This window comes from Neltuma alba, unplaced genomic scaffold (assembly GCF_004799145.2).
Source record: "Neltuma alba isolate B1F8T4 unplaced genomic scaffold, ASM479914v2 tig00012051_pilon, whole genome shotgun sequence".
NCBI lineage: Eukaryota > Viridiplantae > Streptophyta > Magnoliopsida > Fabales > Fabaceae > Neltuma > Neltuma alba.
The window spans coordinates 449,195-521,283 of record NW_021636615.1 but is presented as its reverse complement, the minus strand read 5'-3'; the positions used below and the strand labels follow the sequence as shown (position 1 = coordinate 521,283).

The 72,089-nt window shown below is 34.4% G+C and overlaps 4 protein-coding genes across 4 annotated transcripts in view; 1 reads left to right on the top strand and 3 right to left on the bottom strand.

Annotated features, from left to right (window-relative positions):
• Positions 1–160, top strand: part of LOC114721637 (probable LRR receptor-like serine/threonine-protein kinase At1g51860) — a 1,455-nt gene extending 1,295 nt beyond the window's left edge. The window contains exon 2 of the mRNA XM_028907497.1: positions 1–160. This exon is cut by the window's left edge and continues 141 nt beyond it. Within this exon, the coding sequence (XP_028763330.1) occupies positions 1–160 (160 nt within the window).
• Positions 161–34,189: 34,029 nt separating this feature from the next.
• On the bottom strand, positions 34,190–35,152 carry LOC114721636 (uncharacterized mitochondrial protein AtMg00810-like). The gene is made up of 2 exons (XM_028907496.1): positions 34,542–35,152; positions 34,190–34,391 (listed from the first exon to the last, which is right to left on the bottom strand). The coding sequence occupies exons 1-2, from the start codon at positions 35,150–35,152 to the stop codon at positions 34,190–34,192; spliced, it is 813 nt and encodes a 270-aa protein (XP_028763329.1).
• A 10,728-nt stretch (positions 35,153–45,880) lies between these two features.
• LOC114721635 (receptor-like protein kinase At5g59670) lies at positions 45,881–59,949 on the bottom strand. The gene is made up of 10 exons (XM_028907495.1): positions 59,912–59,949; positions 59,638–59,709; positions 59,480–59,551; positions 59,305–59,376; positions 58,998–59,097; positions 57,581–57,829; positions 57,344–57,470; positions 46,846–46,908; positions 46,579–46,768; positions 45,881–46,286 (listed from the first exon to the last, which is right to left on the bottom strand). Exons 1-10 carry the CDS (start codon positions 59,947–59,949, stop codon positions 45,881–45,883), a joined length of 1,389 nt encoding a protein of 462 aa, XP_028763328.1.
• A 310-nt stretch (positions 59,950–60,259) lies between these two features.
• On the bottom strand, positions 60,260–61,903 carry LOC114721634 (probable LRR receptor-like serine/threonine-protein kinase At4g29180). The gene is made up of 4 exons (XM_028907494.1): positions 61,810–61,903; positions 60,766–61,333; positions 60,378–60,663; positions 60,260–60,286 (listed from the first exon to the last, which is right to left on the bottom strand). Exons 1-4 carry the CDS (start codon positions 61,901–61,903, stop codon positions 60,260–60,262), a joined length of 975 nt encoding a protein of 324 aa, XP_028763327.1.
• Positions 61,904–72,089: the final 10,186 nt, after the last annotated feature.

Here is a 72,089-nt window from a genome sequence, read left to right as displayed (position 1 = left end):
AGTTGAATGTGGGGACATTCATGGCATTGTTGATCCAAGGTTGGAAGGTGAATTCCATGTTGCTTCTGCATGGAAAATTGTTGAGATAGCAATTTCACGCGTTATAACAGAGACCAAACAAGGGCCAGTTTTCGTGTTACAAGAACTGAATGATTGTTGATATTTGGAGATGGGTCATGCCAAATCAAATATTATGTCAATCTATCCAAGCAATCATATTGAACAGTTTGATTCAATGACCAACCCCTCACCTTGGTAGATGCTAATTTACAGTGGTTTATATACCGTGCTAGAGTCCATTTCATCAGACTTGTTTGAGGGTCAAAGCCCATTTTTTTCCCTTTGTTTTGGTGTGAAGATCTGGAGATATGGTTCTTGTTTGTGTAATACTGAAAACTTGTGAACACTATGTTAGATGGTTTTCTATTTGGTGTATGCTAGTTCTAAAAAAGGAAAAAATTTGAATGCTACTGTGCTATGCCATGAACTCAATCTATTTGTTTATCTTTTTATTCCTAAGTAGACATCTTTCTTCATACGATGTATGGGTATAAAACGCATGAATATATTTTGGGTACAGCTCCAGCTATTTTTGCTTACGTTCAGTTCCTAAACTCTTCGTTCAAGATTTTTTATTATTCTTGCTTGGTTGAACTGGGTTCTAGCGACAAACTTGATCAACTCTTAGAGTAATTTAATCCCCTCAAGATTTATTGTAATCTTGAGTATCTCTAAGGGTACAAATGAGATAAGATCCTTAGTAATCAGAATAATTGGAAACCTCACAAATTTATGTATGTATACAATATAATGAAGCTCATATTGGTAATTCGGAATTCTTCGATTCTATGAAATAGGTTTTAAAAAAATAAAGTGAGTTACAATAGTTAGTGATCATAAATTCATACATCAAACTGAAATGAATCTTCTATTTATAGTTTTTCTGAGCAACTAGTGGCTACATACAAAATTTAGATAGTAGACATTATCCAAATTAGCTGTTAGGTGAAGCATTGAATGTACTTGTCAGAAACAGTAACACAACAGCCATGAATATCTTTGAGTAAAAGATACTCTTAGACAAGCACAGCGTGCATATATGCACTTGAATATAGTTTAATCACTAGCAAGCAAACAGCTACCTTAGAGAAACAAGAATAAGTGAATAACAATGAATAAACTCAAACTTTGTATTCTCCGAGATTTCTAGGAACGAAGGTAAAGGAATAGGTACGACAGAGTCAATGCCCATTGAGTTTCACAAAAACACAATTTTAAGTAAAGGATTAGACTAATACAAATAGAAGAATAAGATTTCGACCGAGGCAAAACATTTCACAACAAACAACACAAGTAACGTTTAACACATTAGAAATGTAAACAGGTATCTATCTATCTAGCAGACGGAGCGCTAAAGTTTGAATCTAATTACAAATTAGCGCTCATATCCAAGGAACTGTTTGAATTGGTGTTTTGATTTGTCCCTTCCATTCTTATCTCCATTTCCAAACATTCCCTTAGATCAACTATGACTTGGCTTATATCAGGACTCTGAATTGCGAGTGGTGTGGTACATGACTTGGCTATCTCAAGAAATTTCCAAGCAGATTCAACACTGTATTGTCCGTGTAACCTTGGATCAACAATGGACTGGATATCCTTGCTTCCAAGTTTAGGGGTGACCCATTCAAGCAGAAGAATGAAGTTATTGTTTGGTTGTCTTTTTCCTGCTGGTTTTCCAGTCACCAGTTCCAGCAGAATTATTCCAAAATTATAAACATCACTCCCTTTTGTAAGGTTTCCAGAATTTTGAAATCTGTTATTATTACAAGGCAAAATTAAAAAAGAAAAGTTAGATGGATCTCAAAATATATCTCTCCATTGAATATTCTTGTATTCAATCATATACATCCAAACTGAGTTTGAAAAATTCAAAACGAATTTTAGTGACAATTTTCTTCCCTTTTAGAGTTCTTTAATTTTAATAAAACTTCAATTTGTAATCATCGTCTATATATAATTCATACTGTAAAAAAAAAAACAGAAAATTGATGTATTAATTAATTGTACTAGTGTTCATTTACAGTTCCCCTTGTAATGGATTGATTTTCTTATCTGCAAGCTTAAACTAATTTTATGAGTCTTCTTAATTGACGAGAAATAAACAAAACAATATTGCAATAGATGGAGTCAATTATATGGATTACACTATGCCAATGCGCTGATGAGAAAATATATATTCTATAAATAAAAATACTCACTGAGGATCAAGATAACCAAGTGTTCCGGTAGGACGAGTAGGGACGTGACTATCAATATCGTTTACAAAAGCTCTAGATAATCCGAAGTTAGTGATTTTAGCCTCCATATTCTTGTCCAGCAAAATGTTGGAGGCCTTAAGGTCTCTATGTACAATTGCAGGTTTATAACCATTATGCAAATAATCCAATCCTGCAACTCCATTCGTTATATGTATCACCAAGGTAATTGTCAAAGAAAGAAAGAATGAACCCAAATTCCAGTTTGAATATTAATAATCTCAATTCGTAAAGAATGACATAATTTTTAACCATTGTTTTAAGTCACTTGAAAAAGAAATTGTTACTAAATGTAATTTATTTATTTTTATATACAGTTAACTAGAATATCATATATGATTGTTTCTTACCATACGCTGCATCCAAACAATTTGAAGGCTATCTTTCCATTTCAATTGACCTCCTTTCTTACCTGTAGAATCAGTATGATTAGATTTCTTTTACCTGTGCCTTTAAAAGTTGTTCAATGCATTTATAAACTCTTATTTTATTAAGTTGTTCAATTTGAAGTCAGGCAAATAAGTTTAAAGAAACAAAATAAATATAAATACTTTAAAGTAATTTATTTACTTTTCCTAATATCTCTAAATTAGTCAACTAGGTTTTATATTGAGGACTGGAGGTAGTATTTTTTTATGCAAAAGAAACAAGTTATATTAGCACATGATAATACAAACTAGTAGTATTTTGTGCGTACCTTTGATTTTTTCACCTTGAAGATCCCAATTCCTAGAGAAATCAAGACTATAACCGTCAAAGCCGAAACGGATGCTACGAGTGCAATAATGAACTTGTGCTTTTCGCATGAATCCCTCAAACAAAGAGCAGGATTATCATCCAAACTGAAAGGTAAGTCAAATATGGGGGTATAATTAGAATCACATATTAAATTTGGCTCAGTAACTTTATTGAGTTTTATCTAATAACAATAATTTTTTCCCATCAACAGCCTTAAGAATAGTAAGAGCCAATGGAAAATATACAGCAATCTCATCGCATTAAAATAATATTGGGAAAAGGACATAAAAAAGGTTGAAAATTGGAATATTTCAATCTAGGAACCTAAGTCAAAATCCCAGGGAAGGAAGGTGCCTGATATGATATTATGTAATTGTAATCAAATGATTAAAATGGCCTTGTATCAGATTTTTTTTTTTTTAAAGAAAAGCTATCAAACTTGTCATTACCAGTACATTTCTTATCAATGTTTATTTAACATTTGTCATTCCCAGCTCACAATTTATTAATAAATAACTTGTCATTGCCAGTATATTTCTTGTCATTTGTTGTTTAAACCAATTCACAACTTGTTAATAAACTTTTGGGAAAACCATATTGAAGTTACATATACTTTCTCTCAATTTTTAATTTGGTACCTATGTGTTTTTTTCTCTTTAATTAAACATTTAATTTTATCTTTTTAGCAACATTAGCTCTTATAACTTTGTTCTATTGATATTTTTAGTCTCTACATAAGGATTAATGATGTTAATAGAGGAAAAATAAAGATTTAGTTAAGAACAAAAAACACATAGGTATCAAATTGAAAATTGAAAAAAAGTATAGGTACCTCCAATATGGTTTTCCCTAAACTTTTTGATATAAGGCATTTTTTTCATTTCACTAGATTTGGAAAATACCAGTCAGAAATCATTTTCTCTCCTGGGATTTTGACCTTTTGGGTGCCTGAATTGAAATATTGCATTTTTAACTTCTTTTTATATCATTTTCCCAATAATATTTGTAAAATGATTTTAGTTTATTCAAGGAAAAAAAGGCACGTAGTTATACGTGCAACTAGGACAGACTAAGGTGACAAACCTCATTTGCAAATGTGAATTTTCTTTAAAAGCCTTGGGAACTGAACCTGTAAGCTTGTTGCCACTCAAATCACTGCAAAAGCATTGTGAAATACATTCATCATGTAGTCTTCAAGTTATTAAGGTATATCAGGTATTAAAAAATAATATTAATGCATTTTCTAAAACTTACAGGATTGTCAACTTGGGCAATTTAGCAAGAAATTCCAGTATCAATCCTGACAAGTCATTGCTTGGTAAATCCCTAAAACAAAGCAATATTTTACATGACAAAATTCTTATACTTAAGATTTTTTCCTAATTAAATTATTAATTACTATATTGATACTACCAAATATTAAGACGCACCACAAGTGTATGGGTCACAAAATTAGATAGTGGTAAATCAAGATTGATCTCACAGAGAACTTAGTTAACAGTGATTAGACAATAAAAATCCTCTTTTCATTTAAGTTGCGTAAATCAAAATTTCATGGAATTAAGTGAAAAGAAATTAAAATAAACAACAAAGCTTTATCAAATTGATTTAAGCAAATGTTAAGAGGCCAACCTAGAGTCACCAATCCCTTGCTACCTTCTTAAACCTTGTTTCATTGAATTGATTATCTTTAATGTTAATTTTGTTAATCTAGAGTATAATTAGCTGTAAGTGCTTGTCAGTTTACTTATAACCCTCTCTTAAATTAATATGTAATCTCTTACACAATTACCTAAGAGGCTAAATAATTCGGTCTTACTCATCAATAATTATACGGGGTAATTAGGTATATTTCTATCCTAATCACAAATTAGATTATCATGCAATTCCATATTACTTGATTTAAAAGCTTAATTAAAATTCTTTTTGTTAAGGAGAACTTTAATTCTCAAACTCACAATTGACGGTAGCCAGTCATCAAATGAATAATGAAGAATAAGATTAAGTAACCAAAATTTAACATTAAGCATCCTCAATTCAGTGAAAACAAAACTCAATCTACCAACAAGTTCATAGTTCTTCTAGACTGTAAAAAGAAAATTAGCTACACATAATTTCAAATATAATCATCTCAACAACAATAATTCCAGATTCAAAATTCATAATAGAAATAAAAAGGAACAGGGAAAATCAACACTGGCAACCAATTGAAACCGAAGAACAAGTCAACAATGAATCTTTTCTGGCCTTTCGACGTTCAAAGAGAGATCCTAAGTTTCCACTGCTTCTCTGGTTCAAAATCGTCGCTCAGATCAAGAAGGAGATGAAAGCTCAGCATCCGCAGCTCAGTTCGAAGGCTCCTCTCCAAGAATAAAACGACGGCTTCTCCTTGCTGGTTCAGATTTCTATCGGCGGCATCCTTTCCTCTGCAGAACCCGTCGGCCGCCAGCAGAAGGAAACGATATCGTCACTGAAATCTGTTGCATTTCCGTTCTCTCTCTCACTTGCTGTCAATCTCCCTCAGACTAGACAAGAAGAAGAAGATACAGAACAGTTCGGCCTTCCAGACGATGATCCCCCCATCCCTTAGGTCCCCCCTGATTGAAAAATTCTTCTCCAAACCGTTGTCGTCTCAAGCTCCGCAATCAGCACGTGCTCCTCATGCCTTCCCATTTTTCCAAAACTTAATCCCTCTAATTCTCTTGTGTACTCGTGGCTTCAGCTTCCAACATTAGGACTCCTCAAAACGGTGTGCATCTGGCCAGGGAGTTGAAGAAAACATAATGAAAATAAAATAGAAAAAAAATACTGACAAAAAAAAAGGAAAATTGGGGATAAATCCCGCATTGAAAATTTAATTTGTAAATGGGACCTAAGGATTTTGTGCAATTTATCTTTCTTTATGTGCAATGATCTTTCTTTATGCAATGTGTAACTCAATTTCCCTTTGTGCAAATGAAATTATCTTATGTGTAAGTCATCTTTCCTATGTGAAAACTAATTCCTTATATCCAAATAATGTTTTGTGCAGACTATCTTCCCTTTATGGAACTTATCATCTTTTGTGTGTAACTAATCTTTCCTTGGTCCTATTTGCCAATTAAATTTTTAGTGAGGGATTTATCCCTAATTTTTTCCCCAAAAAAAGAATAATAAGAGAAATAAAACTAAATAAAATAAAAGTAAGAGGTGATAAGAGAAGATAATAGAATCTTAACTCCTCAAATTATTTTAAACTACGTTAATTTCTTTTAAAACTAGGATATTAGCAAGAAAATCCGCCAAAATATGCTCACAATTAAATCTTCCAATTTAACTCTTAGAAATCTCTTAAAATGTATTCATAACTCTCCAAAAATCACTCCAAATATTCTTTAAATATATAAAAATAGAGAGTTATCAAATTCCCCCACACTTGCCTCAAATCTTGTCCTCAAGATTTTTATTTATAAAACAGTTAAAGTAAAGCAAAAGAAACAAAATTTAAGAGCAAACATTGCCAAGTTAGAAACAATTCAAACTTTCAAGAATTAAGTCTTTAAAGAACTCTTTTCCATCTTCCAAAAATACAAGGAGCAAGACAATTAACTTGACAAAGATAAATCACAATAGGAACTCCCTTACTAGTCAAGTGTCTACACTCATCTCTCATAACAATTAAGGGTTTGTGTTTCACTCAATTCCAATTATTGCAACCCATCTACCATGGGCTTGTTTATCATCTCAATCTCCACTATATTATCCAATTGCACACGAAAATCAAAAGGGCTTCTCAAGGGTTGTAATGAATAAGGTAGGACAATGAAATGAAAATGATAAATGGAGAAAAATTTTAATAAGTGCTAAGCTTTTCAATAAAAAGGACAAGAAGGATGAAGGAACTTCAAGAAGCCAAACTCATATGCTCTTTTTCCCCCTTTCTCTCTCTCTCTCTCTCTCTCTCTCTCTCTCTTTCATGCTTTACTTGTTTTCCCTGTATGATAATTTTATTTGCTTTTTTTTAAACTATCATTTTTTCCTTTCTTCTTCTTTTCGTTTCTTTTTCTTTTTCTATCTATACCTTTTTTTCCCACTCTTTCTGTTTTATTTTTTAACTTTCAATCATTCTTTCATAACATTTTTTTATTTTTTATTTCTCTTTTCTTTTCCTATTTACACAAAATCATTGCAATTTTTTTTCAATTCCTTCACTTTTTTTTTAAAAAAAATATTACATAAGACTTACTAAAGCAATGAAATTAAAATAAAAATTGTATCTTCTCAAACAAAGGGGTTATCTAAACCATGTAATTTTCTTTAAAGAAAAGGTTAAGGCTCAAAGGGGTAAATCAAAGGATTAATGTCAATGGGATGGACATGTGGCTAAAATGACTATGAAAATGAATGGTTAAATCATCTTTGTGCATGCAAAAGAATTTTAAGTTTCAAAAGAGATTCAAGACAAGTTCTAGAGATAAAATCACAATAAATGTACTCCCTCACAGGTTGTTAATTTCCTAAAGTTATTTACTAAAACCAAATTCTTTGCTAATTTACTAACACTCTTGGAAGATAGAACCAAATTCTCATCAAACCCAATCTTTTTAAAATCAAATCAAAACCAACTTAAGCAATGTTCACAGTCAAAAACCAAACTTTCAAAGAAAACAAAATTTTTGTTCAAGATTTTCCCGAAATATTTTTTACTATTCACAAAAACAAAGAAATTTTCAAATATTTACCCCAAAACCAAAAACTTGAGGACAAGTTTGTGCAAAATCAATGGTTTTGCCTCACCCCCACACTTAAATGACATATTGTCCTAAATGTGTAAAAGCACATCAATCAAATAAAGAAGTGAGGAGAAAAATGAAACTGCCACTCCCTTAAAAGATGGGAACAAATTCAAAGCAATGGAAGAAAGACAGCGATCTACTGAAAATCATGACAGTTGCAACCATATCCAAGTGCAAGGAAAATCATAAATTCCAAGAGTCTTAAAATAAGCAAAACAGACAAGTGCAACCAGTAGAAACAGTAGTCAACATCAAACATCTGTCACATGCAAATCCAAATTATGACCAGCACTCATTTCCCAGCAACAGACAATCAATGACAAATAAGCCAAATCAAGTTAACGTGGAAGAAGACTCCCTCTTATGTTCTTCATCTGCATTCTCTGAATTGCCCTTGATCTTCATCGTCCAAATTAATCACATCATCAGGGGATACTAAAGTCCTACAAAATCAAAGCAAACATCAAAGCAACTCAATCAAAGAAACAAGACAGAAAATTATCTACCAAAACCTTAGGTTGCCTCCCAGAAACGCTAAGCTTACAGTCTTCAACCAGACTATTTCAATAATCAAGGAGGTTGAGATAAGCAGTGCCAATGTCTCTCAGGAAATGATGTAGAAGTATGGATAATGAATTTGCAGTATTAGATAAATAAATACACAATTCATTGGAAAACCTGGATGATGAAATCATGCAAAACACTAGGAACAAATATAAGATTAGAGTCACCATGTAAATTGGCTTTAAATAAATTCAGTGGAACCAACATCAACTCTCATATCAAGGACTAGTAGTGATTGAGAAGGAGGCGGGGGTTGATAAATAGAATTGGTAAGAGGTCGTAGTTCCAACGTAGAAATGAAAGGGATTCCTCTACTAGTGTTGACTAGGCAAACTTGTATGATGTCGATTATTATGGGAGTATGGATAATCACTACAAATTGATAATCATTATAATCCAAAGCCACAGTAGTCCAAAAATCGATATTGAGGAACAAGTCAAAAGTTGGATTTTGATTTTTGAAGTCATAATTTCCATATGCGAAGATAGCTTTGATGAGGTAATTGGTACTTTTGCCCAATTTTGGTTTCAGGGATTAGCAGTTCCTTTTTCCTTTTGGGAAAAATCTTAGGGTCTGCAGTTGTCTTCTGAAAAGAGAATCGTCTAAGTTAGTTCTTGATTTAGGAGCCACCATTGAATTTGTTCCTATTTCTATGAAATCCATGTCTTCCTCATACAAGATTCCACTTTCTGGATCGGTGTATCCACGACTTTCTCCACAGTCAATCACTACTAGAAAAAAGACTTTTAACATCACAAAATAACAGCGGTTAAGCAGAAAAATGATGTGGAAAAAAAGGCGGTGGCATTTTTATAAATAAGTTGAATGAGTTTTGATTTTCCACGGCGGTTTTTAAGAAAACCGCCATGGAAAGTTTTCAATTAACCCTACGGTGCCTTCGTGTTCCATCATTTCTTGCTCGTTTCATCAGTGCACCGTGGTCCCCCTCTATCCCACCACCAAAAAACTTCCATTACCGGCCATTCCCCTCACTCTCCCACCGTTTAAACTCCTCCATTTAGCTTATGGTGTCTTGCTGCTGTCCGCCACCATTCGAACGCCCCTCATTTTGCATTTGAATCATCTCTACTCTGAGTATCCTCTTCTTTCATTCTTTTCAATTTTTCTTGGTTTGTTGAATGTTTTGACCATGAAAATCTGTTGTATTTCAAATGAGTTTGTTAGTTTTACATTGTGGTTGGCTTGTATTGTTCATTTTACGTTTTTTATGTGCTTGAACCATTGATTGGTAGGCATTTGGTGTGAGAAAACCTTAATTCCTTCTTATATACTGTATTAGAAACATATTTAAATGTTTTAAGTTGATTGGTTGTGAAGTTTTTTATTTTTTTATAATTTTTTTATATTTATTTCGAATTTTTGGTAGTTTTTTTTGTAATAAATATAAGAATTTAGTAATAAATAATCTATTTGTTATTTTGTGTTTTTTTTTGGTTATGAACTTTGATTGATAGTAAAGTGTTATTTAAAATTTCACTGCAAATGGATATCATTTGTGTTTCTGTTTTGGATTCAGAAGTTTTAACTTTAAGAATCTTTATTAATTAAATTGGTTTGAAATTGAATTTTTATTTTTTTTAATTTGTTATATTTCTTTAAATTTGTTATATTTTTTCAAATTTATCATGTTGAAATATGTTATGAACAATAGTTTTTTTGTTTATTAAAATAATTTTGTTTAACTATTTCACTGTTGAAATATGTTATTTTTACTTTTGTTTTATTTGTTATATTTCTGGATTCATGTTGATTAAAAATTTTGAGTTTTTTTTTCTAATTTGGTGTTTAATTTGTACATAGTTATTAAGGGGAAATTTTGTCGAATTTTTTATTTTTAAAAAAGAGACATTCCCTTTAATTTGTAATTAAGTGTTAGTCAATTTTAATTTATTGACTAACATTTAATGATTTTATTATTTCAATATTTGAATTAAGGAATTAGAATTGAGCTTGACAACTATATTCATTGACTCTGTAGAACAATGGATCGTAGTTGGACGAAAGCTAAGAGAATTAGTAAGAAATATGAGGAAGGGGTTGAAAGGTTTCTTGAGTTTGCTCAAAGAAATACCCCCTAGTAAAAGAGATGGATTGTACTATTGTCCTTGTGTCAAATGTTTAAACAGTAGTTGACGGAGTATTTCTGAGATAAAAGAGCATCTTATCTGTGATGGGATAAATTTGAGGTATATAAATTGGATATGACATGGAGAAATTAGAAAGACTACACTGTCTACAAAGGAGAAGGTTGTGAATGAAGACTTTGGTGATAGAATTTCGGATATGTTTGGTGATATAAGGTCTGAATCCTTTACATAGTTCTCTCTCACCTTTGAAAATTTGTGTAGTGATGCAGAGATGCCTTTATACCCAAGGTGTAAAGATGATTACACAAGGTTGACAACCGTGTTGAAACTAATGAACTTGAAGGCAAGAAATGGTTGGACCGATGCTAGTTTACGGAATTGCTTGAATTGTTGAGTGATATTCTTCAAAAAGGAAATTCACTTCCAAAACAAATGTATGAGGCAAAGAAGATTTTGTGTCTGATGGCTTTGGAATATGAGAAAATACATGCGCATCCTAATAACTGCATATTATTTAGAAATGATTATGAAGGGTTGAATAAGTGCCCTAAATGTGGGACTTCAAGAAATGAAGAAAGATGATGGTGATTATAATGAGATGACCAAAGGTTCTCCTTTAAAGGTTCTATAATATCTTCCAATAATACCATAATTTAAGCGTCTATTTGCTAATGCCACAGATGCAAAAAACTTGAGATGGCATTTCGATGAGAAAATATGTGATGGAAAGCTTCTTCACCTGGCAGATTCTCCTCAACGAAAAACAATAGATCAAAAATTTCCTCAATTTGGTGGTGAGCCAAGAAACCTTCGGCTAGGGCTTTGTACAAACGGAATTAACCCATATGGTAATCTTAGTATCACACACAATGCTTGGCTAGTGCTCCTCGTAATTTACAACTTGCCTCCTTGGTTATGTATGAAAAGAACGTATATCATGCTATTTTTGATGATCTCGAGGCCAAAATAGCCGGGAAACGATATCAATGTGTATTTGACACCTTTGATTGAGGATCTGAAGAAATTATGGGAGGAAGGTGTTGATGTATTTGATGCATATAAACAAGAGACCTTCAATTTATGTGCCATGATCTTCACCACGATAAATGACTTTCTGGCATATGGAAATTTGTCAGGATACAGTGTTAAGGGGCATAAAGCATGCCCAATATGCAAAGAAGGCACCCATTATATGTAACTTAAACATGGTAGGAAGACGGTATACCCTGGCCATAGAAGGTTTCTTAGTCGGTATCACCCTTACCGTAGATTAAAAAAGGCATTTAATGGCTCACAAGAATATGAAATGGCTCCAAGACCACTAACTGGAGAAGAAGTTTATCAGTGGGTAGAGGGAATTAATGTGGTCTTCGGTAAAAAAAAAAAAGAAGACTGCCGATGAGAGAAATATATGGAAAAAAAAGATCTATCTTCTTTTATCTTTCATATTGGCAAAGTCTTGATGTAAGGCATAGTCTAGATGTGATGCATGTGGAGAAGAATGTGTGTAAGAGTCTTGTTGGTACACTTTTGCATATAAGTGGAAAGACTAAGGACAGAATCAATGCAAGACGAGATTTAGTCAAAATTGGAATAAGAAATGTCCTCCACCCGTAAGAAAGAGATGGTAAGAGGGCTTATTTACATCCAGCTGCGCACACATTATCAAAAGAAGAGAAAAGAAGTTTCTGTGGTTTTGTCAATAGTATTAAGGTTCCACAAGGTTATTCTTCTAATTTAAGCAAACTTGTTTCAATGCAAGATTTGAAGATAACGGGAATGAAGTCTCATGATTGTCATGTGTTGATGCAATAATTACTTCCACTTGCTATTCGAGGCATTATGAAAACCAATGTGAGAAATACTATTACAAGACTTTATATGTTTTTTGGTGCCATTTGTAGCAAAGTCATTGATCCTGTTGAGTTGGATGGATTAGAAAATAAAGGTTATGTGATCCTCTCCCAATTGGAAATGCATTTTCCTCCATCATTTTTTGATATTATGGTCCACTTGATAACTCATCTTGTGCGAGAGATATGACTTTGTGGCCCTGTGTGTTTAAGATGGATGTAACCTTTTGAGAGATACATGAAAATCCTAAAAAAGTACTCTAAGAATCCTTATCGGCCTGAGGTATCAATTGTTGAGAGATATGTAATTGAGGAGACAGTTGATTTTTGTAACACATATCTTGATAGGGTAAAAGCAGTTGGTCTTCTCAATCTTGACATGATCAGGGGAGAAGAAGCAAGGGAACACGAGGTGTCATAGTGAGGTCTATGTCAAGAGAAGTTGTAATGCAGGCACATCTATACATTTTAAACAACACGGATGAAGTTTTGCCTTACTTGAATGCTCACAAGAATATGCTGAAGAACTTGAATCCAAGAAAGAATGATATGCAACTGGCTAATGAACATAATAAGTCATTTGCAGAGTGGTTCAAGCAAGAAGTGTTAAAAGATGACAATCCTTTTGAGACAATACAGAGGCTAGCTACAGGGCCTTCTTTTGACGTTTTGTGTTGGGGTAGATATGACATAAATGGTTATTTTTTTTACACAAAAACCCTAGACGATAAGAGTACCATGCAAATAGTGGGGTGAAGGTAGTAATGAAAGCTATGCATTTTACTAGTTCTAAAGACAGAAACCCAACATTGGCAGTAATGTCGTATTATGGAATAATAAAAGAGATAGGGGAGGTTAGTTATACCAAGTTTAAAGTTCCCGTCTTCAAATGTAAGTGGGTTAATAGTAATGCTGTGCAAGTGGATGAAGAATTTGGATTTGTTTCGGTCGATCTTGAGAAGTTTGGATATGAAGGCGAGCCATTTATTTTGGCAAGTCAAGCAAAACAAGTGTTTTTCGTTCTCGATCTAGCAAAAAAGAAATTGTCTATCATGTTTCAAGGTAAAAGGCAAGGAGTTGGTGGAGATGATGGTGATTTAGAGCTTAATCTTGATGAAACCCCACCTTTTCAAAGGTAGTCAACCTAAAATAGTTGAATTAGATTTGGTAGATGATGACTATGCTGTTAGAGATGATTATTGTGAAGGAATTTGGGAGGATAATCATTGTAAGGCTTAAATAAATTATTTGACATTTTTTTTTGTTAAATATACTTAATAATGTTTTATATTAACTTGATATTTCTTATTCTTATATTTATTAATTTGTTGTTTTTTAAACAGGAAATGGACAGATCCGGTCAACGGGGTTCTGGCGACGACAGCTCTTTTACTAGCCAGAGAAAGGGTAGAGGGCCAACCTGTATGAGGCATTTAGCTTCACATAATGAGACCACACAGCCTATGAGGATTACAGTGGAGTTTGATGTTGATTTGAAGCCTATAGGAAAGGCTGGCGCTCAATTTACTAGTTATGTGAGTTATGTCGCACGCAGTAAGATTGGCATTGACATTCCTAGCTAGAAGAAGGTGGACAAAGATTTGAAGCAAAACATTTGGGAGGATATATTGGTATATTATGAATTGTTTTCTCTACTTGTTTCAATTATAATTGCTTATTTACTTTATAACTCTATGCTATTATTGTATTGCAACTGACATTTGATATTCCCGCCACTGAGCAAATGACAAACTGTCTGTTTAAGCAATTTGATGAAAGCTGGAGGGATTTAAAGCCACGCTTACAAAACATTATATTCGTGGAAAAAGAATGGGTGAGCATCATAAGGAATAATATTCATTTATTAGTGACGAGGCATGGGAGAGTTTTGTGAAGCAACGTGAAGACCCTGCATTTCAGGTTTGGTTTCTTCAAACTTGGTTTTTAATCAAGTCATATTTTATTTAACTAAACTAACTTTTTCGAATTTGTTTCACTGTTATAGGCATTGAGTCATAAGAATAAACAAATATTTGAACAGAATGTGTACCCACATACCATGTCTCATGTAGGGTATGGTGGGTTGGAAAGAAGTATGATGGAGAAACGGATGAAGAATGAACATATGGCTTCTGCTTCAAATCCTACTAGCTATATTCCACCCATTGAGCGTCCTTCTCACTAAGAAAATGGAAGGTGGCGTGGATTAAAAAGGGCCAATACATTACTCCACAGTCTGCTACTGTTGCTGAGAGGATTGTAAGTAATATTTAAGAATTATGCTTCATTAATTACTTTTTTCAATTATCTTAAATTGAATTTGTTGCTTTAATGTTACAGGATACACTTGAGGAGCAATTATCCCAAGATACATTCATCCCTCAAGGAGGATGGATATCTTGGCCACTGTCATTGGAAAGGTTGACCATCCCAACAGAGTTAGAGGGACCCCTAAAGGGATTGGTATTAAAGAATTTTTTGGCTCTGCTTCATAAAGAAGCACTAGATCATCCTTCGCTAACATGGTATCTAAAGAGGAGTTCGACCAATGATTACAAGGAGAAACAGAGGGAGTTCGAGCTGAACTCAGTCAACAACACATGGCAGAGGTACAAAAGATATATGACGAATTCGATGCCAAGTTTCAACAGACTCTGATGATGATGGGCAAGAGCAGATTCCAGATGCCTTGAGTATCTGAACATTCCCAGGTAATAATCACACATCTTTTCAAATCTTCTAAAGGTTCATTTGATCTATTTAAACTTATTTAATATGTCTTAACTAATTTTATATCATGTTTCAGGGTTCACCTGTGATAAAAACCAGGAAGGGCAGTAAATCAAACACAGCAACTGACAGTGTCTGACCCTGACCCTAGCCCTAACCCTGTCAAAGACAATAGGATGCCGTGTACTCTCTATGTGGATTATGATAATTCACCTGTTCATGTTGCTAGTGGTCGAGTATTTATGGACATAACGATTCACGGCAACAAAATTCTGAGCGATCAAGCAAGGGTGACAGTGGAGAGAATTGTTCGTGGTCAGTACACCAGTGCCCAATCCTACTGATGAGGTTCGACTCTTGGCCCAAGCTAAAGGAAAGCTCATTTTGTGGCCAAAGAGACTTATTACAAAGCCAATGGTAAAGAAGGCAGCATCGAAGAAGGCCACAACGAGCGCATCATCAAATCCTGTACTCTTGCCTCTTCCTGGTGATATTGCACTTATGTATTTCAGTTTAGAGGTTCTTCATTCCGTAATGCCAAACATGGATAAGCCTGTTACTTTCAAGATGCCGCTGGGGATTGTGGGTTCAGATATAACATAGGACTTTACCGTTGATAAGAGGGACCTCGTTCAATTCCTCAACTTTAAGGAGCTTGATATAGTCTTCATGCAACTCGCTATTTTGTAAGTTACAATATCATTTTCTTATTTCATGTTATACTTTATGCATGTCCTAATGTTTCTTATTTGAACAACAAGCACTTTACTCAAATATGTCGGAACGGAGGACTTAAAGGAACATATGGTTTTATGTGTCCTCAAAGGGTGCAGAAAGAGCTTAATACTGTGGAAGCGAGGTCGGTCTACATGATGACCACAATGACTTAGACCAGAAAGCCAATATATTTTGTACCTTACATGGAAGGGTAAGTGTATTATTGTATTTGAGATACACAAGTTGTATGTGTAGGATTATAATTGACATGGTTTGTCTTTTGCAATTATTAGTAGACTCTAATTGTTTGTGCCCCTTTTGATAACAAAGTTTACTGGTTCGATTCACTCTGTGGAAGTCCATCTGAAGAAACGAAAGATGTCATCGACATGTTAGTTTATATTTATATATTTATTACTTGTGACGTTTATAAAAACATGCTTTAATATCATTTTCTTTTATACTGTTGATAGGGCTCTTCATGGTTTTAATCTTATGGTAATTAAACAAAATAGACAACTACCAATATGGATTCTTCCAAAGGTATGTTGTTTTGAACTAACTTTTAAACCTTTTTAGACAAATTAAAGTTAACGTTTATAATCAACAATGTCTAATATTCAATTTTATATTTCATTTTGTTAGTACCTTTATCAACAAGGACATGTTGAATGTGGATATTATGTCATCCGCTACATGAATGACATCATTGAGACAGGAGTGACTGAGAAATTAGACGAGGTAAAGATGAGTTACGTTGCATGACATTCTTCAATTCATTTCACATTTTTGACTAAGTTTACTATGTTATTTTTGATTAACAGGTATTTCAAAATACTGCGCCACATCCCATGGATGACATCAACTTGATGAGGGACACTTTGTCAACAATATTGGTACAAAATATTGAAAATTTCAAATAGTTAGGTCATTTCCCAAAAAATACATTGTTAGATATTTTCTCTTGGCTCCCTCTTATACATGTTCATGATTTCTATTGTATAGACAGAAGTAGTTACTTTTTTTTTCAAAATTGTTGGTTCTCTTGGTTCCTAGCCTATACGCGTTCTTTGGTCTTAGGTTCCCCTTAGTTCTATTGGTTTCTCTATTTTCACTTTGTGTAAAAGAAATTTCAATGCTGTATATATTAACTAACTAATTGATCTTGTTCTGCGTTTTCTGCACTGCCTACATTTATTTGGAACTGTAAACTACAAAGTGGTAAAAATGAAAATCGAGTAGAATTTTAAAAAAAATTTTTTAATAGCGGTTATATAAAAATAACTGCCGTTAAAATACTTTTCCACGGCGGTTACATAAAAGACTGCCGTTGAAAGTAAACTTTCAATGGTGATTTAAATTAAACCGCCGTGGAAATATAACATTCTATGGCGGTTTCTTAAGCAACCGCCATAGAAATTTAATTTTCCACAGCAGTTGTTTACTTAACCACCGTGGAAAATCAATTTTCCATGGCGGTTTTCAATCGTCGTGTTTTGTTTACCTTTCAAAATCACCTTTATCAACCTCGCCTTCAAAACCGCCGTGAAAAACCACTATTAATCGCCATTAAAAGCCTTTTTACTGGTAGTGAATGCTTATGAAATCTGTGTGCTTAAAAGTTGAGACAAATTTATACAAGTGCAGTAGTTTATGGTTAGTTTTATATTTAACCATCGAATTGAAGTAAAAGGTTAGCCAGTCATAAGCTTTAGTCCACATGAGCAGAAACTTTGTGAGATTTAGGGCGTCAACTCTTCTCTGCCTCTTGATTTTCCCCCCACTTTTCAATTTTTTTTTATGATTTTTGTTAAAAAAATTTGTATCTAAATTAAAAAGAAACTACATAATTTTGGAGTATTTTTTCTTTGAAAAATAAAATAAAAATTTAAAACATCACCGGTTTTTGCTTATAAGATATCAAAGTGTCACTCATTTTATATAAAATCTAATGATAACAAACCCAAAAAAATAAATAAATAAAAAGAAGTCAGGAAATATTACGGAGCAGCTGAGAGGAGACAGCTAACACTCGAAATCTAACTTTGTCTACTTGCCTGGGTGGGCAGCATCGTCTAGCATTCCATCACAGATATTAAGCAAAAGTTGGATCAAGAAGAACCATGCAATCCATTGTGTTGCCTTCTCCATGAGATTAGTTGAATTCTATGAAGACGCTATCTCTAGCTCATATTATTATGTCATGGTAAATATAAATATGTATAAAATAGGAAATGTTAAGTAGAAGATAAGTGAAAAAGAAAGAATAGAAATGGACTAACCATGCAGTCTGGGAGACCTCAGATTCAAACCAAGATGAGCAGAGGTTGTGTACGCTAGTAAAGAGGATGAGGTATGTGTTTATATAAGCAGAAACCGTGGGGAATTAATAATTGATGATGGATCTTTTAGAGGTGGCGGATTGATGAGAGATTGTAGTCTGCTTTCATTGTTTCTTTAATCATATGTATTTTTTGAATTACTAATTAATAATTAATGATAGATCTTTGATATGAAAAAATAAAGAACAATTATGCTAATTGACTCAATTTGGTTAGTTATGGTGACCAACCATGCATCATGCATCTATACGTCAACCTTAAATATGGGCCCCATAAAAACACCATTTCCCAGCTAACTTGGTCCGCGTAAACGCAAGATCCCTTAGGCTTGTCTGGAACGTGAAGACGGTCCTGCATAGTACTACTAGCTTTCATCTCTTAATATTTTTAGTTTTCCACAATTATTTCCAGTGAATATATATATACACACTTTTCTGAAGAGTGTTATTTAATTAGTTCTATTTATTTATAAATCACATTGTTAAATTTTGCATATGAATGTTCAATTTTACCCTTCATAAAATAAAATTATATTTTTCCAAGTGAAATGACCAAAATATTCTTACTTTATTTTTTGGGGAAAAAAAAAGTTAACCATTGCCACCTAAGGTAATCAAGAGAAAGGTTTGAACTCATGACCCCTTAACTTACTAAAAAATTTGCGACCACCAAACCATCAAACCCTTTTAATTCTATGGTTCAAAACCTTATATATGTAATAAATTTAGTCTCTTAATTTACATAATTTACAATTATATATAAGCGTTTTAAAAATTAAAATAACAAAGTTGACATTTGAAAATATATAGCATAATTTACAGCTCACAATTTACATTATAAGAGCTTTTCGTAGAAAAATTTACAAGTATACGTAAGTATTTGAACAACTAAAATAGCAGAATTTACATGTATGCATTTTAACAACTATTAACAACAAAATAATAAGTAAAAATTTATAAAATGCATATATGTAATTATAAATTTTCTATTAGAACTTGTAACATGTAAATTGGGAGTTGTTTAAAAAAAAAAGTAAACTAAGTTTTCAAGTTTTCATTCATGGTTTGACCTGATCACAAATAATGAAGAACCCATTTGTTGAGCATGTGTGTCACATCCCGAATTTAGGGCAATGAGACATCAAGGAAAAGGAATGGCAAAGGTTGAGCAAGCAACCTTAATGGTTGGAAGCAAAAAGGAGCAAGAAGAAAGCTTAAGGATATAAGGTAGTAAACTTACCCTTCTTGTGTGCTTGATATGTATGCTTGTGTGTTGATGTGCATTATGTGATTTGATGAAGATATGTGATGTAAATGCAAGTATGATGCTATGTTTCGTTGACGTTTTCCATGGCCATGCATGTGTATGTGAAACATTGAGCATGAGAAAATGTTATGAGTGAGCATGAGCTAGATTAAGTAAGCATGTCATACACTTGCATTCATCTTGCATGCATAAATGGTAATGTTTGCTACTGAGATTCTCCTAAATCTCACTCTCCTTTAATCAACCCCAATAGATGATAATGATCAAGCAAAGGATACATGAAGTGGAATCAAGGAAAGAGAAAAAGAATTGAAGAAATGTATTACATTACATTGTACACTTTGCATGTTAATGTATGATATGAACATGCCATTAATGTTATGTGATGATAAATAATGATGATGGCATGTGTAATTGACTGTGATAATATAAGATAATAGTTTATGGATTGATGGAATAAGATTATGCATCGAAAGAATTAAGCATGACTTGTTAATACAAGTTAGAGGGATAAAACATCTGTAGAGGAGCCACGAAATAGTGACAAAGTAGAAGTGAGGTAAGTGATTGACTTTGCCAATGACATTTAAGTGATTGACTCTGCCAGTGAAATTTGGCATAGTTAAAGTTCATATCTTGCAAGTGGTAGATCACTTAAAATGGATGTGTGTGCTAAGAATTATGCGTGATCAAAGTTAGGGCAGAGAAACTGGAAAGTATAGTTTTTATCAAATAATCAGTAAAGTCCAATAAATAAACTGTATGAATTGGCAAGGGCTAAGTGTAGTTTTATATTTTTCCCTCGTAAAGAATTGAAAGAGCTTCAAATAGAATTTTGAAGCACCTTAATACGATTTTTCTATAATTAGTTATGATTTTTCAAAGTTGGATCAAAAGTCTACAATTTAACCAGTGAACAATAACCCGAGAACCTATTGCAAATTTTCAATCTACAAGCTTGTTTTGTGAATTGCTTAAGCCATAACACTTCCAAATATGTACTCTAAGGGCTTAAAAGAAGGATGTTTTATTTTGGTATCAGAGCAAAGTTTCTGACAATGCTTCAGCCAAGTAGAGGTTCTGGTCAAAGTTTTAACAAAGGTATAAACGGAGCACTGGTTCAAGGAAAGCCTAATATGAGTAAAATCCCTATATAGGAAGGTGATGAGTTACTAGAACTGGTCCAACTAAAGCTATGAGAATGAGGTGACTTCTATAGGGAAAATGGACATAGAGAAGAAGTAAGGAATAACAGAAAGTACTTAAGAGATAGGTAGTCACCGCTAAGAGACTCCCTCTTAGCAGTTTAATGGTTGAGCTGAGAGAAGTTGACCCAGGGTATAAGTCAAAGCCAAAGGACTCCCCAGAGGGTAGTGGCTAAGAGTACAACAAGCTAGTCAGGATATGAGTCAGTGCCCTAATAAGGGGAACCGAGTGGCAACCTAAACCTTAAGTAATTAATGCGACCTCGATAGAGGCAAGATAACAAGGTAAGATGCTTGAGGTTTGTTCAAATCCTTGAATAAAGGCAGAAATCCCTAAGGGATAGCAAACTAAGAGGGATAGAGTTTAGATGATAATAAATGAAGAATTGATGATGAGTTGGGTGCCTGATCTAGACACAACACAGCAAGGTGATTAAATATTCGCTGTATGATGCGATCAGGGTATGATAATCAATAGCTGACCACAAGAATGATTGGTCAGAAGGTAAAGAAAGTTGGAAAGAATAGAGTCAGGCAAAATCCCTCTTAATGATAGAGTTGAACGGAAATAGATAAGAATGTGAATGTCGATGGTTGCACTGGGAACTAGTTTATAGAGAGAGATAAGTAAGTTCCTGATGATGCTTAGAGCCTGATGATGCGTAGATGTGTGGTAATGTTTGGGATTAGTGAGTATCCTTTAATTACCCAAAAGGCATCAATAGGGAGTGTGACCATAGCACTCAGGCCAATAGGAAATCTAAGAGATGACATCCCTATAGACAAATGCCACTGCAAAGGTGATCGAACAAGTCAGGTTAAGAGGCTCTCCTAATAGGGATTTGACATGTAAGAATATATCGAGACAAAGATTAAGTAAACAAAAGGTCTTAGCCATAGAGTGTCTCTCAGAAATTGGGAGGTGGTCTTTTGACTTAGAGTTGACGCTGCTTTACCAAGAGCGAGCTATCCTTTGAAGAGAAGGAAGGGAAATAGCTACGATTGGGTCGACAACGTTATGAAGGTAATAGCACGTCCTCTCAAGGTGGTAGAGTTGATGCCGTACATATGAAAATGTTATGTCCGCCATCAAGTTAGGAAAAGTGGTTGAGTTGGCATTACTCTAGTACGAGCAATACGTCATCCCATAGGAAAGAGTAATAGTAGCTAAGGAAATGCTCACGGAGTTTACCTTACCCCAATGAGAGTGAAACTAGCCAAGAGTAATGTAAGGATGAAATATCTAAAAAGATGTCAGAGATAATTGTATAAGACCTCTTTCTTGTAAGATGAGGAAGAGAATTATGAGGCATAGCAGACTAGCATGGATATGATGACAAGCCAGAAAGCCATAGAGGTGAACCAATGGCCTAGAAAATTATAGGGGCACAATGAAAGGGAAATGGCCTCAGGTAGCTAAAAGTTAAGAGACAAGGAAAGGCAGAAAAGATGAATGATTCTAGAGTTGATAGAAAGGATTGAGTAAGGCCTAAGAAGGCAATACGCTGAGGGTTAGGGAGTGATCAGTCAAGTTACCAGCTGAGGGTAGGTGACTTATTCTCTAACTCAGTCCACTGGTCTAAAGGCTTCGAAAGAACAAAACATCACTCAAGTAGAATATGAAAGAATCCAAGGTCATAGTTGATCTTAAAGAGGCTTACGGTAAAGCACAGTACCTCCTAAGGCCACAGTAGACTAAGCCTAAGAGAAAGTTGCTAAGTCATAAGGGTAGTATCTCTTTGGGGCATGAGAATGAGATTACCAGGGATAAGTTTAAGATGAAGAAACCTCCTTAGGTTGGTTATCCAGTATAGAGAGAGTACCCTTGACTTTTCCACAAATACTGTTACTGTTGACTAAACCGAGCTCAATTCTATTCCAGTTAATGAAGGAAAGTGAGGAAAGTAAGAGCTGAAAGAACTAAGAAATGTATGCTTTGAACAGTATGTATTTAGGCAAGCTATGTGTGAAATGAGAATGTAAAAGAAAGGAGATAGACCCTTAAGGTAAAGATGAGAATGGTAGGGTATGCTGAAAAGAATAGATATAGGCAGTGTTAGAGGAACCTAAAATGCTATGGTACAATGAAAGACCATGTAGACAGGTACACTACTACAGTATTATCATGAATAAATAGGCCTAAAGTATAGGAAAAATGCGAGCGACAACGATAAATGTGTAAAGGTGAGAGCCAAGCTCGTGTAATTGACAGAGAAATAGGGAATGGAAAGCTATGTAAGTATGAATTCCAAGATTGAAACCTGACAATGATGTATAATAGAAAGTTGAAAAGGCCAAAGTTGAGTAAAAGTGGGGATATTCTTCTCAGTTAACCTCTCATTAAGGGTAAGAATAAAGGTTTGACATGGAAATTTTGAGGATGAAATTTCTTTTGAGAGGGGAAGAATTGTCACATCTTGAATTTAGGGCTACGAGATATCAAGGAAAAGGAATGGCAAAAGTTGAGCAAGCAACCTTAGTGGTTGGAAGCAAAAGGGAGCAAGAAGAAAGTTTAAGGATATAAGGTAGTAAACTTACCTTTCTTATGTGCTTGATGTGTATGCTTGTGTGTTGATATGCATTATGTGATTTGATGATGATATGTGATGTAAATGCAAGTATGATGCTCTGTTTCATTGATGTTTTGCATGGCCATGCATGTGTTTGTGAAACATTGAGCATGAAAAAATGTTATAAGTGAGCATGAGCTAGATTAAGTAAGCATGTCATACACTTGCATCCATCTTATATGCATAAATGGTAATGTTTGTTACTAAGATTCTCTTGAATCTCACTCTCCCTTAACCAAACCTAAGAGGTGATAATGATCAAGCAAAAGAAGCATGAAGTGGAAGCAAGAAAAGAGGAAAAGAATTGAAGAAATGTATGTATTGCATTACATTGTACACTTTATATGTTAATGTATGATATGAACATGCCATTAATGTTATTTGATGATAAATAATGATGATGGCATGTGTAATTGATATGATAATGTAAGAGAATAGTTTATGGATTGATGAAATAAGATTATGCATGGAAAGAATTAGGCACAACTTGTTAATGCAAGTTAGGGGGATAAAGCATCCCTAGAGGAGCCATGAAATATTGACAGAATGGAAGTGAGGTAAATGATTGATTCTACTCGTGAAATTTGGCATAATTAAAGTGGACATCCTGAACTTTAAACCAAGTGGTAGATCACTTAAAATGGATGTGTGTGCTAAAAGTTATGCTTAATCAAAATTAGGGCAGAAAAACTGGAAAGTACAGTTTTTACCAAATGAACAGTAAAGTTCAATGAATAAACTATATGAATTGGCAAGAGTTAAGTGTAGTTTATATTTTTTGCCTCGAGCGAATTGAGAGAGATACAAATAGAATTTTGAAGCACCTCAATAGGATTTTTCTATAATTAATTATGATTTTTCAAAATTAGATTGAAAATTTGGAATTTAACTAGTGAATAGTAACCCGAGAACTAATTATAAATTTTCAATCTACAGGGTTTGTTTCGTGAATCACTTGAATCATAATGCTTCCAGATATGTATTCTGAGAAGTTAAAAGGAGGATGTTTCAATGTGCATGTTTTTTTTTTTTTTGGTTTTGGGCTGGGGTGTTTTTTTGGGGGGGGGGGGGGGAGGGCGCATTAATATAGGCGATCATGGTAAAGATTTGTAGTTTTCCGCCCGTTCAATTTAAATGAAATGACCCATCTTGAATTTCGCTATTACATTTTTATCGTGTTTTTCTCGGGCTAAGAGAAAGACAAATTGACTTGACTCAAAGTTTCACTTCAGACTTTCTGGGATCATATTTAAGTTGTCTTCGTCGCTTCAAATTTAGTTGACCGGCGAATTCGAAGTCTTCTGTTGATGTTTTCTCCCGGAAAACTACATGCTTCAACGTGAGGCTACATGCAAAATATAACATTTTTTTTAACCAACAAAATATTATCTAAATATAACATTTCACTTAGTTTCTTTTTAAAAAAATATTTATAATCCAATGTTGACATAATATAACATTTGTGCTATATCTCCCGAGCGATAACTACAAACTAATCTTTCTGAAACATAGAGATTATTAAAGTGGATTTTACCTTTCTTAATAAATATAACATTTTTTTATACTGGAGTAATTTTTTCGGTAACAGCATAATATTTCTTTATAAATCTACTACTTTATTAATCAGATTAAAAACATGTATTTGACAAAATTCCATGAACATGAAAAGATCTAATTAAATACTATAATTACTACCATATCAAGTCGGGGAGAGTTGGATCTCTAGGAGTCTACTCTGCTGACTTCTTATGGTCCTGTAATTCTAATTGAATGAGTCAGAAATGAAAATTTAAAGGTGATGGTAAGTTGTAGTTAATGTGGGCAGACTTGGAGCTCTTAGCCTACTACTGTCAAGGGTCTCGTTGGCCACAAAGAAAAATAGTTATGGTTCTCATCATCGGCATATAATAGGTTCACCTAAATAAATATGTTCACTAATTAATTTCTGAATTCTAGTCAATGGGCTGTCTCACTATAGTTCATGTTATTAAGAACCCTATGAATATTATTAATTATGAATCAACATAAAATATAAAATTGATAATAAATTCTACTGTTTGATGTATACAAGGATATTTCTTAATTAGCTGATGGTTTAAAACTAATCCATTTTAAGACGTGGAGATCACATAAGTTTTGCCTCTCTTAACAAAATCATTTTCATACTCATAGTTAACCTAGTTATCTGCCAACTGTGGGATCTTATTAGTAATCATAAGAGAAAATTTGGTGGTATCACAAGGATGATAATATTGAATTTGGAAAAAAAAAAGTACGGAATTGGAGACTCAAAATCTCGATCGATTAAAGCTCCATGTTAGAATTGTCCAAAAAATTAACTTATGGTTTACAGTCCATATCTAAATTTTTCGGATATATATGATTTCTGAGATCTTGAAGTCACCAAATATCATAATAAGGTCAGATTCTTCCAGTAAAACTAATTAAAGTGTAGTTACAAGCTTGAATCTGCTAATTAAGGAATCCCGTATAAACTGTAAAATTATTATTGTGGGTCTTTTTGTGGTTGTTAGAGCGAGGTGATTTAAAAGACTATGAGATGATTTGGATTGTGGAATTCACTTTGCATGCAAGATAGTTTCTCATTGAGATTATACACAAAAATATGACGTTAGTGTTAAATAATTTTTATTTTTTTAGTTTAATAATAAAAGACATAAAAAGAAAAGTCAAAATCACCAATCCACTGCCAATTTTTTTTTACTCAAACTCTGGACTATTTTGACCCTATGATATGATTCATAAGCCCTCGTTTCATTTCGGGAAAATATTTTTTTCATATCTTTATCGATTTTTTTTTTGTACCATTCGTGTGTCATCTCCATGGGAAGACCAACAAAAATTTGGAAAAATCATGTTTGACCTTTTCCACTCCAACTTAATGTTGATATGATTTGTAGGTGGAATCATTAATTCCCGAACAACACTTGAAGTTTTGATGGCCTGAGGAAAATCGATATGAATCTTGTTTAAAATTCGAGTAATGACATCAACGGAAGATTCCATTTAGTATTCGGCTAATCCTCCTTGCATCCTTTATTGCATTGTTCCCATGTCTCGTTCCCTTTTCCATCTGCTCAGACCATTACTTATCAATACATTCATGAAATCAAACCAGACAGTAATTGGGAATAAAATAAAGAATGAAATAGAGCCATAGAAACCCAATAATCAACTGAAATTTCAGTAGCAAATTAACATAGAGAGATGTCACAACAATGATCAAGTCAAAAAGCTTCATAATCCAACACAACATAACTTCTATAGAACAAGTCCGATAAGAAACTACTTTATATTACACACAACAATATCCATTTTAGTACAAACTAATGTAAAGAAACTACCTGGCTGAGAGGATAGTGATTGAACCAAGATTCCTAGGATGATTGATTGGATGGCTTGGTATACCATTTCGACTGGAAAGACCAATCTCTGGATCGAGCTAAACATTTCTTTAGTTCATGCAACACATAACTAATGTCGGGCCTTGGGGTGCACCGTGGCGCAATGCATGACATTGCTGTCTCCACAGCTTTCCATGCAGAACTTATATTGAATTCACCTGCCAACCTTAGATCAACAATGCCTTGGATAATCAATTATAAAACATATATCCTCAAGTTCTCTTCTTACTAGTGGATGGCTTGTGATTAGTTGAAGAAGAATCATCCCAAAACAATAGATGTCACCGTGTTTGTTTAGGTTTCCAGACCTTTGAAATCTATGGTGTCAACAAACAATTAGTTTATAATATAATAGTTTTTTTTAATTTTCTTTGAATTAATATTCTTTATTGATAAAATGCAATGAATTACTCAGGATCACTATAACCAGGTGTATCAACGGTCGAGTTGACAGATGAGTGTCTATTTCATTTTTAAATGCTCTAAATAATCCAAAATCAGCAAGCCTGGCTACTGTAGACTGATTTAATAAAATATTGGATGATTTTAAGTCTCTATGAATTATGAAAGTCTTACAACCATGATGAAGATATTCCAATCCTACAGCTTCATCAGATCATGTAAGTTATAGTAAAATGTGAATGTTAAGGAGAGAAAAAACTCATTCGTTCTCTAACCTCTTGCTACATCTATACCACCTTGAAATTCTCTCATTCCACTTTAAAATTTTTGAGTTTTTCTCTACAGAGACCTCCTTTTTGGTCAACAGATAGCCAAGAACCAAAACATGCATATAATGATTATGTAACAACTCAATACATATAAATGAAGTTTTTCATAGAATTTGAGCAAGAAATCGAAGTGTCAATGTTTGTAATAATCTTGAAATTTTCATAATAAATTTATTAATACTTATATTAATTGTTGTAGCTTGAGTACAGAATAGAGCTTGGAGATAGATGGTAATAAAGGTTGCTAAGGACGCTAGAGGTTCCAGGTTCGAACCCCAGCCCTGTTCAAAGGAGACTTTATTTTTGCTCAGTTTTATAGGAAAATTACTTAAATATCCATGTTTTAAGAAAAAAAACAGAGAGATTTGCAACATTATTTTTTCTTCTTCTTGTATTTTCACTTCAACGAGAGAGAGGAGAAACTAAGAGAATGACTCCTGAATTTTAAACCCTAACCTCTCCACTCTCCCTCCTTTGGTTCATCACTCCTCCCACCGTTCCTTGCCATCAAAGTTGCTGTCACCGATGTGGCATTGTGATTCTTTTGGCTTGCTTCGGTTTTGAGTTTTCCAGCTTTGCTATACCATCTTTCTTGCTTGCTCTGTTTGATTTCTGGTGGTTAGAAGGATTGGAGTTCATCTTTTCTTACTCTTGTCTAATTGTTGATGCGATCTTTATCTTCCTCTCCTCTAGATTCCTAGTTTGCTGCTGTTGGTATGATCAAATATGTTCAAGTCATCTCCTCTTGTTGTTGTCTTGATTTTATAACACAACAATTTCTTTCTCCGGCCGGAAAGCTTCTTAACATCTGTAGTTGTCGGTCTAGGTATGGAAACCTGTTGCACTAATAGATTTCATAGTTTTCTCCAATGCCAATGAAGTTTTCATCTGTCCGATACCAGATCCTGGTTTCTATGTCCCATTAATCTTCTCTTCCTCCACAATCTATGCTTATGAAACTTGCAGCACCAATGTATTAAATTCCTTGTTTTCAATAAACATTCATCAATGTAATTTGGGTTAATACTCATCCACATCACCATGAAGTATTTTTCATGTGCTTTTAGCATTCTAAAAGGTTTTATAGTTCATCTAGCACTCTAAAATATTTTTTCAAGTATGTTCAACACCCTAAAAACTGTTAAAAGAAAACTTAAGGATATTTTATAAACGTTCACTTAATGGACTTTTTAAAAAGTTAGCTCCGAGGTTAAATTTACTATTAAAAAAATATTTTCAAGAGAAAAATTGCTCCTAAAAACATTATATTTCAAGGGTAAAATAAACTACAAAATATTTTAGGGTGTTAGATACATTTAGAAAAATATTTTAAGATACCAAATAAATTGCAAAATATTTTAAGGTGCATAATTCTTCAGGGTGTTGGATGAAACATTAACCCATGTAAACTTTGTAGAAAAAGAGAAGGGCTAGTATAATTTTTTGTCCTAGGAATTTTGGCCTATTTTGACTTTGGTCTTTTAGATTTTAAACTTATGACTTTAGTCCTAGGAATTAAATGTGTCCTAAAACATTATACTTTGTACATGTAACAGTGTTAAAATCTACTAAAGTGTCATAAATAAATTAAAATGATGATGTAAACTCACCATATGGGCCCTAGCTGAATTTTGTGTGGATAATAGAGTAGGGGGGAAAAGAATAGACCCTTAAAACATACTCCTTTGGTCCTATTTATAATGCACTTTTAACATGTTTTATACAGATCAAAAAATCTTAAACTGTATTAACTCTTCATTAAAATATAGTAACTTTTCAACTTTACCCCTATTTAATATATACAACTTTAAAAAAAATAACTATATACACTATAATAAATAAAGTACAATATTGTACATTCATGATAAAAATTTAATAAAGTGACTTATAAATAAGACCAAAAAACCCTTCTCTCTCAGCCCTATAAATAGGACCAGAGGAGTAGTTGTTTGGCCCCTTTCTTCCTAGTTATTTATTTGAGAAGTTTTTTTTCATTGCGATGCTTTTTGAAAACTCATCCTCCTTTGTATAATCATTTTCCACATTGCATTTTGTTGACCTGTTTTTTCTCCCTATTGTCCATACAAGATTCAGCTAGGTGTTAAATGATGAATCCACATTACTACATTAATGCCATCTATGACATTTCAACAAATTTTAACATTATTACATCTTCAGAGACTAATGTTTTAAGACATACTAAAACTACAGGTGGGTGATTTGAAAGATCAAAACTAAGTTTCAAAGAACAAAAGTTATATTAACCCAAAAGGGAATAATAGAAATGCAGGTCAAGTGGTTAAATTACCTGCTGAATCATGGGCTGAGCGGCTAACAAAGGCAAACGAAACAAACACATAAAACCAAAATCCTGCAGGGTGGTGTGCTCTTCACCATGTATTCAAGTTTTGATGAAAGATGAATAGAGAAATGAAGTGCCTTAAGAAGCAGGAAAGGAGTAGTGGGCATAAATATTAGTATCCTACACAACGATAGCTTTTCATGGCCGGTCTAAATATAAATAGGACAAAGTAAAGTTAATTATTTGGTTCTTACAAATAATATTAATCTTTCATCTGGCTTTTTGTTTTGTTTTTTGTTTTTAATTGTCCCTTCCATTGTGGAAAAGTTATTCGTCTTATTATTTCTTTACTTATACATAGGTATCTTTAATTTTTATTTAATATAATTCTGTTTAAAATACAGTTGGACATTAAATATAAATACATTTTTCAATAGGAGTTCAAATTTTGATTCTTTAATTGCAAGGAACTTACACTTTCCCTAGTTCCAACTCTATTGGCCGTTGAAATGTTACCCTAAACAACAAATAAGAACATTTATTGTGAAAAACCATAAACATTATAATTAAACAAAGAAAAGTTTTTGGCAAGAAAAAACTAAGTGCTTCTAGTTATATGTGTGTGTGTGTGTGTAAGCAAATAGAAGTTCCACGTCTAAAACTATCAAATCACACGAAGCACTACCTTCAGTCCTTAATATAAGAGCTAGTTGGTGGTCCTAAATATAATACTCTAATCCATTTTGTCTTTTAAATTTATAATGCATTGTCAAAAATATCCCCATTGATTGTAAAGTATTTTTACCCAAATATAGTTCTAATATACATGATTGAATAATAGTAATCTAAGGAAATCAACACACATTTGTTATAAAACTTACTTAACTAATTTTCTTAATCTCCTCAAATTAGTTATCTAACTCTTATATTAAGGATTGGAGGTAATATATAGATTTCTGTTATTTTTGTGTTACAGATTTGTGTAATTGCGTTATAGATATGTCCAAAGTCCAAACACTAACCAGTAAAGAAGCCGGGGAGCCAAACTGAACGAAAAAATTGTCCTTTTTTTGTTGGGAAAATATCTAGTTTGGTCATTGGATGAGATTTTGGAATTTTTTGGTAATTGAAATAACTGAGCACTTTTTTTTTTGGGGAGAAGTATGACATTCAATTAATCAGATATCTACTTTTAATTTGTTATATAATTATGTTTTAGTCAATCACTAAAATTCCCTTTCCTTTTTTCAAAAAATAACAATAATTCATCCATCTACCCCCATGACTTACTGTGTGTTTGGATCCACGATTGGATCTAAAATAGGTGACTTTTAGAATGTTAAGCATGTTTGGACCAAGATGATTGTGTTTGGCAAAGCTTTTTGGCTCATGTGACTTAAGGGCCAAAAGTTGGTTTGAATCTGGCTTTTTTAGAAGCTCCTTTTTCCTACTTATTGCTTTAGCTAATCATGCTTATAGGCAATGATTGGTGGCTCAGAATAATATTCTCTCTCCTCTTCCTCATTTTGTCACACACTTCACGCTTCTCCTATTTCTTAGGCTTCACGTATCTCCTCTCTCCGAGCTCGTCTCCTCGCCTCCGTAAATCAGTCGGTAGTCGTAGTCGCCGTCGCCAAATCATGCTCACCATTTGGAAGTGGAGGTCGATCTATGCTCGCCGGTCTTCCACCCTTCTAGCTTCATCAAATCTGTTCTCAGCATGTGGAAGTTGTGGTCGTCGTCTCCAACAAGTCGTCGGCGTCACCAGTTCGTGCTTGCCGTTGTGTGTGGGTAGGTTGGCCTGAAATCATCTTCCCTTCTCAGATCTCCTCCTCCCAGGTCGCACTGGTCCCGGATTTGGTGCGGCTGAGCTCTTTCGCGGGACCTGTGACTATGTTCACCAGATTTTTTTATGGTTTATTTTTTAATATTTTGAACATTTGAAGCTATTCTGATGGAGAAACGTATGAATAGGCGCGTGGAGAAACAATTTGAATAACACGTAACAGTTCTCAATTGATGTTATCACTTTGATAATCCGTCGCATATCAGTCGAAGTTGTTTGCTAATGATTTTTGGTGGAGCACTGGCCTTTCTGATGGATTGATTTTGCCTTTTATCGTGCTTATATGCTTCATTTATTTAATATATATTTGAACTGTCATTAATAACCTTATATGCGTAGTTAAGAGTTCCAAACAAAAATGTATATGGTTTGTACAATAATGACCATTCATAACTTTATATGGAGATATTCAAGGTTGGACAACTATTTTCTAAAAGCTGAAAATAATATTATAATTGGAGAAGATGAGCTGGTCAAGCATCATCTTCAAATATAATATCACAATTTTCATCACATATGAATCGAGTCCATGACACAATCAAAGATCAAATTATCCATAGCTTATCAATTAATTAATTATATAATATTATTTTGTTTAACCTTGTCACAATACAATAAATTTTAATTTGGTCATATTTTATTTTATCCATTGAAATTATATTTCACTCTATATTCACAATTTTTTGTGATATTTCTAATATTTTAAAATATATTTAAGTAATTAAATTTCACTTCTTCATATTAAAGTAATTTAAATTTATCATATTATGTAAATTCATTTTTTTTATCATTTTCCATTATTTAATAAAACTCATATTCATTTTGGTAATTTGACAAATTAAATTTACTAAATTTATTGTATTATGTAAATTCATTTTTTAATCATTTTTTGTTATTTAATAAAACTCATACCCATTTTGGTAATTTTACAAACTAAACTTACTTTTATTCAATCATAATCTAAACAACCTTTTATCTAATCTAACTTTTACAAACTAACTTTTGTAAAACCCAATCTATATACAATTCACATTACTCAATCTAACTTTTCTAAAAATCAAATTAAAAATAAGTTACTTTTCCTATCTCTAATCCAAACGGACCCTTACTAGAGCTAGTGTAGGCAGCCGCTAAAGCTTTGACACCAGTGATCATTTAATTTCTTCAAGGTCAGCAAGATGAAATTTGAACCCATAACTTATTTTGTCAAAAATATGCTAATTAAGAACATTTGGTAATTGAGGAACAAAATAATTGCAATTTGGGCCATTGAAGCTGTAGAAATAACTAATTACACATAAATTAATCAATAACGTAATACGAATATCAATCAACCATCAATCATCAATATGTTAGTTAAGAATGAAATAGAAAATTTTTATATACAAGTAAATGATTGGCGAATGTGGATGTTTTTATTCCTTAAAGCTAGTTACCCCTCCACCAAATTTCAAGTGTGGGTTAATGTTCTAAGGGAAAATTAGGAATAAATCCTCATTAAAAAAATTAATGAGCAAATGGTCCTTAGGATAAAAAAGATAAGTTGCAAACAATAGCAGTTGGGGTGCACGAAGAGAGAATAATTTGCCCAAAAGATTATTTAGACATAAAGAACTGATTTGCACAGGGAAGATGGATTGCGAAGGGAAGTTCAATAACACAAAGAAAAGAAATCATACAAAGGAAGATGGTCGCATATGAGAGAATATTGATCGTATATCAGTGAAGCACAAACTTCTTAGAAACCATTTACTAATTAATTTATCAATGAGAAATTTATCCCCGATTTTTCTTTTTTTAACATAAATATTAAGAAGCACAGTAAATAACTTGATTATATCAGTGGTGCGACTTTATATAATAGACGGCCCTTGTGTGAATTAATTAAAAAAAGTTAAAAAAAAACAGCAACAATGAAATATATTACCCTTGCAACGTACTCAATGTATGTTCTTAAATGCTTTCCTAATCTTGCCCGATAAATATCAAACGGGATTATTGAGGAGTTCATTCTTCTCCCCCCCCCCCTCCTCCTTCTTCTTCTTCTTCTTCTTCTTTATTTATTTATTTATTTTGCACGTTAGCGATCCTTGGTAGACCTTTCCGCTTCAATTAGCTTATCGCCATTTCTTTCTTCTTTTTTTTCCCCTTCCAAGTATTCTTTTATGGAAAGTAATACTATTCAAGGGAAGATCTTTGATCAACCTCCACCTATTAGGCAAGAGGGGAAGGTTGATGAAGGATAAATGTCTTGGCTATCTTTGTTAACTGCTTTGTCTTGTCTGTATTCAGTTTCTATTAAAAAAAAAAGACAATTTAAGGGTGTGTCTGGCTCAAAAGAGGAGATAGGAGGGTAAAACAAAACGAGAAGAAAAATAAAAGCAAAGACAACAATGAACTTATCGGGAATGCTCTACTTTATTTTTATCTGATATCAAACTGAATATAGCAGCGGCCTTTATAACAGTAAGCCATGAACGTTATTTCTATGATCTCTCTATAGTCCCGGAGATATCACTAGCACTCCCCTATTATTTAAAACAAGATAAATCAGCAAAATAATAGGAAACAGATTTATTTTGACTGAGTAAAAATAAGCAGAATAAACGAAATGAGGAAACAGCAATATTCCAGAGATCTTATATCAACAACACGTTGGAATGATGGCCACGTGCTTCTCATGTACTGGAAGTTTGTACTAACTTTCAACACTCCCCCTTCGTGCAAGCTTCCTGTCAGTGATTCCAAGAGCTTTTCGAAGGCTTTGAAACTTGGGTTTCACCAGAGCCTTGGTGAAAATATAAGCTGCCTGTGCACCTGTTCGAACACCAGTTAACTCTATTTCTTCATTCAGGACCTTCTCACGTATGAAGTGGTGGCGAACTTCTATGTGCTTGGTTCTTGCATGAAAAACCAAATTTAATGCCAGTTTAATAGCACTCTAATTGTCACATTTAATTTCCACAACATAATCATCTTCATGAAGTATATCATTCAATAGTCTCTTTAGCCAAATGCATTCTTGAGTAGCCATTGTTGCTGCTGCATACTCTGCCTCAGTGCTCGGTAAGGCTACGATGTCTTGTTTCTTGTTGCACCATGAAACTACAGCTGACCCAACAGTAAAGCAATGACCAGAGGTTGAATGCCGATCATTTTTGTCACCAGCCCAGTCCGCATCGGTGAACCCACTCAATGTAAACTTTACCTGCTTCTTGTACAGTAGGCCATAACTGAGAGTCCCTTTGGTGTATCGTAGGATCCATTTTGCGGCTTCTAGGTGAGGGGCTCTTGGGTTCTGTATAAACTGAGACACAATGCCAACTGAATATGATATTTCTGGTCTTGTGATAGTCAAATAGATTAAGCTGCCAACTAGTTGTCGAAACCTTATTGGATTTTTCAACAGTTTTCCTTCATCTTTCTTCAACTTCAAGTTTGGTTTCATCGGAGTAGCTTTTTCCTTTGCCACCCCTATACCGAAACGTTCCAGCAAGTTCCCTGCATAAGCTCTTTGAGACACAAAGTACCCTTGACTTGTTTTCTCAACCTCCAAGCCAAGGAAGTAGTTTACTTCTCCCAGATTCTTCATATCAAACCGAAGAGACAGGTTATTTCTCAAGACAGAGATCTCAGTTTCATCACTTCCGGTAATTATCATGTCATCTACATACAATAGCACCAATAGTTGCATGTTTGAATCTGATTTAACAAACAGGCTCGAGTCTGCATCAAATACTTTGAAGCCACAAAAGGTGAGATATTGAGCAACCTTACCATACTAAGCTCGTGGAGCTCGTTTTAAACCATACAATGCTTTCTTCAATCGGTATATATACGTGGTTTGGAAGTTGTTTAGAGATGAACCCAAGTGATTGTCGCATGAAAACTTCTCTATCAAGTTCTCCATAAAGAAATGCGTTCTTTACATCTAATTGCCATAGCTTCCAGCCCTTAAACGCAGTGAGAGAGATGATGATTCTTATAGTTGCCATCTTTGCTACTGGACTAAATGTTTCCTTGTAGTCTAGCCCATAGCTTTGTGAAAAACCTCACGCCACCAAACGTGCTTTATACCTATCAATGGTCCCATCTGCCTTCTTCTTCAACCGGAATACCCACTTACAGGTGACAGGTTCACAACCTTCTGGTTTGGGCACCAACTCCCACGTCTCATTCTTGTTCAAGGCAGTTATCTCATCTTGCATAGCCTTCTCCCAATCTGGATTGCCTTTCGCTTCTTCATAGCATGTTGGTTCATTTGTGCTTTGCTCCCCCATAAAGAAGCAAGTAGTAACCAAGCAATTATTGATTTCATAATCATTCAAGTAGTGAGGCTGCCTCTTCTCTCTGTTTGAGCATCTCACAGTTTGCTCAACGGGTTCACCACTTCTGAGTGGTGCCTCCCTTTCTTCCTCCATGTCATCATTTGCTATTTTCTCATTTGTTTCAGGAAAGATAAATTCTGAACAGTCATCACCAAGAGCAACAGATTTGGGCACCAGAAAAGACGTTGAAACTTCATCAAACACAACATCTCTCGAAGTCATAGACTTCTTTGTCTTTGGATCCATGTACCTCTATCCTTTCCTGTAAGAGTCATAACCAACAAAAATACATTTTCTCGCCTTTAGGTCGAGCTTAGTTCGATTGCTTTTGGGGATATGGACATAACAGATAGTCCCGAACACTCTGAAATAATTTACATTCGGCTTTTCACCATATATAACTTCAAAGGGGAATTTTTGTGTGCCTGGCCAGGCTGGTAGCTTGTTTGTTACATGGCATGCACACTGAACTGCCTCTGCCTGTAACTCCCTTGGAAGATTCTTGTTGTGCAACCATGACAGACAAACTGACGTGAGATAGGCCAGTTTTCTTTCTGCGACCCCATTCTACTGAGGGGTATCTGGGCATGTCATTTGTCGACTAATGCCATTATCATCACAATATTTAAAGAAATCATCAGATATATATTCTCCACCATTGTCACTTCTAAGGCACTTTATTTTCTTTCCAAATTCCTTCTCTACTGCTTCCCTGAATTCTGCAAATTTGGATAGTGCCTTGCTTTTCTCCTTTAAGAATTTTACCCATGTGAATCTCGAGTGGTCATCCACTAGCACCATCACGTGCCGTTGTTTGCTGCAACTAGGTGTTCTTTTAAGGATATTTGCTGCAACAACTAATATCCTGAGCATCGGTTTGACGATCTTTTGTATGGGAGTCATTGTGTGAATCAAATCAAGCATTTCTAAGCATCGGTTTGACGATCTTTTGTATGGGAGTCGATGAGACTTACCATATTGACACCCCTGGCAGATCATGTCCTCACGGACATTTTTTAGGTCCGGCATCCCGTCTACCAGTCCTTTTAAGGATATTTGCTGCAACAACTAATATCCTACATGTCCTAGCCAAGTATGCCATATCGCGACGTTGTCAGTCTGACTGTCTTCTTCATGTAGGCCTCTCCTGCTGACATAACAAACAGAGAACCTTTCTTCTCTCCATAAAATAGAACATCAGCAGATATCTCTTTCAAATTATCAAGTATCTTTACATTTTTTGGTCTAAACAAGACATATTTTCCAGAATCAATAATACAACGAACTGACACTAAATTTTTAGTCAAACCTGGAACATGATAAAGGTCGTGCAATTTGTTGCTCGCATGATCGCTTATTTCAACTATTACTACTCCTTCTTTAGTCACGGGATGAGTTGAGTTATCAACAGTAACAATGACTCTGTCTCCATAGTGTTCATGTATCTCAGAGAACAGAATTTCATTTCCAATCACGTAATGAGAAGACCCTGAATCAACGATCCATTCTTCCTTCTTGTTGGACACATAGTTTGCAAAGCCTTGAGTTGACTTCTGGTTTATCGCTTCAACAGTAAAGCAGTGATCCCATTTGAGCTGATCATCTTCTTCATCGGTGTACACAACATTTGCCTTCGAGATCTTTACTCGACAATACTTCTTTATATGCCCAGTTTGACCACACCTAAAGCATGTGATGGGCTTCTTGATGTGAGGCTCTCCATCCTCCTCAGCACTTAAGTCCTCATCTTTATTCTTGCTACTAGACATGGCTTTTGCTTTCGGCTTACCTTTTGAAAATAGAACAGCATCAGTCTCTGCACTCTTCACCATCTGCTTAGCCAGTGCTTCTTGGTTTGAGAGCAAATTTTCCAGTTCTTCAACTGAAGTCACCTACCCTTGAATAGAGGTGACAAAGGGCCCATATTCTTTTCTCAAACCTCGTACAAGATAGCAATGCAGCCTTGCTTCACTGATTTTTTCATCCGTATCGATCTCTGAAATTTCAGCACACATACTTTTAACTCGTAGAAAATATTTTGAGATCGACATACCTTCCTGGGTTAGCCTAGACAACTCATTCTCTAGCAATTGCAGCCGTGCCATGTTCTTCTTAGTGAGCACCCTCTCAAGTGTCTGCCACACTTGGAGAAGCAACGTCACGAACATGCTCAATGTATTCTTTGCTGATGGACGTTCTCAAGGCATAAAGGGCCTTCCCACACATGATGTTCCACTTACGCCATGCCTCAGAATTCTTATGAACATCAGAAGGGATCGTATCAACTAGAGCAACCAGCTCCTACAAGTCCTGACCTTAAAGGTATGCTTTCATGCACATTCTCCAGTACTTGAAGTTGGTGCCCACTAGCTTCTCTATTCCGGGTTGACTGTTTCCTCCATTAGAGAGTTCCATCACAACAGATGAAAAACTTTTACTCACTTATACAAACCAGGCTCTGATGCCATAAAACAAAACGAGAAGAAAAATAAAAGCAAAGACAACAATGAACTTATCGAGAATGCTCTGCTTTATTTTTATCTGATATCAAACTGAATACAGCGGTGGCCTTTATGACAGTAAGCCATGAACATTATTCCTATGATCTCTCTATAATCCCGGAGATCTCGTCAGCACTCCCCTATTATTTAAAACAAGATAAATCAGCAAAATAATAGGAAACAGATTTATTTTGACTGAGTAAAAATAAGCGGAATAAATGAAATGAGGAAACAACAATATTCCAGAGATCTTGTATCAGCAACACGTTGGAATGATGGCCACGTGCTTCTCATGTACTGGAAGTTTGTACTAACTTTCAATAAAAGGGAGGAATTTTAATGGAGATAAAGCGAAGAGAAGGAAGATGAGGGATTTTAATATTATCTTGTTTGGATAGACGAGGAAAGAAACAAAGGGAGGGATTTTTTATTATCCAATAAAAGTACAACAGTTACCATCCATTCCCCATGTGATGTAAGATCAAAAGGATAACATGAGAATATTAAAAACTAATTATAGGCATATTAGTCAAAGAAAACTAAAATATTACTCTTTTCCTCCAAATCCCCTTAATTTGGGAGGGGAGGGTTATGAAGGGAGGGGAGGGAAAATTTCAAAAAGTTTTCTCTCTCCTCCTAAAAATTTTAACAACCCAAATAAGGGAAGGGAGGCAAAATCTCTCCTACCCCCTCCTCTCCTCTCCCTTCCTCTTCTCTCATATCAAACAAGCCCTAAGGCACTATCAATTATTAGACACTGAATATGAGTACATCCCCAATCCTCACAGGGATGTAAATTTTAATTCATCACATTATGAGCAGCTAGCTCTTTCTACTACTAGAATCAATCCCCATTGCTAGTTTATCTCCAATTCTTGTACGAAGCATTTGGACAAAATTTTGAATGTACAAAGTTGTTTGTCTTCATTGAAACATTTTAGTAATATATATTCTTGAAAAATATTAATTATGAAACGTCTAAGTCGGATCAGCTTTAAAAAAAACAAAAAGAAATATCTAAGTCGGCAAAAAAAAGAAAAAGAAATGTCTAAATTTGATAACAGTCCTAATTACTAATTAGTCCATTCATGCCAACAAAAATGAAGTTCCTAAAACTGAAACGAATCACAGAACAGTCCTAATCGCTAATTGATTGGTCCATCATATGATCAACAAAACTGAACACGTCAACTTAAGCTAATCAACCAAAGTCAAACAACGCATGAATGACACTTGTAGGAATTCCGAGGAGTTGTTGAACTTTAAATTTGACGTCGACATTGATTGAATTTTTTTTTTTCCCTTTCGGTTTCGGTAGAAGATTGGTTTTAAATGTTGATCAAGAATCTAGCTAAAAGAAAACAAAACTCAATTTCCAATCGTTTATTTTGATCAATGGAATTATATCAACATGTTGCAATATTCACCTGTATATTGGATTGCTAAAATACGAACTTAATTGATGAATCGATTAGTGTTGATTCCATTCCGTAAATACACCTAACACTGTTAAAATAAATATGCTTAATATAAACATCATTTTAGGACTTAGTTATCAAATCGTTTGACAAACAAATCACTAGCTAAATGATTAGACTATCAAAAATATATTGTTCACCGTTTTATTATTATTACTTTTATCTATTCTATGCATATTTAACTGAACATCTTCCCGCCATCAGAATATTTAAAGGGCCATCATTTATGATAATTAAGCTTTTTTAATAATTTGACAATTTGGCTTTTCTAATACATTACACCCAATGGACAATATTGTCGATAGAGAGAGCTAGAAACCAATTTTAGTTTGAAATTTTTTTTAAATCTGATAAAGTGAACGAGATAATTGAGGTAAAAATTTAGGTCTTGGGCTCACCAAAGCTAAAGTATACCTCTACGCTCAACGAGTGCTTATAAAGATTGTACCAAAAAAAAACAAGTGCTTATAAAGATACTTACAGATTACTTAATGACAAAGTCCTTACATCGACAATATGACTCGAACTCATAACTTTTTAGATGATGAGCTAAATTCTTATCAGCTGGATCAACTTTTGTTGGCACAAGTATAGATTTTTTTTTTTTGGTTGTCTAGAATATCCTTCCACCTAAACAGTAAGAGACTAATTTCTCAGAATATTGTCAGACATTGTAGCAGGGATCCCTCCCAACAATGTATTTTTCTGTACATATCGCCTCAAAAATCAAACCTAAAATATGATATTTAAGGTGTCCAAGTTCCTTCTACTTGGAGCAATATTTGGTGGTGGCAAAAGTATATATAGATAAACGATGGGTAAAATGATAATATACTGATCCTAAGCTGATAAGTGAATTTGGGCCGTCCTTAAACCCAATTTAAGAAGTAAAAAACGTGATCCATTGGGCTCAAAGGAAGAAGGCATCAGATCTTTTATTACGGATCCAGGTGAATCAAGACAAATGAGGCCGAAGTGAAATATATGTGGGAGGCACATGGAGATTAAAAATATATATATATGGAGATTAAAAAAATAATAAATATTTTTTGGTTGTTAATATAGGATCTAATTGAAAAGTTGATATTGGTTCTATATGTAAAACCTATTTCACATGTTCAAATTTCTTTTTTAAATTAATCCTATTAATATTCCCCAATAATAATCAAGTAGGAGAGTGAGAGAGAGAATTGAGGAAGATGTTTAGGGTATATTTAAAAAAATCATATTATAGCAACTAATTTAACTAACATTTTTAATCAACTTAAATTAGTTAATTAAGTCTTATATTAATAATCGGAGTAGTAATTCTTTTCTCCTCTCATTAATACAATTTACCCATCTGGTCAGTGCTCACACGCCTGGCTTCTCTCCTTTGCTCAGTGCAAAATATTCAGGCTGAATCGCTGATCACCTTTTTTTTTTTTTACAAAAAAAAAGTTGCTTGTAAGCTGGTAGTGACACAAATTAAAATTTTCATTTATGCTCTAACTCACTAAGAGGGAGGAACAAGAATTTTGCTGAAGCACATTCCATACTCATGGGAAAAAAAAAGAGCACGAATGGTTTATCTTAATTTAAACAATGCAAATTGATTTTGGATGATTTAAATTCAATTTACTTTTTCATGTTTTAAACTTTTTATTTTACTAGATGATAAATTAAAAATAATATTAAAACTATAGCTTTTTTAAATTTATCATTGAAAAATTACAGATTAAAAAATTTTAAATTTGGACTAACCAGATAAGATTTTGTATAACACAGATTTCACACGGCAATGATCACGTGGTCGCTCATTTTTGTAATGATATCTGAATTTCGCAGTATTCCTGCAAATTCTGAGAAACCCGTTTATTATTTAAATAAAACATTTGTAGCCAAAACATTACCTCAGCTAAAACTGTTCTTTAAAAATTTGATTATTTTATTAATAGTAATTTCAAATTTTTTTAATCATTACTAATTTAAACTTTTGAGAGTCTGCCAGCTTGTACAAAGCAATTGGTTTTCTCTCTCTATTTTTTTTAAAAGGTGATTAGCAATTCATCATGAATATTTTGCACCAAAACGGAAAACGGTGCCATTATGTGAAAAGAAGGGACAGTGGATGTTAATGCCTCTTTTGGTATAATAGAAGAGTTTTTGATGGAAATGGAAGTGGAGGTAGAAATGGAAGTAGAAGTGAATTCTAAGGTATGTTTTGGTATGCCAATGGAAATGAGATATAATTTTTAATAAAAATGTCCATTTATAATGTGAAAAAATGCCCTTGACTTTGAAAAAAAAGAACACTCCCCACCGTCCAAATACTCGGTCTCATCGTCAGCCACCGCAGCAATTTGCCACAGCCACAACCTACCACAAACACAACCATCGTTGACAAACTCAATTATTTTTATATATTTTAATATTTTTTATATGGGTTTTGTCAACTTAATTAGTCATTTTGGTTTTAATTGATTGTTAATTGATTTAATATATTTTATTTTGAATTTATTATTTTATAGGGGCAAAATTGTCATATTTTGGTTTAATTGTGAGTAATTGATTTTTGAGAACAATTAATGCTACCTTATTCTTGAATTTTGTTTGCATGTTTTTGGAGGATTTAAAAATAAAAATAAAAAGAAAAAAGAAAAGAAAAAATATAATAAAAAGATAATTAAACAAAGGGGGCAAAATGTTGCGTTTTGCTCCCCACCCTCCTAATAACCTACTAGTATTATTCAAATGATCATCATTTGGGGGGACGGAGAGACGAACCAGCTGACGGCAGGAGAGAAAAAAAAAACAGAGTGATGGCACGAGAGAGGACCAGCGGCGAGGAAGAGAGAACGAAGGACCAGAGCTTCACGGCAATCACACTTCCTCTCCTCTGAGTCTTCATCATCCATCGACAGCATCTCTTCTTCTTTCTTCTCTATGACTTCTTCCTGGTGGCAGAGCAGAGGCGCACACATGAGCTGGAGAAAAGAAGGAGAGCTGGCGGCAAAAAAAAAAAAAGAAAAAAAAAGAGCGAACAGGGAGCTCGCGACAGCAGGAGGCGAACAGAACAGGGGGACGGCGTGAAGGGAGTCACCAAAACACTGCATCTTCTCCCTCTCCACGTTGCAACAAAATCAAAGGACTAAGGGAGTAACGGCTTAAAGGAGAACCAGAGAAGCTCGACGGTTTTCTTCACTTTTCCTTCAATATTCTTCATGGCTGGATATGGTAGACTGCTAGAGGTGGCATTTTTTATGGTAAACCATGGCTAACTTCATAATTCTCTAATTCAACAATAATAGCAGGACCTCAGATCATCAAATGAGAGTTTTAGTTGCTTTAATTTTCTGTCCAATAGTTGTTTAGCAATTCCTAGATCTTAGAATAGTTATTCTGATTATTAGAAAATTTTTATTGTTTAATCTGATTATATTTAAATATTATTGTGACTGGATTAGTATTTAGCATTTAACATTTGACATTGAGCTGTTTATAGTTTTAATTTCAATTATAATGTTGTGGTTATGACATTTATATTGATTTTGGAGTTAATATATTTTGATGTTTTAAGCTGGCTTAGAATCTTGGATCATATTGTCTCTTGCTAACTTTAATTCTGTTGTTTTGGATTTAAGCGTTCTAATTAAGCATTGGTTTTTAGCATCCTTAATCCCATTTTATTATTCTGGTCACAGTTAGTAAGTTGGGATTTTAGGAAAAATTTTGTGGCAATTCGAGGTGGTTCGGTTGTTAGATTAAAAGCTTAATTATAATTCTTAATTCATTATTTTAACTCCCGCATCTTTTGGAGTGAGGATTGCCTACGTTGTTGAATTAGAGGATTGATTGTTATCATTGTTATTTGTGTGTTCCATTTTCATTTCATTAATCTTTATTCATTTTAATTATTTTTATATAAAAACAAAAAAAAAAGTATTTTAATTTCAATTTAATTCAAGGTGTTTACTTAGAAATTATCAAATCAAAAATCTTTTTTTATAGTTTAGGTTACTTGCATTTATTTATTAGGATTTAATTTCATTTTCAGTTTCTACTATATTACATTTTACATTAATTCGGTTTACTTGGAAATTATCAATCCTCTTCCATTTTTAACAACTATCAGCCATCAATAATCAATAGCAATTCAAACAAAAAAAAACAGAGAGAAGAAAGGATTCAGAAGCAGAGGTATCGCCATAAAAGAAGAGGAGAAGAGGAGGACAACGAGGATGAAGAAGAGTTTTAGACAAATAGCAATCTCTCCCTCATGGCTTCATGGTTGCAAATTTGAATCAACGTGGATGATCGCGAGTCCACGCAACCTCTCCCTCATGAGGACGATAACAGAAGATGGTTGCGAATCGCGAGTCTCCCTCATGGCTTCAAATCCGAGAAATCTGAAGCCGTTGCCATCAGAAGGGAAAGGGTGGGAGACAAGGACGATAGCAAAAAATGATTACGGCTCCAGTGCTTCATAGATCTGAAGTTGTCGCCTCCTACTATATCACGAATCTGCTACGACCTAATCTCAGATGAAGTCGTTGCTGCCTTTTACCCTTAGATCTGAAGTCGACGGTTTCTTCACTGGTGCTTCTTCATCATTATCAGTGCTTCTCATGGAGGTTTGCCATCACAGGAGGTTGCTGAAGGGGGAGGCTGTCGAACGGTTTAGGAAGAAAGGAGGGTTATAATGTTAATGGCAAAATTGTCAATAAATTATAAAATTGAGGATATAATGGTCTAAAAAAATCACTTCCATGGAACTGGATGAGTTCCACGAGTCACAGGGTGGAAGTTAGTTCCAGCATTTTTGGTGGAAGTGACATCGTAGAGAATTGAGTTCCAGCGCACCAAACAAACAAAAAGGTTAATTCCACTTCCACTTCTCTTCTTCCAATTCCTTGCTACCAAACGGGGCATAAGAGAAAAGGAGAAAAGGCAACATATATGATGAGTGCACTACTAATCTTAGAACATCTCATCACATGCATCAGAAAGGCTGTTTGTTTGCCAACTTTTAGACTATTCCTGAAGGCCACTTTTTTGTACAACGTATTTTTGTTAAAAATAAAATATCGCTACTATATTTGAGGGTTATTCATTGAATAAACGTTAAATATGGGGGAAATAACCATTAAATATAAGTAAATATATCGTATCGTTTAGCCCGAGAAAAAATTTGGGAAAATAGCAACAAAAAAAAAAAAAAGATTGCCAAAGTAGAAAAATTGCACATAGGAACTGATTTACAAAAATTGTTGTTAAAACCCATACTAATATTATTATAAGTCCTTATTTGTAATTTTTCTATTTTGACGGTTTTTTTTGTCATTTTTTCAAAAAAAATTTTGTACTTTAGTCCCTAAGAAATATTCTACTTTTTTATGGCACACTTAAGACTTGCTCATTTGTGCTTAATAGTCTAATTGATTTAAGTTTATTCTTAGCTTCTAGACCCAAATCTGAGATGTGACAAATGAGATTTTGAATTATTTGCAAAATATTTTTTTTATTAAATACTTGTTTTTTCATGTTGTATGTATTCAATTTTGTTCATTTAATAATTTTTCATATAATTTCATTTGGGTTATGATTGTATTTTTAGAAGTTGAAAATAATTGTCATGCTTTCATTACTCAAAGTTATGCCCTGAAAAATTATTTTTCACCTCAGATGGTAAGTTGTGACAGAGCTTAAATTTGATTTTGTTACGGTGATATTGTTATTGAGATTTCACGAGGTCTCATTTACAAGGGAGACTCTTTTACATGATGAAACTTGTAAGTTTTGCTGGAAGGAAAATATCTGAGGAAAATCTTCAGTATGGTACTGGATCTATAGAAAGATTCAAGATATTTTATGCCTTATTCTGGACTTAAGGAATACGAGATTTCTCATATTTCAAGAGATTACCCCTCAATTATTGGGACAATGGGACCCAACATTCTTAGTCCAACAAAACATAAGGAACAAGTTCTTAAAATTCCTTTATATAGTACACCGAAGAATATCCTATTTCTGTTTCATATGCAAAGCCAAAAAAGAAAAACAAATAGGATGTGTTAATATGATGACTCTCAAGGGCGATGATTTACCTAGCTGAGAGGGTAGTGATTGGATCAAGCTGTCCAGAATGATTGATTTGATGGCTTGGTACGCCATTTGAATTGGTGTGACCAATCTCCATAGCTAAACATTCCTTTAGTTCACGCAACACAGAACTAATGTCTGGCCTTTGAGTAGACAGTGGCGCAATGCAAGACATTGCTGTCTCCACAGCTTTCCATGCAGAACTAACATTGAATTCACCCGCCAGCCTTAGATCAACAATGCCTTGGATATCCCTACACTCAATTTTTGGACGGATCCAATCAATAATAAAACATATATCCTCAAGTTCCCTTCTTATTGGCGGGTGGCCAGTGATTAATTGGAGAAGAATCATTCCAAAACTATAGACATCACTTTTTTGGTTTAGGTTTCCAGACCTGTGAAATCTGTAAATATCAATAAACAATTAGTTTATAATTTTTGCAAACAAACAATTAGTTTATAATAGTTGTTTATTTTCTTTGGGGTCAACATGCTTATGTAAATTCCTAATTTAGTACTTCCTCCAATAAAACCTCATTTGTAGTGGAATTTAAATCATCAACTGGGTTTTATATTTAGGACCGGAAAAAGAAGTAACAACTCTATTAAATTGAATTTCAAGAAATATAATGGTATATTTCCTCCTAAAAAAATCAATAACAACATTCCTTCATTTGATAAAATGCAGTGACTTACTCAGGATCAATAAAACCAGGTGTACCAGCTGGTCGAGTTGATAGATGAGAATCCATTTCATTTTCAAATGCTCTGGATAATCCAAAATCAGCAATCTTAGCTACCATATGCTTATTTAATAAAATGTTTGATGGTTTTAAGTCTCTGTGGATTATAGGAGTTTTACAACCAATATGGAGATATTCCAGACCTGCAACATCATTAGATTATGTAAGGTAGAGGAGCATGTGATTGTTAGGGTGAAAAAAACATCACTAGTTCTCTAACCTTTTGCTACATCTATAGCAACTTGAAGCCTCTCGTCCCACCTTAAAACTTTTGAATTTTTCTCTGTGGACATCAATTTGTTAGTCAAAGTGCCTCAGGAGCCAAAACATGCATATGATGATAATGGTTCGTGTGTAGTGATTGAATGAAGTTGCACACACACACACGCATGAATCTGGTACGAGACCAGTATGAGCAACAAAGCTAAATGTCAAGGTTGGATCAATGTTGAGATTTGTTAAAAGAAGGGGTGTAATGTTAACGTTTCAACAACAGTCACAAATAATCCGTTCCAGCTCTGAATGTATTATTGAGTGTTCATCCGGCGATTACAGAGCAAATGCATGGAAACAAAGGTACGTAAATGCAGAAATCATAATGACACAAAAGCTTAGACACGGATAGAGAGAGAGACACGAAGGAGGGAGAGAGAGTACAGAGCAGTGGGGAGAGAGAGATTAGGTTTCAAATCATTCCACACACATCTAACCATTTCTGACATCCATATATTATTCTGCACCCTCCAATGCACGCAACTTCCACGTTTTCTTCCGCATCCTCATGCTTCTACGTAATGCTACGAGCCTATGCATGTCTGATGGGCCTCCATTTCCTAAGCCCATATGCTTCGGTGTTACAATACCCTCCCCATTAGAATGAACCTTGTCCTCAAGGGCCAGATTAGGATACAGCGCAGCCATTTCAGAGCGGTCTTCTCATGTGGAGTCCAGAGTGCTATCCTAACGGATCAAAACTTGGGAGACCAGAACAGAATCTCGAGTGATGGTGCGGGTATTTAACACCTCTAGTGGTTGACAGATAGGGCCCTCTGGCGGGGTGGTTAATGGCAATGGCAAATATGGTTGGAGTGTATTAGCGCCCACAAATTTCTTAAGGAGTGAAACATGAAAAACAGGGTGTATCTTTGCATGAGCTGGCAAGGCGAGACGGTATGCAACTTGACCAATCCATTCCAGCACTTAGAAAGGTTCAAAGTAGACCATTGCCAGTTTGTGATAGCAACGTAACTGCACTGAGTGTTGGCAGTACGGCTGAAGTTTCACCAGAACCCAATCGTTAATTTGAAATTTGACCTCCTGGCGCCTTTTATCAGTGAATTTTTTCATTCTGGCTTGAGCCTTCTGAATATGCAACTTGAGAAATCCTAAAACTTCATCGCGCTGCAGCAGTTGCTGTCCAAAGACGAGTATCGAAGCAGAGGAGGTGGGTCTCTGCCATACACAACCTTAAAAGGAGTGAAGCTCGTGGAGTGATGGAAGGATGTATTATACCATAACTCTACCCAAGGCAAGAATCTTAACCACTGTCAAGGAAAATCATGAACGAAGCAACGGAGATATAACTCTAAACACTTGTTAAGCGCCTCGAACTGGCCATCCGACTGAGGGTGGTAGGTCAATGTAAAATTCAACTGGGCACCTTGAAGCCACATCAAATGGCGCCAAAAAGCACTAGTGAATACCCTATCACGGTCAGTCACAATGGACCTTGGGATACCGTGTAGCTTTACCACATGAGACAGAAACAATTCAGCTACCAGAGCACTCATAAAATTACCAGGGAGAGCAATAAAGTGACCATATTTAGACAAACGGTCAACGACCACCAGAATAGCAGAGTTGCCACAGACCACTAGTAACCCAACAATAAAATCCATAGCAATATCCTCCCAAATATGCATAGGAATCAGGAGTGGGTTCAAAAGACCGGCAGGATGTAACTGGGAAAGCTTAGCTCATTGACACACTGTACAAGCTTTAACAAAGGAATGAATATCCTTTCGCATCGTGGTCCAGTAAAATAGTTGGTGAATGCGATAGAAAGTATGAGTAAAACTTGCGTGTCCACCAATCATCGAAGAATGATATTCATGAAGTATGGCAGAAATTAAATCTGGGCAGTCGCGTGGAATCACTAATCGATCACCCCAATACACTTCACCGTGGCGCATATTATAGTGAGGATCAACAGGATGTCCCTGCGTCAGTTGATCCTTGAGGTGGTGAATCTTAGGGGACCCTTGTATGACCGAATAAACTCGGTCGATGAATGTGTCTGTCATGGTCGTCAAGGCCATTGCGACGCGAGACAAAGCATCAGCGGCCTAATTATGCTTGCCCAGTTTATATTTAATGGAAAAGCAGTACCCTAAAAGCTTAGGCAAGCACGCCTCTTGCTCGGGTGTCTAAATAGTTTGCTCCATGAGGTGTTTCAAGCTTGCATGATCCGTTTGAATAATAAATGGGTGTCTGAAGAGGTAATGGCGAAACTTAGAGACTGCCTCAGTGATAGCTTGGAGCTCTCGCACGTATGTAGATGCGGCTCGTAGTCTGGGTGGTAGTCTCTTGGATAAGAAAGCAATAGGATGGTTCTCCTGACTTAGAACGGCACCAATACCATTGCCAGATGCGTCTGTCTCCAAGATAAAAGGCTTCAAAAAATTAGGCAAGGCCAAGACAGGGGCATGTGTTAACGTATTTTTTAGTTTATCAAAAGCATGTTGGGCTTCCTCTGACCACACAAAAGAATCTTTACACAAGAGGGTTATTAATGGACTAGCAAGCCGCGCATATGCTTTAATGAAGCGTCGGTAGTATCCACTAAGACCAAGGAAACCCTTCAGTTGCGTGACATTTTTGGGTCTAGGCCAATTCTGTACTACTTGCAATTTAGTCAGATCCATTTCCACTCCTCTCTCTGAGACTACATGACCCAAGTATTCTACCTTCCGTTGCCCAAAAGTACATTTAGAAAATTTGGCGAACAAATGGTGTTGTGTCAGGACTTGCAACACTGCCTCAAGGTGTTTGGGATATGCATCCCAAGTAGCACTGTAGACTAATATGTCATCGAAAAAAATAAGAATGAACTGTCATAAAAATCGACGAAATATCGTGTTCATCAGTGTCTGAAAAGTTGCCGGAGCATTGGTTAGCCCGAATGGCATGACTAGCCATTCATAAAGCCCCAAATGAGTCCGAAATGCCGTCTTTTCTCGATCAGACTCCCTCATTAAAATCTAATGATATCCTGATCTAAGGTCCAATTTGGAATAAAAAACAGAGCCGTATAATTCGTCCAGCAACTCGTCTATGGTCGGCATAGGAAACGCATCACGCACAGTTACTGCATTTAATGCTCGGTAAGCCACACAAAACCGCCAAGAGCCATCTTTCTTCTTTACCAAGATGACAGGTGCAAAGAAAGGGCTAGTGCTCGGACGTATCAATCCTTCTTGAAGCAGATCTACTACCATATTTTTTATCTCAGTCTTTTGGCTCACCGGATAGCGGTATGGACGCACCTTTACTGGTCCAGTGCTAAGTAATAGCTCAATCTGGTGTTCATGACCCCTTAATGGTGGTAAGCCATGCGGAGTGTCGAAAACACTCTTAAACCTCTCTAACAATCGTGCTAACTCCTTAGGCGTGTCCTCTTTCTCATATATCTACGTGGAATTCAATGTTTTATTCGAGCCGTCTTGTAAGGGGGTCAGCATGAAGCATTCGGCAATGGCATCTATGTTTTGTATCCGTACTAAATGATGGAATTGCGCCTGAGTCACGACAGGTCCTCTGAATCCTTTTAAAACAACAAACTGACCGTCTAGCAGGTATTTAATCGTGGATGTGCTATAGTCTGCAATGTGGGGTCCTAAGGTCTCCAACCAGTCCTCGCCCATTACGATATCAGTGCCCGCCACCGGTAGTACATACAAAGTTAACTTAATCTTATTACCATTTACCATTACTTCGAGATCCCTCACTTCTTCTACGCTTCGTACTATCCTGCCAAACCCGCCAAAAACACAAATCTCAGGTACTGGTACCATAGTCAGGTTGAGGTGTTTAACGACGCGAGGATGGATAAAATTGTCAGAACTGCCCCGTCCAATAGAATTTTAATAGGCAGCCCTTGTATAAGCCCATTAAATTGTATAGTTACGGGCCCTTGTGTGTCTCTTAGAGCATAGATTGATAAATGGTGCAACGTAGCGGTGGCCTCTGTTTCTTTCATAATTATTTCTCTGTCATCCCCCTGTTCCTTTTCCCCTGTTAACATCCTGAGTTGCTTGTTCGGGCACTTTTGGGTAGGTGAGAATTTAGCGTCGCACGTATAACAAAGGCCTTTCTCTCTTCGGACCTGCATTTCCGCTGCTGTCATTCGTTTGACTGGCATCGTCTTAGGTGTGGGCAAGAGTGGGGGCAAACTAGCTTTTCCCCTTCTAGAAGCTGTCAATGTGGTACCGCTGCCACCCATGTTGCTCGTAAGCAGTTTGGTCGCCACATGTTGGGATGTAGCTAACTAAGCTATCGAAGTCCCCGTGGTTATCGGCTCAGCAAATAACCTGGATAATGCCATCGCATTTAGAAGTAGTGCCTTTGTACCAATACATCACGCTTCAACTCGGGTTTAAGACCCCCTAAATAGCAGTCAAGTAGTGCCAATTTTGGTACATCCTCAGTATAGTTTGTGAGGGACAAGAATTTCTAATTATATTCCTCTATCTTCCTTCCCAGACCTTGTTGTGTTGGCTTGAAAAGCTGTGCTCGAGGGCAATCGAATTGCATAGGCCCGTAATATACCTCTACTGCCTTAGCTAGATCCAGCCATCGAGTAACCCATCCTGCCTTTTGCAACATTTGATACCAGGGCAAGACGTCTCCGTCAAGATGCACCAAGGCTATCACCAACCGTTGAGGATCTTGTATATCATAATATTTGAAAAAACACTCAGCCTTAAAGAGCCAATCTAACGCGCCATCAAACCGAGGAAAATCGAGCTTCAGTGATCTATAAGGACTCGGTATACAATCAACCGCCTGTGTAAATGGCCCCCCGCAAACGAAGGTTCTTTACAGCTCGATACGGGAGAATCCACAATCGACTGCAACCCTTCTACAGTTTTCATAAGGGCTCGCATCATGCCTTCTAATGCATCAAATCGAGTGTTCACCTCTTCCAAACGATTATCGATCTAACTGAAGGGGGCTCGAGCATCCTCTTTAAACTCATGGGTGCGTCTCATATCAGCTTGCAGCTCCTTCAACCGTGTATTCTCTGCCATGGATGTTCACAATCTCTCAACGAGAGCACCAAATGTAACGTTAACGTTTCAACAACAGTCACGAATAATCCGTTCCAGCTCTGAATGTATTATTAAGTGTTCATCCGGCGATTACAGAGCAAATGCATGGAAACAAAGGTACGTAAATGCAAAAATCACAATAACACAGAAGCTTAGACACGGATAGAGAGAGAGACACGAAGGAGGGAGAGAGAGTATAGAGCAGTGGGGAGAGAGAGATCAGGTTCCAAATCATTCCATACACGTCTAACCATTTCTGACATCCATATATTATTCTGCACCCTCCAATGCACGCAACTTCCACGTTTTCTTCCGTATCCTCATGCTTCTACGTAATGCTATGGGCCTATGCATGTCTGATGGACCTCCATTTTCTAAGCCCATATGCTCCGGTGTTACAATACCCTCCCCATTAGAATAGACCTTGTCCTCAAGGTCCAGATCAGGATATAGCACAGCCATTTCAGAGCGGTCTTCCCATGTGGAGTCTAGAGTGCTATCCCAACGGATCAAAACTTGGGAGACTAGAACAGAATCTCGAGTGATGGTGTGGGTATCTAACACCTCCAGTGGTTGACAGATAGGGCCCTCTAGCAGGGTGGTTAATGGCAATGGCAAATATGATTGGGGTGTATCAGCGCCCACAAATTTCTTGAGGAGTGAAACATGAAAAATAGGGTGTATCTTTGCATGAGCTGGCAAGGCGAGACGGTATGCAACCTGACCAATCCATTCCAGTACTTGGAAAGGTCCAAAGTAGACCAATGATCCAAAACCTACTACAAAATGTCTGAAGGCAATCTCAGCAAATGAATTATCTAGCAAGTTGACCTAGTAAAATAAATAACATGGCAACGAATTAACGGAACAATTGTAAAGATACTGAAATCTAGTGAAGAACATGTGTGTTAAATATCTCATGCACAAGCTTTTACAACAAAATAGCTCTTTTATTTTAAAGTCTTCATATTTCACATGGTTGGAAGGTTCAATGTACCACGTTGCCTTTAACACCAACCAATGATTTTAAGAATTCTATAATTAACAAATATATTTGAGGCAAGAAAACCATAGGAAAATTATAGCAACAGTTGTAAAGGCCCGTCTTTCAAATAATATTAATAATATAACCACCAGAATTTCTTTACCTCAATCCCTTATTTCCCTCCCTTCTTGTCAAAGTACAAGGAAGAGAGGGAGGAACTGAGGAAGTTTCAGGAGGTTCAATCTTCGTCTAGGCTCAGCACGGCCATTGTCCTTCTCCCTGCCCGTCACCAGTGTGTGTATCTGTGAGAGTGAGTCTTTGTATGTTGCTCTATCGTTGTCATCTTCTCTCGTGCGTCGGTTTGTGTAGGGCATGTCCAAATCCCTTCTCCCTCCTCTGTTTTTTTCATAACGCTGCCATATATGTACGCGTGCAGAACATTGTCTTTCCCTTTATTATGTCGTTTGTGTGGATTGGAAAATTGTGGTCTTTCTTCTAATTGGTACTTGTTTTGGCTGTCCCAAGTTTGGTTATTGAATAAAACTGGATTTATATGTAGAGCATATAAGTTTGGGGGTCGTGATAAGAAGAGGAATGGAGCATGCTATTTATTTAACCCATATCAAGTGTTTGATAAAATGTTTGAAAGGAAAAAGCTGATATGGATAAGTGTTCCTTGACTATTTTTTGGTGGAGATGAATTTAGATTCTATTCTGAATTGTTTTGATTTAAATCTTCCATAAAGATTTCACTAACCTTGTGACGATGTGGAATGAATGTTGGTTGGTATTTCAAGAGTGGGGGTAACCTTGTGACGATGTGGAATGAATGTTGGTTGGTATTTCACTAACTGTGGTGCTTGTCTTGTGACATGATTTTAGCATGCGCATGTTTCATTAAATGTGGGAGGAAGGGATTTTGATTCGATTGAGCAGCTATTAAACATGGGTGATGTTTTCATTGTCTACATTTTAGTATAAACTACTTAAATTCTATGCTAGAACCAGAATTTGAAGAGGTTGTTTTAAGTATGTAAATGAAAGTAAAGATAATGAAAAATACTTCTTTTCGTTTAAAAATGTGGTTTTGGTTACAAGTTGATGTGGAAATTAAGGGTTGCAATGTAACCAAAGAATTTATCAAAGGTTTTGATTCATTAAAGGACTCCTCCAGTCCATAGTGCAGGACTTAATTTGAGACTTGATATCGGCTTTACGTGTAAAACTTGTTTCACATGTTTATTAATTTTTTTCAAATTAACTCTACTAATATTCCTTCAACAATAATTAAGTAGGAGAGAAAATGAGAAAATTAAGAAAGATGATTAGGGTGTTTAAAAAAAATCATATTAGCTAATTTAAGTAACATCCTTAATTTACTCAAATTAGTTAATTAATTAGGTTTTATATTAAAGACGGAAGAATGTGTTATAAGGTAGGCAGTGATTACAACATTGTCTAGGGCTAAAGTTGAATTATGGATGGAGTATATGACTCTCGAGCGAGAATCGAAAATTTTAAAATCTGTTGTATGAAAAAGAATTATGCCTTTCCTTCCCTTAGGAGTAAATTCAAGTACAAAGGGGAGTACCGTAAATCAAGTGAACTATGATGGGTTTCATAAAATTTTAGAGTTAAAGGCGAATTGGCCTGGGAAATTTCCACGCAAGAGTGTTTAGCACCAAAAAAATTTTTGGTTTAATTTCACTTTAGAAGTTTAAAATTATAGAAATTTTAAAAATTTGTTGCCGTGTTTTTGTTATACATTGAAACGCTTAAAAGTGAATTACTATATTTGGGAACATATTAGGCGAGTGAATAGTGCCCCAATTAATTCATAAGTAAATTTCTCTTATCAAAATACTCTTCTGATCTTATTTATAAAGCACTTCTAGCATGTTTCATGCACACAAACTAAGAAAAATTTTAAACTGTATTAACTCTTCATTAAAATATAACAACTTTTTAACTTTACCTCTATTTAATACACGCACCTTTTAAAAAATAACTATTTACAATATACTAAATAAAGGACAAAATAGTACATTCATGCTAAAACTTTAGTGAAGTGGCTTATAAATAAAACAAAAAATATATTCTCTCTCTGCCTTATAAATAAAACCAGAAGAGTATATTGGTTTAAATAATTTACATGTATTATAATATACTTCTAATTATACTATTGATTATTGTGTTGTTTGAAGTATTTTACATACATTGGTTTTGGAGAGGAAGTTAGATTTATTTTATGAAAGGTTATCATTATATTTAATGGTTAAGATGTAAATTTGCCTTGAAAGATTTTACTCAAAAGCATTAAATACCTGTCAAAAGTTTTTTTGGGTTCAAATTTATCTGGAAATGAAGGACAAAATAGTACCACCTTCATGCTAAAACTTTAGTGAAGTGGCTTATAAATAAAATAAAAAAATTTCTCTCTCTACCTCATAAATAAAACCAGAGGAGTATATTGGTTTAAATAATTTACATGTATTATAATGTACTTCTAATTATACTATTGATTATTGTGTTGTTTGAAGTATTTTACATACATTGGTTTCGGAGAGGAAGTTAGAGTTATTTTATGAAAAATTATCATTATATTTAATGGTTAAGGTGTAAATTTGTCTTGAAAGTTTTCACTCAGAAGCACTGAATACCCGTCAAAAGTTTTTTCAGGCTCAAATTTATCTTAAAAGTTTAAAATTTAGCAATATTGCTTCTTACCGTCAAAAGACTAACATTGATTATTAACGTTTTTAACAGTAAAGTACATTATTGCTACGAATTTAAACTTGCAAGACAGATTTGCACCTAAAAAAACTTTCGGGTGCCCGTGCTTATAAGTAAAAATTTTTAGGGCAAATTTACATCTAATCCCTATCTATAAAGTGTGAAATATAATGAAATTACTATTCCAGACATCTAATATAAGATCTAGTTTGTGGTTTGAACTATAAACTAATTCTTATACTAAGAACGGAAGGTAATACTTAATTTTATGATCTAGTGAAATATGTCCTCATTATCATTTTTAATACAAGATATAGTCAATGGTATTGAAAAGAGATGACATTTAGATGTTACAGACTCCATGCATGCTTACAAGAGGTTAAGGCATTGAATGTTGAACGCTAGTTTTGTTAGCCTTCGGCGCACCATTATGCAGATCCTTATGGACTAACCGGAAGGGTACAATCCATAAATCCCGCATGGGATGTGGAAGGTGCTTAGCTAGCAGGTGTATGAGAGGTGCTAATCCTGTGTAATAACTAACACACTTGAAATGGAGGAATGAATATTTGTGAGTGTCACACTCGCAATTTTTAGTTGTGGGCCATGTACCCGCGTTTCTTGGGTGGCTTTGAGCTGCATGATTGATTAGTTAATCTTTGTAGATTGTGTGTCCATTTTTATGATCTCTTGTGCTAAGGAACAGGTTTGGGGAGATATATATATATATATATATATATGATATCTGTTCATATGGGACAGCTTCTTTTCATTGTAGAATTTTTGTGAGGTCCCATTTATAAGTTGAGGGTTGGATTTATCATTTTAGCTTTTATATTTATCTTTTTTTAAATTAATTTATTTAACTTGTAAATTGATATATAATCTACTGTTATACAAAGGTATACTATATATATATTTTTAAAAAAAACATTTAGCGGCAACTTGCCATCAACAAAAAGTTGCTGCTCCAAAAAGTTTTCAATGGCAACAATGATAATCGCCGCCAAAACTGCATTTTAGTGATGGCTTTTTTAAGTTTTGACAGCCCATTTGTTACAGTTGAAAACTGGTTTCAATAGCGGCAAAACAGGTTACGGTAGAAGGTATCTTTTATTGTTGACAGAAATGTTGCTGAAAGTGTTTTTTAAAAAATTATTCTCAAAGAAAAATATGGGTCACTGGTCGTCAGATGTTCACCACGTCAGCCATTTATTGAAAGTCTTACTTTCAGCTATGACTGTTTAGAATTACTGCAGAAAGTCTCACTTTCAGCAGCGAAATTCTAGAGCCGCAGCTGAAAATTAGACTTTCATTTGTACCTTATATTGTTACCACTAAAGAGCATACTTTTTGCATTGACTTTTAAAGTTACTATAGAAAGCTAACTCTCAACAATGACTTCTAGAGTTGTCGTACAAAATATTAATTAAAAGTCAATTTTTGTAGTGGTATTTTTGAGAGATCATATCATATTTGTTATAATTGATTAATTTATTTAAATTATTTGATTTATCCAAATTAGTTAAGTAACACTTATATTAATATAGTACTTTTGATATTAGTTGTTTACTACTTGGAACATGTCTAAAAAACCAACATAATTTTTCTTGCCAAAGTCCAAAAAACAAACAAAAGAGACCAAAGCTTTTTTTAGCAATAATCCTTACCTGTCAAATGTTGCTGGAGGTCACCATTAGCCATGTACTCGTAAATTAATGCCCTAGCACCACTCTCTTCACAGTATCCAATCAGACAAACCAAGTGTTTATGATGAACAACAATCGAAAGTTCTACCTGCAATTTATACTCAACTTTATCATCTTTATAATAAGAATAAACTTAAGTAGAACGAGGCATCCATGAGAAAACAAAAATATAATTTCTTTGTTAGATTTCGTTTTCACCTCTGATCGAAATTCTTTATGACCTTGCCTTGATGACTGAGAAAGTAACTTCACTGCAACCTGAGTATTATCCTTAAGAGTGCCTAAATAAACTTTTCCAAATCCTCCTTCTCCAATCAAGTTTTGGAAGTTATTAGTGATTTCAAGAACCTCTGAGTAAGAAAAAGCACGATTTCTTAAATATTCCCATGCTTCTTGATTTGTTGAAACAGTAGAATCCACTGCAAATGTTAATAGGGGTTTTCGGAACTGCACGTCAGGTGTGTTATGAATTGGAGAAATGAATATTGCACAAGATATGTTAGGAGAATTAAAAACGTGGACAATAGCACTAGGATATTTTCTCTGCCATTTCAAAGGGGTATGACTAATAACAGACAATTATTCTGACGCAAAAGGAAAAGGAGAATATAAAAGGTAATATTGAAATTCATGGTAACAGTAACATTTTAATTAGGGTCACTTGATATGAGGGAAAAAAATTAGAATTAGAGCTGACTTTGGATGCTCACCACTCTTGACCCCAAACTCATCAAATACGGGCCAGATTTGAAATTTTTAAATGATTATTTTTAAATAAAATCCATCTTTTAAAAAAATAATAGTTAATAGATTATTTTTATTTTAAATTTTATAGCCATTAAAATAATTATTTTTAAAAAATCAAAAAATTAAATTCAGACCTTTCAAATCAGATTTGGACCTCCAGACGGCACAATCCAAATGATGAGCATCCAAACTCATTCCAATAAGCAAGTAGGTGATTTATTATTTTTAATTGGTTTAAGAAATAATAGGAACTAGTTTTAGTGATGAGCACCCTAAGTTTATCAGATCTTAGCTGTCTATATCTCATTTGAATGGTTCATATTTAAAATATTTAATTAATTATTTTTAAATAGGAAAATAGGAAAAACTATTTTTTTTTTTGAAAAAATGATAGCTAAGAGATTATCTTTATTTTAGATTCTATGCATATTGAAATAATTGTTTTGAACAAATAAAAAGGAAAAAAAAATCAAATCTGAACCATTCAAATAAAATATGGATGATCAAGATCTAATGAGTTTAAAGTGCCTATTAAAGTAATGAGTACTGAAATTAGTTCCCAAATAATATGACTTCTTCAAAATTACGCTCAATAAAGTTATTAGTTAGAGATTAAAAAAGCTGTTAGGGAAAAAGTTATTATCAAAACATGTTATATAATGAAGGATAAATGAGCATCCATATCCAACACCCTGTTCAATTTTATGATGTGCATCCTACATCCTAAACATACTTTCTCATCTCATCCTTTGCTTGCTAAGGAAAAGGCTGCACGCGAGGAGAGAGTAATAAAAACAAGCAGTATTTTGTATGTACCTTCCAGTTTTTTCATTTTGAAGATCCAAATTCCTAGGGAAATCAGAATTACGACCGTCGAAGCTGAAACAGATACAATTAATAGAATAGGGAATTTGTGCTTTTTCTTCTTCCATGGATCCCTCAAACAGAGGCCAGGATTATCGTCCAAACTGAAAGATAAGTCAAATGGGTATAGTTAAAATTACAAATTGAATTTGACTCGGTAATATTTATTGAGTTTTATCTAATAATTATAAATCTTTTCCATTAATAGCCTTAAGAAAAGCAAGAGCCAGTGTAAACTGATTTAGTTTAACACAAGGGGTGAAAAAAGGCAGTAACGGCTGAGCAACTATGACAGATTCAAGGTGAGAAACCTCGTTTTCAAATCTGAATTTTCTTTAAGAGCCTTGGGAATTGAACCTGTAAGCTTGTTGCCACTCAAGTTACTGCACAAAACAATGTGAAATGCATTCAATTAGCATGGGGTCTTCAAGTTATGAACATATATCAGGTATTAAAAAATATATTAATGCATTTTGTAAAACTTACAGGATTCTCAGCTTTGGCAATTTAGCAAGAAATTCCGGTATCGGTCCTGACAGGCCATTGCTTGATAAATCCCTAAAACAAAAGCAATATTTTATATGACAAAATTCTTAATTATAGTTGAGATTTTGTCCTGATGAAATTATTAATTATATACTTACAAGTATTCTAACTCTATAAGTTGCGAAAATGAAGCAGCTATTTGTCCTCTTAAGTTGGTGGCGCTCAAGTTTCTGCTTTGATAATGATTAATAGATATACAAAGGCAGAGGAGTTTGATGATTATATTTTGAATAATTAACATCAAATTAACTCAAGTCAATTTTACATTTAAGTGTCAAACAAGCCAATATTTTGGAATGAGTTGAACTAATAATTACAGTGAGATTCTTTAAGGAATGCTTACTTTAACTCAACAAGAGCGAAAACAGATACTTACAGTGAGAAAATCCTGGGCGAGTTATTGATGTCATATCTGCAACTAAGTCCCCGCCATCCAAATTTTTCCGGAACACATGGGTCACCTTGCCACTCTACTTTGTAGATTTCGTAGATTTCTTTTATGTCCCGAATGGCATCCGCTATATTGTTGCCAATAATAAATAGGGTCTCAGAAGTCAAAGCCAACAGATTCGGAGATCATGAAACAACAATAGAAAATAGTAATTGGTTGAGGAATTATAATACCATCTGTTTGGTAAGTTGGAGACGTGAGTGGTGATATGAATCTATAAGTTTCGATGGCATTAAGGATTGGCGCAGCATCAGATTCTGGTGTTGCACTTATGCTGAAACGAAGACGATCTTGATCTGTAAAATTACTAACTGTCACCGGCTTTAGGTACTCAAGAATTATCGGCTGTGTGTTGAAATTTTCACCATTAACAGTAATATCAATTACTCTCTTTTGTCCAGCGGGAAGCTCCTCAATTTCAACAAAGTGAAAGTAGACATAATATATGAAGGACCTTTCAGTTGGTGTCGTCCAGATAGAGTTATAGTCAAGGCTTAAAGCAAAGGAGCGATTCAATGATGCAGTCGCAGACTTGAGCACTTCTGCTGGTAATTTGTAAGAATCGTTTGTTCTTTCAAAATCAATATATTTCGACGTACTGAACTTTTTCCAACCTTTATCTTCAAAAACATCGTCCACACGCCACACACGATCATACGTGTCATCCGTATACCTATATGCTTGCAGTATTAGATAAATAAATACACAATTCATTGAAAAACCTGGATGATGAAAGCATGCAAAACACTAACAACAAATATAATATTGGAGTCACCTTGTAAACCGGCCTGAAATAAACTCAGTGGAACCAACATCGACTCTCGTAGCAAGGACGAGCAGTGACTGAGAAGGAGAAGGGGCTAGATAAACGGAATTGGGAAGAGCTTGTAGTTCCAACACAGAAATGAAAGGGATTCCTTTGCCAATGTTGACTAGGCAAACTTGTATGGTGTCGATTGGGGGAGTAAGGATAACCTCTGCAAATTGATAATCGGCATAATCCAAGGCCACAGTAGTCCAAAAATCAACATTAAGGAACAAGTCAAAAGTCGAAGTTTGATTTTTGAAGTCATAATTTCCATATAAAAAGAAAGCTCTGATGAGGTAATTGTTATTTTTGCCTAGTTTTGGTTTCAGGGTGTAGCAGTTCTTTTTTCCTTCTGGAAAAAATCTCAACGTCGGCAGTTGTCTTCCCAAAAAAGAATCACCAAAGTCAGTTCTTGTTTCAGGAGCCACTATTGAGTTTGTTCCTGTTTCTATGAAACCGATGTCTGTGTGATACGAGATTCCAATTTTTGGATCCGTGTATTGAGAACTTGCTCCACAGTCAATGCTTATGAAATCTGTGTGCGCAAAAATTGACACAAATTTACACAAGTGCAGTAGTTTATGGTTAGTTTTATATTTAACCATCGAAATTTGTGAGACTTAGAGGATCAACAGCCCTTCTCTGCCTCTTCATTTTCCCCTGCTTTTCAATCTTTTTCTTATTTCTTATTATCATTATGAGTTATATTTTAATATCTTAGAGGTGAAAAACGGCGCAGTTTCAAATTTTTTTAATGACTTTTCTTAAAAAAAATTGTATCTAAATTTAAAAGAAACTACTCAATTTTAGAGTTTTTTTTTCTTTGAAAAATTGTTAAAAGAAGAAATTTTAAGCTACACCATCTTGTGCCTATAAGATATCAAAGTATCACTCATTTTATATAAAATCTAATGATAACAAACCAAAGAAAAAAAATTAAGAAGTGAGGAAAAATTGCGGAGCAGCTAAGAGGAGGTAGCTAACACTCGGAATCCAACTTTGTCTCCTTACCTCGGTGAGCAGCATCGTCTAGCATTGCATCACAGATATTAAGTAAAAGTTCGATCAAGACGAAGCATACAATCCATTGTGGTGCCTTCTCCATGAGATTAGTTGAATTCTATGAAGACGCTATCTCTGGCTCATATTATTGTGTTATGATAAATATAAATATATATATAAAATAGGAACAGTTAAGTAGAAGATAAGTTTAAAAAAAAAAAAAAGAACAGAAATGAACTAACCATGCACTCTGGGAGATCTCAGATTCAAACCAAGATGAGCAGAGGTTTGTGTACGCTAGTAAAGAGGATGGGGTATGTGTTTATATAAGTAGAAATTGTACGGAATTAATAATTGATGATAGATCTTTTAGCATGGTATTAAAAACCGGATCGGACTGACCGGTTCAGGCCGGAAACTAACAAATGGGCCACTTGCCCGGTCCGGTTCTATTCAAAAAACTGGAAAACACCTGACTCGACATAAACTGTTCTGAATCGGAGTGACTCGGATATAACCCAGGTAACCCGCTGGGTTGGAAGGGTTACCTAGGTTAAACTTTTTTGCTTTCCAATGGAGTCACCACGCCATTACAGCTGGGAAAAAAAAAGCTTGAAGAAAACTGAGAGAGAGAGAGAGAAGCAACTGAAGGAAGAATAAACTTAAAATAAAGAAGAAAGATGAAAAAAACTACCGAGCAATACAGTCCTTAATGGGAAGGAGAAGGCGAAACTAAATCGTTGATGAGAGGTGGAAAAAAAAAAAAAAAGACGCCGACCAGACTTGCAGAAGATGGAAAAAGGTGCAGACGAAGAAAGGAGAAAGGAAAGGAAGGGAAAAAGAAGAGAAGGCTAAGCGTTTGCGTATGGAAAGATGAAGTGTGCTAATATTAATGTCAAGTCTGCTAAAGTCGCACGTGAAAATTAAATGCAAACAAGAAAAATAAAATTTTAGTCTCGTATTTCCATACAGTTTTACTTGTTGTATGATGATATCTAATGCATCGGCATACAAGTCTGGTAGATGCGGAAAACACAGATAGGTTCCGACCCAAAAAAGTTGTTCATTTTTATATTGCTTCTTATTTTAATTATTAATTAAACGTTTTTTATATTATTATTTTATCTAAAATATTTACTATATAATTAAGAATTATATTATTTTAGTTATAACTAGTTTGACTCTGATCTAACCCACTAACCCTCAACTCAGTATCTTAACTGGTTTATTTACTGACCCGGTGTTTAATATCTTGTCTTTTAGAGGTGGCGGATTGATGAGAGGTCGTAGTCTGCTTTCATTGTTTCTTTGATTATATGTATTTTTTGAATTACTACTTAATAATTAATGATCGGTCTTTGATAGAACAATCATGCCAATTCACTCACCCTGATTAGTTATGGTGACCAACCATGCACCATGCATATACATCATCCTTAAATATGGGCCCCGTAAAAACACTATTACCCAGCTGACTTGGTCCACGTAAACGCAAGATCGCTTGGGCTTGTCTGGAACGTGAAGATGGTCCTGCGTAATATGTACAACTAGCTTCCATATCTTAACATTTAGTTTTCCAGAATTATTTCTAGTGAATATATATACACTTTTCTGAAGAGTGTTTATTTAATTAGTTCTATTTATTTATAAGTCACATCATTAAATTGTGTATATGAACGTACAATTTTACCCTTCATTTATTATTATATTAATTATTGTTTTCTTGAAAAACTGTGTGGATATTAAATATGGTAAAATTAAAAGGTTATTAAAATATAAGGCAAAGTACTGGTTAATGATGTTGAAAATTTTTCTTAATTCAAATAAAATATGTTGTCATTGCTTTATAAAATATGTATGTATATGTGTATGTATGTATATATGCGTCAACCTTGAATACTATTTGCCAGCTAGCAGAAATATATTCCATTAACTTCAAATTTAATTGGATCGTTCATAAGTTTATTAATTAATGTGTGTTACGGGGAACGAGTTCGGATCTTTTATTCTTGTGCAGGTAGAACAGTTCAACACTCAGAAGCTAATGCTTCTTCTTTTTTTCCCCTCGTGCTAAGCTGATGCTTTTATTTTTTTTTATTTCTATTTCATTTTATTTTATTTTTTGGCTAATAAATGTTAATATTTATTCAAATTAACTACCTCCATGCAATACAACGAAAATCATAAATATGACAAAGTAGTTGTACCAACTGACAAAGATATAATGTAATGAGTCCTTTGACTTGAAGAAAAAATGAGAGAACTTCAGCGGATCCCTAAAAAATACATAATTTTAAGTAGGCCCTCAAAGATTCTAAAATTTCAATTTAATATTTAAGAATAAAAATAAAATTATATTTTTTCATGTGAAATGACCAAAATACTCTTGCTTTTTTTTTTTGAAACAAAAAAGGTTAACCACTGCCACCTAAAGTAATCAAGAGAAAGGTTTGAAACCTTGACCCTTTAACTCACTAAAAAATTTGTAACCACCAAACCATCAAACCCTTTTAACTCTATAACTCAAAACCTTACATATATAATAAATTTAGTCTCTTAATTTACATAATTTACAATTATATCTAAGCATTTTAAAAATTAAAATAACAAAATTTACATTTGAAAATATATAGCATAATTTACAGCTCACAATTTACATTATAAGAGCTTTTCGTACAAAAATTTACAAGAATACATAAGTATTTTAATAAAATGCGTATATGTAATTATAAATTTCTATCAGAACTTGCAAACATGTAAATTGGGAGCTGCTTCAAAAAAAAAAAGAAGTAATCAATAACAAAGAACCCGTTTGTGTGCATGTGGGTCTTTTTTTTTTTTTTGGGCTGGGTTGTTTTTGGGGGGGGGGGGGATTAATATAGGGGATCACGATAAAGATTTGTAGTTTCCCGTCCATTCAATTTAAATGAAATGACCCACCTTGAATTTTCGCTATTTAATTTTTATAGTGTTTTTCTTGCGCTAAGGGAGAGACAAATTGACTTGACTCAACGTTTGATCACTTTCAGACTTTCTGGGATCATATTTTATTTAAGTTGTCTTTATCGCTTCAAATTTAGTTGACCGGCGAATTCGAAGTCATGTGTTGATGTTTTCTCCAGGAAAACTACATGCTTCAACGTGAGACTACGTGCAAAAGATAACATTTTTTTTAACCGACAAAATATTATCTAAAGATAACATTTAACGATAGTTTCTTTTTAAAAAAAACATTTATAATCAAATGTTGACAAAATATAACATTTGTTTTGGCTTGAAACTGCGGTATTTCCTGACTGATAACTTAGAAACTAATTTCTGAGACATAGAGATTCTTAAAGTGGATTTTACCTTTCTTAATAAATATAACATTTTTTTTAATACTGGAGTAATTTTTTCGGTGACAGCATAATATTTCTTTATAAATTTACTACTTTATTAATGAGATTAAAAACATGCATTGACAAAATTCCAAGAACATGAAAGATCTAATTAAATAGTATAATTACTACCGTATCGAGTAGGGGAGAGTTGGATCTCTAGGAGTCTACTCTACTGACATCTTGTGGTCCTGCAATTCTAATTGAATGAGTCAGAAATGAAAATTTAAAGGTGATGGTAAGTTGTAGTTAATGTCGGCAGACTTGGAACTCTTGATCTACAACTGTCAAGGGTCTAGTTGGCCACCCAAAAAAATAGTTATGGTTCTCATCATCGGCGTATAACAGGTTCACCGAACTAAATATGTTTACTAATTAATTTCAGAATTCTAGTCAATGAGCTGTCCCGTTATAATTCATGTTAGTAACAACCCTATGAATATTATTAATTATGAATTAATATAAAATATAAAATTGATAATAAATTCTACTTTTTGATTCATACACTGATATTTCTTAATTAGCTGAAGGTTTAAAACTAATCCCTTTTACGACGTGGAGATCACAAAAGTTTTGCCTCTCTTAACAAAGTCTTTTCCATACTCATAGTTAATCTAGTTATACTACCTCTGGTCCTTAATATAAGACCCTATTTGACTTTTATTTTGATCCTAAATATAAGACCCCAATCCACTTTGTCTTTCATATTTATATATATATTTTCCAAAATAGTCCTTCTAACAATGATAGTTTAAGTCAATATACTTGATTAGCAAGGATATTTTAGGAAAGACAACACCTATTTAGGACAAATAACTAACTCAACTTACTTTCTTAATCTCTTCAAATTAGTCAACTGGCTCTTATAATTAAGACTAGAGGTAGTATTTCGACTGTGGGATCTTATTATTAACCATAAGAGAAAATTTGGTGGTATCACAAGGATGATAATATTGAATTTAAAAAAAAGGGTACGGAATTGAAGATTCAAAATCTCGATTGATTAAAACTCCATGTTATGATTGTCCAAATAATTAACATATGGTTTAGAGTCCATATCTAAGGTTTTCGGGTATTTATGATTTCTGAGATCTTGAAGTCACCAGACACCATAATAAGGTCAGATTCTTCCAGTTAAGCTAATTAAAGTGTAGTTACAAGCTTGAATCTGCTAATTAAGGAACCCTGTATAAACCGTAAAATTATCATTGTGGGTCCTTTTGTGGTTGTTAGAGCGAGCTGATTTAAAAGACTATGAGATGATTTGGATTGTGGAATTCACTTTGATGCAAGATAGTTTCTCATTGAAATTATATATAAAAATATGACGTTAGTATTAAATAATTTTTATTCTTAGTTTAATAATAAAAGACATAAAAAAAGTCAAAATCACCAATCCACTGACAATTTTTTTTTTACCCAAACTCTGGATTATTTTGACCCTATAATATGATTCATAAGCCCTCGTTTCATTTTGGAAAAATATTTTTCTCGAATCTTTATCGATTTTTTTTTGTGCAATTCGTGTGTCATCTCCACGGGAGGACCAAAAAAATTTTGGAAAAATCATGTTTGACCTTTTCCACTCCAAATTAATGTTGATATGATTTGTAGGTGGAATCATTAATTCCCGAACAAAACTTGAAGTTTGGATGGCCTGAGGAAAATCGATATGAATCGAGTTTAAAATTCGAGTAATGACATCAACGGAAGATTCAATTTAGTATTCGGCTAATCCTCCTTGCGTCCTTTATTGCATTGTTCCCATGTCTCGTTCCCTTTTCCATCTGCTCAGATGCTTATCAATCCATTCATGAAACCAAGCCAAACAGTAATTGGGAATAAAATGAAGACTGAAATGCAGCCATAAACCCAACAATCAACTGAACCTTCAGTAGCAAAATTAACAGAGAGAGATGTCACAGCAATGATCAAGTCAAAAAGCTTCATAATCCAACAAAACATAACTTCTATAGAACAACTCCAACAAGAAACTACTTTATCTTCCATGCAACAATATCCATTTTAGTATAAACTAATGTAACGAAAGTACCTAGTTGAGAGGATAGTGATTGAATCAAGATTCCCAGAATGATTGATTGGATGGCTTGGTATACCATTTGAATTGGAAAGACCAATCTCCACAGCTAAACATTCCTTTAGTTCATATAACACATAACTAATGTCTGGCCTTTGGGTGCACCGTGGCGCAATGCATGACATTGCTGTCTCAGCAGCTTTTCATGCAGAACTAACATTGAATTCACATGCTAACCTTAGATCAACAATGCCTTGGATATCCCCACACTCAAAAATGATAAAACATATATTCTCAAGTTCTCTTCTTACTGGTGGATGGCCTGTGATCAATTGAAGAAGAATCATCCCAAAACTATAGATGTCACTTTGTTTGCTTAGGTTTCCAGACCTTTGAAATCTTTAGTGTCAACAAACAATTAGTTTATAATATAGTATTTTTTTTTTCTATTTTCTGTGGATTAATATTCTTTATTGATAAAATGCAATGACTTACTCATGATCAATATAACCAGGTATACCAGCTGGTTGAGTTGATAGATGAGTGTCTCTTTCATTTTTAAATACTTTAGGTAATCCAAAATCAGCAAGCTTGGTTATCCTGGACTGAGTTAACAGAATATTGGATGGTTTTAAGTCTCTAAGAATTATGGGAGTCTTACAGCCATGATGAAGATATTCCAATCCTGCAACTTCATCAGATTATGTAAGTTACGGTAAAATGTGATTGTTAAGGAGACAAAAAACTCATTAGTTCTCTAATTAACCTCTTGCTACATCTATACCAGGTTGAAGTCTCTCATTCCACTTTAAAAGTTTTGAGTTTTTATCTGCAGAGACATCGGTTTTTGGTTAATGGAATGCCAGGAACCAAAACACGCATATGGTGTATGCATGTAACAATTTAACAAAGTGTATAATATAAATGAAGTTGTTAAAAGAATTTGAACAACAAATCGAAGTGTCAAGGGTAGGTCAACTCTAAGTATGTTTTAGAAGGAAAAAGGACTGTATCAAAAACAAAAAGGAAGGAAGAATGAAAAGTGGGTAAAAAACAGTATGATAAAGTAGAAGTTTTGGAAACTTTGTGAGGGGACTAGCCTTTGAAAAGAAGAGATATTTTTCTCTTTTTTCTTTTTATTTGTTATCTTCTTCTACTATTATTATCTAAGAGGATAATCGATCAAGTCTCCCCATCTCCACTGGTATACTCTTGGCTTGACAAAAGAAGCCAAATCACTTCAAAGGATCATATCTGTGAGGTATTTATAATTAATTTTTTGTTAGTATATATAGTTTTTGATACTAGATGCTGGGGCAATTAATCATTTTCATTGGGGTTAATTAGAAGTAAAATCACTTTGCAACAAGAAAAAAGAAAGAAAGAAAAGCTGTTGCAAAAGTCTGAAGAGGTAATCTCAAGTTATATGCTGGTAAATTAATTAACTTTGATGTGAATTGTTGGAACAATGCTAGAGATAGTGAAATCAAGTGAGGAGTTACGGACGCACATGGAGAAAGTTTAAGCTTCTTTGTTGTGAATGCCAATAAGTTTCTTGTGCACAAGTTTTTAGTCAATAATGTAGACATTTCAATTCAAAGTCATATTCCGCAATATTAGAGAAGTTCCAATTTGATCATTTTAAGACAAACCTAACAATACTCTGTTGAGGTCTCCAAGATCCATGTATTCATAAATCAACGCTTTGGTGTCATTTTCATCACAAAATCCAACAAGTGAAACTAAGTTTCTATGATGAATGACTATTAAGAGTTGAGCCTACAAGTTAAAATTAACAAGTCAGAACTCTATTTTAGAACATAATTTTTAATAAGAAATCATTCTACCACCCAACAGGAATATATTCATCATTGAGTTATAAAAAAAAAAAATTTGAAAACTATAACTTGATGACTTTTATTCCAAACCTCTGCCTGAAATTCCTTATAGCCTTGGCTTCAAGATGGAGAAAGTAACTTAATAGCAACCTTTGTATCATCTTCCAAAGTGCCAAGGTAAACTTTCCCAAACCCTCCTTCGTCAATAGCAGTTTCAAAATTGTTTGTGATACAGAGAACCTCTGAGTAAGAAAATGATCGATTCTTATGTTTTACAGCTTCCCTTTTCTGAGATTTACTTAGGATTACCGCAACATTAAATGAAATTTTGTGAGACTTTCATGATCTTATAAAGGTGAAAAAGCAACTAATTGAGCTTAATTATATTACTGCCCATCCAAAGGGATTAGACTGTTTGAAGAAAGAGACTCAAGCCATATGCAGATTTCTTTTTTTTTTTATTTAAAAAAAAAGCAGAATTTGGGGATACGTTTCTATTAATGAATTGGCAGCATGTGTAAGAATAAATACCTCTTTTATGTCTAAATCTCCAGATCACCAGAGCAGCAATGACAATTAGGATGACCAAAGCTACAACTGATGCAATAAGTGGAATTACAAAGTTGTGTTTTTGGCAGTGTTCACACCGTAAGTACACGGGGCATCACAAATAATAAAGTGATTAGTAGAGTATCATTCCCATGAGGATTTGGTTACAAAATATGGTCAAGTATTAATTATCACACTTTCACCTAATTTGAGCCATGTAAGTATATCAAGAGTGAAGGAAAACTATTTTCAAAATTAGAAACTAATAAAAGGAAAAAGAAAAAGTGATTCTTCAACTCCAAGAACAAAATGGGTTCTAGGATTATTTATCCCCCTTGTATTTCAAAAGTACTCAATTAAATCCCCATCATACTTGCTTCTTAATTATAGATTAAGCTAGCCAAGGACACTAAATTACCTACAAGTGCTCTCTCAAGTCTCCAAATAGGTGTTTAGTTCAATTAATTCATTAATCTCTCAATTTATTAATTAAAACCCAATTTTCATTGCAAACCTTATATGACTATGTGAGGTTAATGAGTATATCTCTATCTCATTAACAAAACCATCCATGCAACTTGCAAACTACAAGTTCTCACACAATTTTGTCCAAGTTCTACACTCAACCTAGCTCTCTCAAGCATCAAGCAAGTGAACCCAACAATCTTATTGGTGGCTAATCAACAAGAAGCATTAAACATAGAGTAAAATCAACATAGTCATATCATTAACCACAAATATAAAGGGGAAATGAGTAGTTAATCCATACAAGAGTTCAAAATAATCCTAGAATAGAAGATTGGCTAATCGTGTTTAGAAAGCAACTATAACCACAAGGAATAACAACAGCAATATCAGAAAATAAAGAAGAAGGAGGAAGGAGATAGCAAAACCAAAGAAAATGGACTTAAATGTCTTCAAATCTTCAAATCTTGGCTTCCATAGCTCCAAATACCTCAAACCCTAGCAGAGCAACCTCCCAAAATGAGTCTCCAAAGGTGAAGAATGGTGAAAACGGGGCATCCCTTCAAATTTTATAACACATGGAGCCTTAGAACACATGCTGTCTTCAAAACGCAGAGTATCAGTAATTCTGCGCTAGTCGCAGCCAAGATTTCCCTTGGCTATAGCCAATTCCTTTCTGTCCTGGTCTTGGCCGCAGCTAATTACTCTCTAGAATATTGTTGGCTAAGACCAAGAGATTCTGTTGGCTGAGGCCAACAATGCTTTGTTTTGCATCTCCTCTTTTCTTGATTTTTTTTCAATGTGTCATGGCTTCTTATGCATTTTTCCAACTTCATGGGGTCAATATTTGCTTCAAATAGCTCTATTGGTAAGCTTCAACCACTTAACAAAGGAATATAAACTATTAAAGCCAAGTTGATTAGTTAGGGGCAAAATATTCACAACTAGCCAAAGATCCACAACTTTTGCCTAAGTATCAACTATGCACATTTTCCTATCCTAAACACTTCCAAATATGCATTAATTCACCAAAAAGTCTGATAACTAAGGGAAAAGGTACTGAAATAACATGAATTTCACAAGGTTAACACACCCCCAAACTCAAACTTTTACTAGTCCTCGAGTAAACCATACAGTAAAATAACTAAATTGATCAATTATCCACTTACTTAGCATGCACGAAGGTTTCCTCATAGTTGCTCAACAAGATATACTCAACAGGAACATAGTGCAATACAGAATAATGCAAGATCCATAATATAAAAACAGGCTTTCTATCAATTTTCAAAATGTGTGGGTGAGAATAGTCAAAATACAACTTTTATGCAACAGTTAAGATCAGCTACAACACTTTGATATGTATAATACAACCTCAAGATCAGGACTTTATATGCCTAGCATTTTCCTCTCTCTACAGAAAAGAATGATTTCATACAATTCTAAAATCAGTGGGACTTTGTAAGCTTGTAATGTGGCCATAGGTTAAGCTAATTGAAAGAATGGTAAAGGAGACAATTCAAATATCTTGAGATAAATGACTTCATGTACTCTTCACTTTTCCTCTACGACAAAAAAATCTTCTTTCAAAAAGGCAACCGTTCCCCCAAACTTATATCAAGCTGAATTTTTTATACTCTAAATCTTATTGGAACTTTCTTTCTTCCTTTTTTTTCAGTTTTTTTTTTTGCATTTCTTTTTCTCTTCTTTTTTTTTTTTGAGTGAAAATAAACTTGACTTGACTTAGGAGGAGTACAAACACCATGCATCATATACATTCCCATACACAAGTTTACGATCACATACCTCCTCTAACAACCATACCTACCAACCCTCACTACCAATAATAACATGTCAATTATCTCAAGATCAAGGTAAATCATGGTTTTTTTTTTTCATGTTGTAAATGCTAGGGTCAGCTGTGGGTTTCAAAAAGAATTAACATGGTTTTTCAATTAAAGGCTCAAATAGGGGATCAAGTGAAAATAATATCACAGGTAGGCTTGAAAGGCTCAAACGTAT

What these genes read in the sequence shown, in the direction of transcription:
- LOC114721634 (XM_028907494.1), bottom strand. Translation starts at nt 61,903, where the DNA reads ATGGAGAAGGCACCACAATGGATTGTATGCTTCGTCTTGATCGAACTT. An exon ending in ATTTCAGGCCGGTTTACAAG is followed by an intron (nt 60,664 to 60,765) that starts GTGACTCCAATA and finishes GCAAGCATATAG; the next exon opens with GTATACGGATGACACGTATG. An exon ending in TTCCCGCTGGACAAAAGAGA is followed by an intron (nt 60,287 to 60,377) that starts GTAATTGATATT and finishes GTAATTTTACAG; the next exon opens with ATCAAGATCGTCTTCGTTTC.
- LOC114721636 (XM_028907496.1), bottom strand. Translation starts at nt 35,152, where the DNA reads ATGATAATTACCGGAAGTGATGAAACTGAGATCTCTGTCTTGAGAAAT. An exon ending in TTACCGAGCACTGAGGCAGA is followed by an intron (nt 34,392 to 34,541) that starts GTATGCAGCAGC and finishes TTTTCATGCAAG; the next exon opens with AACCAAGCACATAGAAGTTC.
- LOC114721635 (XM_028907495.1), bottom strand. Translation starts at nt 59,949, where the DNA reads ATGACATCAATAACTCGCCCAGGATTTTCTCACTGTAA. An exon ending in TTGCCAAAGCTGAGAATCCT is followed by an intron (nt 59,377 to 59,479) that starts GTAAGTTTTACA and finishes TGTTTTGTGCAG; the next exon opens with TAACTTGAGTGGCAACAAGC. An exon ending in CCTGGTTTTATTGATCCTGA is followed by an intron (nt 46,287 to 46,578) that starts GTAAGTCACTGC and finishes TGATATTTACAG; the next exon opens with ATTTCACAGGTCTGGAAACC.